General features: G+C 41.3%; 2 protein-coding genes across 3 annotated transcripts in view; both read right to left on the bottom strand.

Annotated features, from left to right (window-relative positions):
* POU2AF3 (POU class 2 homeobox associating factor 3) overlaps nucleotides 1-881 on the bottom strand; it is a 9,840-nt gene extending 8,959 nt beyond the window's left edge. The window contains exon 1 of one of the 2 annotated variants that reach the window (XM_054440792.2): nucleotides 1-881. This exon is cut by the window's left edge and continues 293 nt beyond it. The gene's annotated coding sequence lies outside the window, so the exon portion shown is untranslated. The other variant, XM_054440791.2, reaches the window with a different exon arrangement.
* Nucleotides 882-13,336: 12,455 nt separating this feature from the next.
* POU2AF2 (POU class 2 homeobox associating factor 2) lies at nucleotides 13,337-43,983 on the bottom strand. Its single transcript, XM_054441389.2, has 4 exons — nucleotides 43,874-43,983; nucleotides 18,324-18,366; nucleotides 15,374-15,675; nucleotides 13,337-14,098 (listed from the first exon to the last, which is right to left on the bottom strand). The coding sequence occupies exons 2-4, from the start codon at nucleotides 18,328-18,330 to the stop codon at nucleotides 13,697-13,699; spliced, it is 711 nt and encodes a 236-aa protein (XP_054297364.1). The 5' UTR covers nucleotides 18,331-18,366; nucleotides 43,874-43,983; the 3' UTR covers nucleotides 13,337-13,696.
* Nucleotides 43,984-67,047: the final 23,064 nt, after the last annotated feature.

The following is a 67,047-nucleotide window of genomic DNA, read 5'->3' as shown; positions in this document are numbered from 1 at the left end:
TCCTCCCTCCTTCGCCCCCGCTCCTACTCTCCCCTTCTTCCTCTCTCCCCACCCCCTCCCTTTCTGGGGCAGGCGTTTCTCCGAGGCGCACTGAGGCTCCGGGGCGAGTCCGTGCAGCGCGAGCTGGGGAAAGCCGTCCGGGGCTCCCGATGACCCTGCACTCCGCCGGGAGGCCGCCCTTCGGTAGGGGCCGCCCCGGGGCTGGCGGGGCCCGGTCGGACTGCCCCGGCTCGCGGGAGGTGGCGGGCGCGCGCAAGAGGGGTTCGCTGGGAGGGACTCCTGCGCGCTGGGAGCAGGGGCAGCCTCGGCCCCGGGCCCCGAAGAGCCGCAGTGAGTAGGTTGCGGACTGGCTGTTAGGCCAAACCGAGCCGGGCGAGCTTTCAAGGTGGAGGTGGCCGCAGGAGTCCGGGGCGGCTCCGGCCCTGACCACTACCCTGCAGTGAGCGTCCAGGAATCGCGCGGGGAAGCGCGCTGGGTGCGGCGGCCGAGGGTGGCCGCGCGTTCAGCCTGGGCGCCTGGCGATAGTGCCAGGATGCCAGCGCCTCGCCTGGTCACTGCGGGGACCGCAGCTGGACAGCAGGGATCCCCCTCAAGCCGGGTTCCAGGAGTTAGGGTCTCCCCAGGAAAGGAGATTGCGCTCTTCCTAGCCCGGACCCAGGGAATCCCGTGCCCCGCCCGCAGGGCCCAGGCGCCGCGCCCTCTCCGCGCTCCAGCCTACCGCAACCCCACCACCCCGTTCCTCGATCGGCTCCGGACTCCGCGGGCAGCGGGCGCCCTTCGGGGTCCGCGCAGGGACCGCCACAGCTCGGCTCAGTGCAGTCAGCGCGCTCTGCCCCCGTCCCAGGCTCACTGTGAGCCTCTAGCTCCCCCCGTCGCCACTTCTGGGCGCGCAGGGTCCGCGCCGCGTGTCCCAGGACACAACAGTGGATACGTGGGAGGGCGGGCGGGGGCCTGGGGTACGCGGACGTCCGGAGCTGCCAACTCGGCCTCTAGGCCTCTGCCCTCCGGGACAGGCGCTGAGTGGGAGCGGCCACAGCGTGGCCCGCGTCCTCTCCGGATCCCCGGCCCTTACTCGCATGCCCTGACTTTGTGCCTCTCTGTTCTATGCAGGAAAAGCCGTGGAAACACACCCGGATTGAAATGCCCCTGGCCCGCCTGACCCGACCCCAGGAGAAGCAGCCGAGTTACCCGACATCGTGGTCAGCAGGAGCTGGGTCGGTGGCTGGATGCTGCAGCTGCAGGGACTCAGCGCCTGGGAGGGCTCCTGGGGCAGGGAGAGAAGCAGAGATGCAACATTTTTAAAGTTTCACAAAGCATCCGGCTGCACCCAGGTCCCTGGAACAGGAGACAAACAGAATTAATGTTTTATACCTTCGGGTATAGGATTGAGTTTTTTCCCCCTCATGCCAAGTATTTAAAACCTCTAGAAACCCATGATTTGACAATCAATGATTGCGCGATACTTTCAATTTGAATATTCAAAGGCTTAACAAAATGGACTATCTTCTGCAGAAATCCTGCACACAGGCACCCCGCAGAGAGTCCAGAGAAACAGGGAGTGAGACCCCTTTGGATCCTGGCCCTTGCTTTTATTATATTTTGAGCATTTTGTCCTCCTTCCCACAGACAGAGCAGATGTCCTCAAAGATGCTCTGTATTTCAGCCTTCAGGGCAGCTAGGGAGCCATGAGTGACTTAGGCTGCCCTGGCCATGAACACCAGAGCCAGACTGGCTGGCCCGACTGATTCCCGCATCCCCCATCTGTGTTTTGAGGGGAAATCTCAGGTTTTGAGGAATGAACATGGCAGCTAGTGGGTGTGGCACAGCAAGAAGTCGCTCTGGGCCCAGGTGGCAGGCCAGCGGCCTAGCAGAGGCCTTCGCTGTGCACCTCCTATTTTTCTGGCTCCGCCTGGCTACCAGCGGGCTTCCCTCCCCCTTTCATCCCGCTCTTCCTGGGCCCGACACTGGGGTTTCTGCTCAGAATGACTGCCCATTAAGACCCTTTGCTCCTGCCCACAGAGCTGGGGATGTCTCATCCTCTGGAGACTTTCTGACTCTGGGTTTCACTACTGCACTGTGAAGTGCCCTCTTTGCTTTTTCTCCCTCTAGAGCCACCCCTGCCTTTTTGCTGTAGGAGCACATGTTAGGAAACAGTGACAAGTTTGGCTCCTGCTCATTTTAACTGAAAGGACGTGGACTTAGGTTCAAGCCTTCTCCCGCTGGGGTGAGAAGGGGGAGGGACTTGGGATCAGGCTTCCCCCTTGGTCCAGGGCCAAGCCCCTCACTAATGACTTGGGATTCTACTGGGTCATCTTCTGTGAGTACTTACTGTGCCTCTTCCATGTGATTTGGAAGGTGAGGAGACAGGAATGGTCCACAGAGGGAGAGAGTGCCAGGCCAAATCCTCTCATAGCCACCCACCCCCTCCACAGAAGGGGACAGCAAGAGAAGACAGACAGACACGGTGGGGTTCCTTTTGCAAATAACCAAGATATTTCCAGGATTCAGGACCAGGCCATGGTTTTAGGCCTCTGCTCTTTGTTCTCTGAGTTCTCAGAAATGCAAAAAGTGTAATTTAGCCCCAAAGGCCTCTAGAAAAAGATTGGGGTGCCCCCACATGTGTCAAATACAGAATGAGACACACAGAGCTTAGGGAAAGGGCAACTGAGAATGACAAGACTGATAGGAATTGCTTGGCAGCTGAAGCCACATGTCTGGGGGAGAGGAGCAGGCCTGGGAACACCTGAGGTGGCACCTGGCAGTGGAGGGCAGGATGGATGTATTGAAATCTGACAGCTTCTGGAGCTTCTTTCTACAAATGCCCCTGAGCCTGTGTCCTAGGTTTCCCTGATGGACCAGACCTGAGGAGGGGAAGGACAATGGGAGTGGAGATAGCACCTCCCCTCCCTGCATACCTTCTTCCCCGCTGTGCCTAGGCATCACCCCCTCTGAAGGAACAGTGAACCAAGCAGCTTGGAATCTAGGGATGGTCTCTTGTCCTCATAGCGTCTTCCATTACTTCTTTTCTTTGCTGCTCTCCTCCTTTTTGTTGTACTCTTATTTTTTGATTTGCTTTTAAAAACCTTCTTTTTTGTTGCATTTTTGTTTATTTCTTTCCGTGTTTCTTTGTCTCTCTTCCTGTTATTGCTTTCTTCCATTTCTTGTTTGCACTACTGGTTTTCTCCCTGGCTTCACGTGTCTCTGTGTTCCCCTGTGCTGGAGTGTCCTCCCAATGCTTTCAGGCTTCATCTCCTTCCTAACCTCTCCTTTCATGTGGAGATGGACAGGAATGGCAGGAGCATTGAGTGCTCTTGGCAACACCATTGAAGATGGTGTTGACGATCAGCTACCCTGTGGAGAAGGCAGGCCAGGCTGGGTGAGAGGGGAGCTCCTTGGAAGTCAGGGGGTCTGTAAGGACAGCAAGGATCTCTTTGTCCCAACTTCCAGAAGCCTTTGTGGGTGCTTCTGTGTTGGCCTTGTTTCTGGAATGGCCATCTCAGTGCTGTTGCTGGCTAGCAATTTCAGAAAACTAGATTTGTCTAGGCCTGAGCCGTGTTTTGAGAAAGAAGCTTCCCTCTGGTTTGTAGCCCAACATTAATGAGTTTTGATTCTTGTTGTTTCTATAATTACAAAACCACTAGCACAGGTATTTAAGAGCCAAATGCCATGCTTGTGGAAGTAAAGAAGGAATCTTTCTAAATGGATCCTGCAAATCCTCCTTACAGATCTGAGTGGTTGATCAGACCCAGAGCAACCCTGAGATCCCAGGTACCCACAGCATTGGCTGTTCTTCATAGGTGACTCAGAGAAGGCTTCATAGGAGACTCATTGTTGTTTACTGGACATCAGGTGCTATATTGTATAGCATTCACATTCCACAGGTGAGGAAACAGGCTCAGAGGAATAAGTGGCATGCCAAGATCATCGAGCATATCAGTAGCAGAATTAGGATTCAGACTTTCATAGGTCTAACTCCAAAGCCCTGGGTTTTTTTTTTTTTTTTTTTTTTTTTTGAGATGAAATCTCACTCTGTCCCCAGGCTGGAGTGCAGTGGCATGATCTGAGCTCACTGCAACCTCTGCCTCCTGGGTTCAAGTGATTCCCCTGCCTCAGCCTCCTGAGTAGCTGGGACTACAGGATGCACCACCACGCCCAGCTAGTTTTTGTATTTTTAGTAGAGAGGAGGTTTCACCATGTTGGCCAGGATGGTCTCCATCTTTTGACCTCATGATCTGCCTGCCTCGGCCTCCCAAAGTGCTGGGATTACAGGCATGAGCCACCACACCTGGCCTTTGCTCTTAACTACTGATGTTGTCTTCCTGATCTTTTCTACCAGAAGCTTTTAAACTTTTTGGACTTTAGCCTGCAATAAGAAATCTGTTTTACATGTTCACATGTATCTATAGCAACATTTATATTTCTAAAACAAACTTTTCATGAAACAACATATACCTACGTATGTGAGGCACTCTGATATTTTCTATTCTAGTCCACCTTTGCCATTTCATTATATTTATGGAAAATATATGTTGGTTGGGAGTCGCTAAGTTAATTTAATGACCCACTAATAGGCTGTGAGTGGCATTGGAAAAATACCTGCTTGTAAGATATGCGAACACACGTTTCAAGGTTGTTTGTGCATGTGGAAATATTTTGGGGTGCTATCTGTTTTACCATCAGTTTGTACAAGGACACTAAGACAGTGTAGCCTGCTGACTTGAGAATGTTCTGTAAGGACTGGAAACACTAGAACCTTGAAGAAATGCCTGGCTAGAGGTGAGGGTAAGCTGTTAATTACACTGATTACAGTTTGTGCCTCTCAGACTGAGAACTCTTCCTTCTTGCTAGGGGCATTTCTACCTCTAGGATGTTTGCCCTGAAGTCCTGATAGTCTCTTTGGGGTTTTAATAAATGGCTGAAAAAATTGTTGTGGGGTTTCAACAGGCGTTCATAGGCATCCTTGCTTGGCAATATAACATGGCTTTTGATGTTTGGGTGTTGGAAGGGATCTTTGAAGGGCTGAGAGGGACTCAGAGTCTTTTTCCAAAATCTCTGCTTGTGTCTGTCCAGCCTCTAGCTCCACTGCTTGGCTGAGATCCTGGGTCACAGTAGAATCTGTGTAGAGGAAATGAGAGCTCACTATTTGTGAGGCAGCCTGTTCCACTATTGGACTGCTTTAAATGTAGTGACCAGTGATTATGCTATAATCCAATCATGTATTTGGGCACCAACTATGCACTAGGCATGGTATCAAGTACCAGGAGTACAAAAATTAGTAAACTTTGATTTCTGCTATCAATTTCTCTCTTCTCCTACTTCTGTACTACTGCTTTTCTATTGTGAGTTTGTTTAGTTCATTAATTGGTTCATTCATTCATTCAACAATCATACACTGATTAGCTACTCTGACCAGGTCCAGTACTAAGTCTAAAGAAGTTATGCCCATCCCATCTCCACCCCAAGCCTTCTCCTTTTGAGACTCCTCATCCAGTTTCTCTAGTTCTTCACATGTCACTGTTTTTCAGATCTCTGGCTATCCTTGCCATTGACCTCAGAAATCCTGTATTTGACCTTGACCTTCTTATACCCAGTCTGTACCCAAAGTGATGGGAATGGAATAGATTTCCTTTTAAAATTTTAAACTGAATATTTTGACTGAAAAATTTTGGCAGTCTTTTGTATGCAAATGACACCGCAGAGCATTGTTTTCTTCCCCCACGTAGGAGATTTCATTCAACTTAGGCACAGGCATATTAAAAGACTTTTAGTATAAGGAAAAGGGATAGTTTATTCCCTCCAAATTTGACTACAGCTTGAAATTGTCTTTATTAATGCAAAGTTCTTTTGTCACCTTGACTTTGGGACACTGTTACCAAACCTTGTGGGAAATATCAAGTTCCAGAAGATTGAATACATGTAGGAAACGAATGTTTTTTGGGCCCTAGAGTGAACATTTGGTCCATATGAAAATGACCAGGAAGACAATTAGGTGAAGGTTTTTTAATGATTTGTGCTACGTCAGTCTCTTCCCATAAGACATATTCAAAGTTTTAACTTTTCTTTAAGCGGCTTCCATGGGAGCAAGCATTTGGTAATTCATCCTTTAACTAAGAAAAACACCACTGTACACTGCTTGAAGAGTTCCTCTCCTATTACTTAAAACGTTTTTATTGTGCAACATTTAAGGCATACAAAAACATATAAAGAATACCATGATGAAAATCTATGACTATATTATCAAGCTTAAGAAATAAAACAGTTGAGTGATCTTTCATTTATGATTAAATTAACTTATTAAAACCATTAAAACTTTTGGATGATTCTTGTTAAGATATTTTCTTTTTTTTATTATTATGCTTTAAGTTCTTGGGTACATGTGCACAATGTGCAGGTTTGTTACGTATGTATACATGCAACATATTGGTGTGCTGTACCCATTAACTCGTCATTTACATTAGGTATATCTCCTAATGCTAACCCTCCTCCCTCCCCCAGCCCCATGACAGGCCCCGGTGTGTGATGTTCCCCACTCTGTGTCCAAGTGTGCTCATTGTTCAGTTCCCACCTATGAGTGAGAACATGCGGTGTTTGGTTTTTTGTCCTTGAGATAGTTTGCTGAGAATGATGGTTTCCAGCTTCATCCATGTCCCTACAAAGGACATGAACTCATCCTTTTTTATGGCTGCATAGTATTCCATGGTGTATATGTGCCACATTTTCTTAATCCAGTCTATCATTGTTGGATGTTTGGGTTGGTTCCAAGTCTTTGCTATTGTGAATAGTGCCGCAATAAACATACGTGTGCATGTGTCTTTATAGCAGCATGATTTATAATCCTTTGTGTATATACCTAGTAATGGGATGGCTGGGTCAAATGGTATTTCTAGTTCTAGATCCTTGAGGAATCGCCACACTGTCTTCCACAATGGTTGAACCAGTTTACAGTCCCACTAACAGCATAAAACTGTTCCTATTTCTCCACATCCTCTCCAGCACCTGTTGTTTCCTGACTTTTTAATGATCGCCATTCTAACTGGTGTGAGATGGATCTCATTGTGGTTTTGATTTGCATTTCTCTGATGGCCAGTGATGATGAGCATTTTTTCATGTGTCTGTTGGCTGTATAAATGTCTTCTTTTGAGAAGTGTCTGTTCATATCCTTTGCCCACTTGTTGATGGGGTTGTTTGTTTTTTTCCTGTAAATTTGTTGGAGTTCTTTGTAGATTCTGGATACTATCCTTTTGTCAGATGAGTAGATTGCAAAAATTTTCTCCCATTCTGTAGGTTGCCTGTTCACTCTGATGGTAGTTTCTTTTGCTGTGCAGAAGCTCTTTAGTTTAATTAGATCCCATTTGTCAATTTTGGCTTTTGTTGCCATTGCTTTTGGTGTTTTAGACGTGAAGTCCTTGCCCATGCTTATTCCTGTTAAGATATTTTCTTAGGGGGAAGTTTAGCAGGTATATCTATCAATTTTCCTAATCCAAAAGAGCTAATTCCTAGATACTGTATGTTTGGTCCACATTTTATTCCTCTTGGAACTTCTAACATTTTTTACTGTTCTTTTTTTTTAATTGTACTAACAATGACATTGCATATTACAAATGCACGTATGTTATTTATCAGAGATTATAATTAGAGGATACTTTTTTTTTCTTTTTTGAGACAGGGTCTCATTCTGTCTCCCAGGCTGGAGTGCAGTGGTGCAATGATGGTTCACTGCAACCTTGACCTCCTGGGCTTGAGCAATCCTCCCGCCTCGGCCTCCCAAAGTGCTGGGATTACAGGCGTTGTGAACTGCCACACCTGGTCAGAGGATACTTCCATATCAAAAATCAAATACAATATAGTGTCATAATTTGCAAATAACTATAGAAGATTTTAATGTTTATTTAGCTTGACCTTTGAGGATTTTTGTTCCTGATTTATTTATCATACTTGTTTTAGTCACACCAGAGATAATGATCAAACATTAAATAACTTTTATTTATAAGATTTCTTAGCAACAAATCATAGTACATGTACATACTAAATGAATATATCAACATTTTTCTGTGCTATTTCAAAGGTTCAGTAATTTTACTTCATAAAGGTATCTAAAAAGACTAAACCAGTCATCTTAAATATATTACCACTAAAGCCCAATATCCACCTACTGTCTGAATTTGGAAAGAGTATGGCTAATTTTAGATACTAAACATGGTGAGAATCCTCTCAGATACTGGTTTCAGAGAGCTGTCACCCATAGAACCAAGGGCTAAAAAGTTACTCATCTTTATGGTATAATTTTAGTTCAATCTAACAAAAATTTACTGAGCATCTACAATGTTCTGGGCCTCGGGCCAGGTGCTGGGAGACAGAGGTAAGCCATTTATGAGTCCTCCCCATGAGTCTCTTTAGCTGGAGAACCACTCTTTGTCTAGAATGTGTGATTTTGCACTTAACCTCTCTAGAGTCTATGGTGTGTGAGATGAACAGTGTAATATTGTTTTGCATAGAGAGGATACTGTAGACAGAACCCAGTGATGGAGCCTTAAGTAAAGAGTATCATTTTGGTGTGTGGTTCGTAGAATCACTGTAATGTAATGTGACTTAAACTTTAGACATCAGTCATTATTTTGGTACTTTAAATATAACTGATGTTTTATTCCTTATGACTATACTATTTAGATATTTAGATTAACTATTGAAAAACTGATCACAAAGATACTATAATATTTTTATACATGTGTGTACGTATGTATATATGTATGTATGTATGTCAATGTATATTTTACTATTGGCATTAGTAATTATTTTCCCTTTGTGCAATTTCTTTTAGAGTGCTTCTGTCTTCTCCTCCTACCCCAATAGTACCATGAAATTGTATTATTAACTGAGCTATAGCAAGTCATAATGATCATTTGAAATCATTTATTAAATAAATGAGGTAAAGATGTAGTTTTCTTCTCTCCCTTTTTTGGGGTTTGTATAATATTGTAAGAGGAATGCAAATGCCTTCAACTACATACTGCATGTGTTTCACGGCATGATTGTCTATATTGCAGCTTTTGCATGGGCAAATTGTGCTCGATTTCTTTTTGGCATTATCATCTAGTCAGCTTTCTTTAGTGGCTTGAACTTGACATACCATCTCTGATTAAGCCTTAAATATATCCTGTGTCCTTACAAGACCTGAAAGAGATGGAGTGTTGAAACGGAGCTCTTTAATTTTCTCTGACTTTCTCAGGAAAGTTGTAAGTCAGTGAATAGCAGGTTTAAGGAAGGTGAGGGAGAGAAGAATGCACCTATTTTTGTATGTTGGTATGGTACATTGTTATGAAAAGGTGCAGTTAGTCCCCACATGTTGTAGAAAATTGGCTGGGTGCGGTGGCTCATGCCTGTAATCCCGGCACTTTGGGAGGCCAACATAGGTGGATCACTTGAGGCCAGGAGTTCCAGACCAGCCTGGCCAACATGGCGAAACCCCATTTGTACTAAAAATACAAAAATTAGCTGGGTGTGGTGGTGCATGCTTGTAATCCCAGCTGTTCAGGTGGCTGAAGCAGGAGAATCGCTTGGACCTGGGAGGCGGAGGTTGCAGTGAGCTGAGATTGTGTCACTGCCCTCCACCCTCCAGCCTGGGTGACTGTCTCAAAAAAAAAAAAAAAAAAAAAAAAAAGAAAGGAAAGAAAACAGAGAGTACTTGAAAGAAAAATGGGATGGGATAAGGAAATAGAATTAATTTTCCTGTCATAATTTTGTAGTTTGATTTCACCTTTTAACAAAGTATTCCCTGAACAATAAAACAGAATCAAATTAAAATATATGTAAAACAGAGACACATTGTCAAACTAAACAGAATTCTTCTTTTTTTGAGACAGAGTTTTGCTCTGTCGCCAGGCTGGAGTGCAGTGGCTCGATCTCAGTCACTGCAACCTCCGCCTCCCGGGTTCAAGCAATTGTCCTGCCTCAGCCTCCCGAGTAGCTGGGACTACAGGCGCCTGCCACCATGTCCAGCTAATTTTTTGTATTTTTTAGTAGAGACGGGGTTTCACCGTGTTAGCCAGGACGGTCTCGATCTCCTGACCTTGTGATCCACCTGACTCGGCCTCCCAAAGTGCTGGGATTACAAGCGTGAGCCACCGCGCCCGGCCCAAACTAAACAGAATTCTTAAAGATCACTTATTATTTGGAATTATTAGCACCAGCCCTACTCCCCAAACCACTTTTAGACTAGATAACTGAAGTGGACACTAGCAGGCATATGTGGGCCTGAGTGTGTCTCTTTTTTATAAGTTAATTTAGTCAAATGCTATGAAAGGGATTGGATGCTTTAAGAAGAATGTAAACATCATCGTGCTCCCTGTATTTACCTCTGTTCCAAGGTCTGGTTGTTGAGCTCTCTTTGTCTGAGAGCCAGTGCATCTTCAAGTTGTTAGGAGATGAAGGAATGCGTGAACATGCATAATATTCAGTGTCACCTCTCAAAAGAAGACATTTATGCAGCCAACAGACACATGAAAAAATGCTCATCATCACTGGCCATCAGAGAAATGCAAATCAAAACCACAATGGGATACCATCTCACACCAGTTAGAATGGGGATCATTAAAAAGTCAGGAAACAACAGGTGCTGGAGAGCATGTGGAGAAGTAGGAACACTTTTACACTGTTGGTGGGACTGTAAACTGGTTCAACCATTGTGGAAGACAGTGTGGCGATTCCTCAAGGATCTAGAACTAGAAATACCATTTGACCCAGCCATCCCATTACTAGGTATATACCCAAAGGACTATAAATCATGCTGCTATAAAGACACATGCACACGTATGTTTATTGTGGCACTACTCAAAATAGCAAAGACTTGGAACCAACCCAAACGTCCAACAATGATAGACTGGATTAAGAAAATGTGGCACATATACACCATGGAATACTATGCAGCCATAAAAAAGGATGAGTTCATGTCCTTTGTAGGGACATGGATGAAGCTGGAAACCATCATTCTCAGCAAACTATCTCAAGGACAAAAAACCAAACACCGCATGTTCTCACTCATAGGTGGGAATTGAACAGTGGGAACACTTGGACACAGGAAGGGGGACATAACACACTGGGGCCTGTCATGGTGTGGGGGGAGGGGGGAGGGATAGCATTAGGAGATATACCTAATGTAAATGACTAGTTAATGGGTGCAGCACACCAACATGGCACATGTATACATATGTAACAAACCTGCATGTTGTGCACATGTACCCTAGAACTTAAGGTATAATAATAATTAAAAAAACAAAAAACAAACAAAAATTCAGAGTCACAATCACATGAAAGTTAAAGTTATGCGGACACATATTTATGATTTACACAGCCACTACTGTGTTATTGATACCCAGTAAAATTGTAAGCAGTAGAGGACAAATCATTTTAAACTTTACAACACCAATCTAGGAAAATGACCCTGAGACCCTTGTGAAGACCTCTATATCTGCAGAGAGGGCCAGATCTCTTCTTTCTGACGCACAGGCCTGCTCTTCAGGTATGAGTAACTGCTGAATGACAGATGGTTCTACCAGCCATATTGGGAACCAGGACTGAGGTTGCAAGTCATGCTGGATTTAGGAAAGAACAGCTCCTTTCTTGCACTGTGAACATTGCCAGTTTTCACTGAACAGCAAGCACTAAACAAAGCAAAGTTCAGGCTGCCCAAAGTAGCTGGTGGAGGGGGAGGAAGTGGGGCAGGGGGCCTGGCAGTGCTGCCCAGGAGCAGAGAGCTCCACGCGTTCACTCTTGATCTACTCCCTGAAGAATGATCTGCCTGGAGGGAGCCGAAAGGATGAGGTGAAGGAAAGCTCACTTCCCAAGCATTTCTGGTGGCACTCCATAAACTAGAAGTGTGTTTGTTTAACCAGAAAATACCCTGAAGGCCTGGAAAAAAAGGAATATCAATTATTTGCTTGTAAGTGTGAATTAATCCCTTTATCAGAATTTCTGGGCTTCTACCTTGCTGAGGTAGAGTATGGGACAGTCACAGAGGATGTGATGGAGATTGTGTTGAGGGTCTTTGGGCAACTAGAAGGAAAATGAAGGCCTTGGCCTCCAGAAGATGGAGAGAAATGGCATTAGATCAGGAGGGACCAGAGGGTGGAAAAGATGTGAGAATGAAGTGCAGAAAGACAGGTGGTAGGAAGCTAGGAAGAAGGGTGCAGGTACAACCCGGGGGCCTCCACTCATGCATCTGCAAAGTCTCAGTGTATACCAGGCATGTATGATGAGCTTGGCCGCAGATGGGCACGCTGGAATTATGCTGGGAACCCAATTAGCAAAGGAACCTACACCAATCAAATGTGGACAGATTCATGCTTCAGATGTCAATATCTTCATTGACACATAGTAAGAGCTGTACATTTCTGACCAGTAAGCCACCAAATAGGAGGTGCTGTTTGTCAAGTCAGTGGCTCACACATAGCGATATGTCCTTCTCCAAAGTCCTTTTGCTTCTTGGTGTTTTGTGGTCTGTTTCTTGCCAACAGCTTAGTCCTATTTTCTGTATTTTCTTTAAAGGGTATGAATTTGGTTGGGTGTGGTGGCTCACGCCTGTAATCCTAACAATTTGGAAGGCCATGGTGGGTGGATAGATTGAGGTCAAGAATTCGAGACCAGCCTGGGCAACATAGTAAGACATCGTCTCTACAAAAACTTTAAAAAACAAAGTAAAAAATAAAAATACTAGCTGGGCATCGTGGCATACACCTGGGTCCTAGCTACTTGAGAGGCAGAAGTAGGAGGATTGCTTGAGCCCAGGAGACTGAGGCTGCAGTGAGCCATGATTGCATCACTACACTCCAGCCTGGGTGACAGAGTAAGACCCTGTCTCAAAAAAAAAAAAAAAAAAAAAAAGAATAAATTTCCATTTGGTTACAGAATGCCTATTTTACTCATTCATGCTGATAACTGTAGGTTTATTCCATCAGAGAGACAATGTCTGGTTTAATTAAGGCCATCACTGATCAAAGAAAATTTTTGGCCTTTTTTGGATTGAACTAACTTGGGGACATCCCGGGCTTTAGGATAGAGTCAAAAAATGACTTTGTTATGTACAAAGCCATAGTCTCCTGATCTCATCCTATTTTATGGACAATAACATATTTATAGATTGTGGCTTTGTTTTAACTGGGCTTTTACAAGTCACTATAATAAGCCATAAATATATGTATATAAAACACTTCACTCTTTCAAGTCACGCGCTATAAAGTGAGTTTTGTTTTATGTGGTCATATCTGTATTATATCCTATCCAGTGTCTTTTACTGAAGAATACACATAGTTTATAACTAACAAATATTTGACAGGAAAATCAGTATTTTTTATGATCTGCATAAACTTTTTAATGTAATTTAAGAAAAACAAATCAGTGCCAAAAATGATACTTCAAAGATAACAGAAGATTCAGAATGTAACGGGTAACAACAGTTCCAAAAAGACCACATTGTAAGGTTATCTTACCAGAATACGGTCTCCGATACATTTAATTAACATTGTGTTTTATTTCAGTGGGGCTACGGTGGAGAGGATTACAAATAAATGCCCTCGTCCACTAACAAAGGGCGGCATTGAGGCTTATTCTGAAAATCCAGTCCCGAATGAGCTGACACACCTAAAACAATCTTTGGAATACACCTCAAGTTAAAGAAAAACCCAGAAGTCCTTTGGCCCTCCCCTCAATAAGCTCTGCGGCATTCATATGACCCCCAGGCAATACCCCCATCTTCTTTCACCCAAGGGGAAGGGTCATGGAGGGAACCGGTGTCCGCTTCCTCATCTGGGGAGAGCGGCCCCACCTTGGGTGGTAGGTCGTTTGACACTGTCATGAAAGAGGTGAAGGGGTAAGGAGGCGGGGTAGGGTACCCTGGAGTGTGGTGCAGATCTTCCAGAGCATGCAGCGAGTAGGACTGAGCCCCAGCCAGGGAGGTCCCCCAGCTGGAGCCCCTGTGCTGGGCGATGCTCCCGGACTCAAGCTGGGAGAGGCAACTCGTGCTGGGTGACAAGGTCTGGAGGGCATCGGCAGACACAGTGTCGGGCTGGCTGAGACCGTCGGGCAACGTCTGCTCCCATGAGTCCCTCTGAGGAGAATGGAAAGGCCACGGAGGTTATTCACTAGGTGACACTCTGATGATACATTGCGTGCTGCCAGGCTGTGGCTTCAGGGCAGCCTTCGTCCCCTCTCTCTGCTGCCTGAAGCCTGGCTCTCAGGCTGCTCTTCTCTCTAGCTTTTGACACCAGCAGTGAAAGTTTTCCTCCCTTCCTACTCTAGAATTAGATTTGCTATAGATATTGAGATTCCTTTTCCCAGAAGACAACATTAAATGAGTGAAATGTGAGACTAACAAAATGCATATCTATGCAACATTTTACTGTGCGCAATGCACTCTGTCTTGGATTCTTTTTGAGTCTCCCATTAGTCTGGGTCCTAGAATGCCCTTTACACAGTGGGGAAGGTCAGCACTTGACCCACTCCTCAGAGTAGGCCTTCAACTCCATGGTGAGCTTTTGAGGGGACTAAGAAGCCCACTCTGTCCTCAGTAAGGCAGGAGGAAAGAGGTAGGAATCCCATAAGTTTGGAGCTAGAAAGATTTGGATTCATTCATGGCTCCTCCTGACTCTGAGCCCGACATTGCTCACCTGTAAAATGGGACTTTCATAAATATATCCTGAATTGTTGCAATTCCTGGCATAGAGTATACTTTTCCTGGCATAGAGTATACTTAATAATGTGAATTCTCATCCTCTCCCTTTTGTCTAAACTCCTGTCTTTAGAGATTCATTCCTTTGTGGCAGAAACCTTTACGATTCTCTATGAGCATTAGCAATCTTCACATCTTTATGAACTCACCTGTTTGGAAGGATTGAGAGAGAACAAGGACTTTTAGGCTAAAAATGTGGGGAAGGGGAGGCAGGGGACTTGGAAAGAAAGAGGAGCCCTGTGTACCCTCCTTGGGAGATTATGATCCATCTCATTACTGCCTAGCATGTCTGAGATGCAGCTTCAGTGTTCCTTCCTTAGGGGCTGCAGGAATGATGACGACTGGCACTAACAGGGTGGGGGAACATCAGGCAATATCAGTAGAGCATTAACAAAATGGATATAAATCCAGCTGTACATTCCTCCCGGTTCCAAACCCTGCGTAGACGCTCCTGGCTGTCATGGCTAACAGGGATCCTTGAACAAGGCTCCCTCGGAGGGTGTCCTGGCATCTCCAGGCAGCTGCAAAGCAGCCTCAGGAGTCTCCAGGGTGAGCCAGACCTGGCTTCAGCCCGGATGCCAAGCACAGCGGCTGGGCCAGAGGGCGAGCCTCGCCCCTCTTTTACTCCCTCACACGAGGTCTCTGCATACTCACAAATAGGAAGTGAGCTGGGTCTCCGGGGAAGGGCGGCGGCAGGAGCGGCGGCAGGGGCGAGGCGCTGAACAGAGAGCCCGCGTTGGGCGTCAGCGCCGGAGGCCGGTAGTCTCCGTAGGGCTCCTGGGGGAAGCAGGGGTCCAAGAGGGCCGCATGGCTCTGCCCTGCGGAGGACTCACAGGGAAACGGCTTCCCCACGCTGGAGGTGTAGACGTCATTTGAAAACTGTTTACTGTTGTGGAAGTCTGAGTCAGATAAGAAAGATCTTCTGACACCGTAGTAACTTGACGTGACTGGCGAACCTGTTGCCAAATGAAAAACACATGGGCAGAAAGTTCCTCCCAGGGCGGTCAAGGCCTCGGTTGCAGCTGAGTCTCTGCCTGGGAAACGATGTTACTAACGCGTGCCTGACTCCAACGCTAACATGGAAATAGAGAAATGTCTTGAAAAGCGTGAAATATTCCTGCATTAGCCCAAATAACTAATGTTTGAAAACATTGTCGCCTTTAGGGGTGAGTTCATTTTAGATGGTACCGTATCTGTTCATTCATTCACATTTACTGAGTACCTTCCAGGTGACCGGCGCTGTGCTAGGAAGAGATAAATGAAATAATCTCTTGGCATTCATATTTTAACCAAGGAAGCATCTTTTTCACAACATCGGAGCTACCTCTCCATATACATAGAACTGTTAACAACAGGCTGCTCCTGGCCTGTTGTCTGAGATCACTATCTCTGGATAAGGTAACACATATAACCCCACCTCAAATCAGAGGCAGGCTGTACTCTGTCTTCTAATTCTTCACACATTGACTTTACACTGGGTCGCACGCCTGGCAGACATCAATAAATGACTTGCTTTAGGATTAGATGGCTACACAGAAACCAATTTTAGAGGCCTGTAGTTTTAGGGCTTTGATGAGTTTTATGTTATTTGCTGCCCTCTTGTGGCCTCATGGAATCCTTCACTCAATTCACCAGGGCCCAGCAAGTTTAGGAAGACAGTGCCAGCTACAGAAAGTTTCCCTTGGTGGGGCAGACTCGGTGGCTCACACCTGTAATCCCAGCACTTTGGGAAGCCCAGGCTGGCGGATCACGAGGTCAAGAGATCGAGACCATCCTGGCCAACATGGTGAAACCGCATCTCTACTAAAAACAATACAAAAATCAGCTGGGCCACCGTGCCTGTAATCCCAGTTGCTGTAGTCCCAGCTACTCAGGAGGCTGAGGCAGGAGAATTACTTGAACCCGGGAGGTGGAGGTTGCAGTGAGCCGAGATCTCGCCCAGAGTGAGAGTCCATCTCAAAAAACAACAACAACAACAAAAATAGTAAAAAGTTTCCCTTGGTGGAGAGAGGGAGGGACAGAAACTGATAAGAGGTTCATTTAAGGTAAGCCTAGCAGTGAAATGGTTTCCAAAGAAAAAGATGTGTTTGCTCAACACTTTCTGACCCCGTAGCTCAGTTGTAGCAGAAAACACTGATCATTCAGAACATGTTTGAGGGCATAGACTTGAGGTCTATAAAACTGATGGTTTAATTGTTCCAGCTGGCCTTGGGTGTGATCTAACGCTAACACTAACACCCTTAGGTCATAGGTCACAAAAAGGCTGAACTGGGGAGAAGATATAAGTGCCTGGCTTCCTTACTTTACCCAATCACAGTAGCAGACCACTTCTGAGCTTCTGATTCTATAGACACAGAATTCCAGCCCGTTCCACAGGACGTGGAACTTTATATTATACCCATTCCTCCTTCACCTGAGTCACAATGATCTTTCCAGTCAACCTGCGAGCCCAAGGGGGCAGAGCTCATGCCTAATACATTTTCTTTAAACCTAGTAGTATAACACTGTGTTCAAGAATGGCATGTGAATTTATTCATCCAGAAGAAGAAATCAAAATTCCCCATCAAAACCTATAGCACGATTCTACTCACTTCACTTTCATCTTACATTCTATAACTTCTAACCTGCTCATGCATTTGAAAGCTGCAGTTAGGGTTTTCATTATAAGCATACTTCCTTGGGAAAAAATCTGTGCAGCTGAACCTTAATATAAATAAATAAGGTTCTGTTTAATACAATGAAATTATATTTATGAGAGCGGTTAAGGTTGAGAATACGAAAACAAGGTTTCCAGGCTCTCATCTATACTTCCCAATTTCCAAATCAAAACAACCACGAAGAAAAAAGCCTCTGCTCTCTTAGCATGGATTTTCTCTGTACGAAGAGAAAGGATAATTTCCAGATAAAGAGAAGCTATAGAAATTTTTCTTTTTCTTTTTTTTTCTGTAGAAGGCAGGAGATGCCACCAAATTTCAATGGCAGTATATATGATTGGGAAACAACATACAGACATTTAAATATTCAGGATCCTCGATTGCTCTTATTCCTTTCCCTTATCCAGCTCTGAAGGTGATAAAACTATTAGGGACTGTGCTGCCTCTGAGTTGAACTAAATGAGATTGTCTTTGCCTGTGTGTGTGTTTATACAAGAATGTCCAACACTATTATTTGGAATTCCCCTTTTACAACCCCACAGGAGTATTTAATGAGATATAGGCATTGAAATGAATTCAAAATGCTGAACCAAGTGCCTGACTCCCTCTGCTCGCAGACCGCTTTCCTCTTTCTGTTTGAAAGCAGATGCCTCATCTATCAGATCATGGTGTCAGAACTTTAGACAATTTAAAACTGTATCAAGGACATAATTTATATTGCCTTTGCCCCAAAAGCTTGGGATAAAAGGGCTGCTTTCAAGACAAAATGAATTTTAAATTCAGAAATGACTGCATGAGTTCTGTCCTTCGCTAATTTTATATTTTAGACAAAACTATTTTAAAGGAGCAGAGTTTTGGAAGTGTTGTAAGGTCATTATGAAAGAATGGAAGCCCAGATGCTTGATTTAAATTCAAAAGGGAATAATTGCTTATTGAATTAAAGTACTCACCTGGCATCTGCACAAATGGAGACTGAGAGGAACTGACGCTGCCCTGGAAGGTAAACAGAATTCAAGTATTTTCTTTAGTTGTAAGTTTGAATTTAATAAAAATTAGGAATACACCTTATAAGCTTGGTTTTATGATATTCAGAAATATTATCTGGGGAGTTGGGTTGACCCTCAGGTCAACTGGGAATAAGAATTCAAGTACCATAGAACAAAGTTTTACAAAGGACAAAGAGAAACCACACTTTTACATTTTGATAAACATGCCAGAAAGCACTGGCTGGATGAAATGTAGTAATTTATCCTTCATTTTCTACTGTTCCAGTTAACATTCCCTCATCCAATATATATTAAGTGACTATATATATGCATATCCAGTAGCCTCCCCTTACCCATGAGGGATATGTTCTAAGACTCCCCAGTGGGTTCCTAAAACTGAGGATAGTACCACACCTGATTGCCATCATGTCCTTCACCCACAAACTCAATGCCTTTTCCATTTTAGCTAAGAATTTATCATGCACTGTGGCCACAGTTTTGCAGTTCGAGATGCAACAGCAAAACTCGCATGAATTTCTTTCTCCTTCTTCACAATTTCACAGACAAAAGATTTGTTCTTACCATACCAATGTCTGACCTCAGCATACATTTTTTTTTCTTTCCTTATTAAGTTGAGAACGTTTACTTTTTCATTTAAAGGAAGCACATTCTGGCTTCTCTTTGGCGTATCTAAATTGCCAGCGTCACTACTCTTGTGCTTTAGGGCCATTATGAAATACAATAAGGGTGACTTGAACACAAGCACTGCCATACAGAGACAGGTGATCCAATCACCAAGTCGGCTGCTGAGACACTAATGGGCAGATGGTGTAGACAGTGTGGATCGGCTGGATGAAGGTAAGATTCAAGTCCTGGGCAGCACAGAGTGGGACTGAATGAAATTTCATCCCACCACTGAGAAAGGCATGCCATTTAAGATTTAGGAATTGTTTATTTCTGGAATTTTGCATTTAGTATGCTCAGACTGCAGTTAACCATGAGTAGCTGAAACCTCAGAAAGGGAAACCATGGCTAAGGGGCGCCTACTGTATATGTGTATGTGCATACATGCACTTAGTTTTGACTTCAGCACTGAAGGGCCACTTCAATGTTTACTGTCTGAATCCATGTGGAGGAAGAAGCTTCCAACTGTAGGGACTTTGACTGTGATGTGCCCTCAGTGCCTAGAACAGGGTGTAGTTCATAATAGACATAAGAAAAATATGTGGAATGAAGACACAATCTTCAAAGAACCCACAGGCTAGAGAGCAGGGAGAGGTTGGAGAATGTGGTGGGTTGCATTATGTGCCCCCTCCAAAAGAGAGAGATATATATATATATATTTTTTTTTTTTTTTTTTTTTGAGATGGAGTCTCACTCTGTCACCCAGGCTACAGTGCAATGGCATGATCTCGGCTCACTGCAACTTCCACCTCCTGGATTCAAGTGATTCTCCTGCCTCAGTCTCCTGAGTAGCTGGGATTACAGGCACGCACCACCACACCTGGCTACTTTTTGCATTTTTAGTAGAGATGGGTTTCACCATGTTGGCCAGGCTGGTCTCGACCTCCTGACCTCAGGTGATCTACCTGTTTTGGCCTCCCAAAGTGCTGGAATTTCAGGCATGAGCCACCCAAAGATATATTGATATCTTAATCCCTGATACCTGTGAATGTAACGGTATTTGCTAATAGGGCTGTTAAAGATGTAACTACTTAAATGAAGATGAGGTCATACTAAATTAGGGTGGGTCCTAAATCTCATGTGACTGATGTCCTTATAGGAAGAGGAGAGGGACGCACAAAGACACAGATGCAGACGGGACAAGGTCATATGAAGACAAAGGCAGCAGTTTGAGTGATACAACCTCAAGCCAAGGAACATCGAGGATCACCAGCGACAATTGCCAGCTAGGAAGAGGCAAGGAAGGATTCTCTCCAGAGGCTCCAGAGGGAGCATGGCCCTGCTGACACCTTGATTTTGGACTTCTAGCCTCTAGAGCTATGAGATGATACATTTCTGTTGCTGTAATTCATCCCATTTGTGGTAACTTGTTACTGCAGCCCTAAGACACCAATACATGGGTGATTGATGACAAAACAGAATATTCAGTGTAGTATGAGAAGTGGCAGGGTCAGGGTGATGCGGGCACCTAAACTGGTGTTAGGAATGGGGTGGGAGACACATCTTGCAGGATGCAGTGCCTAAGCTGACCTCTGAAGGAAGAGTGTCTAGGGGTGTAGAGTCTTAAAATACGCAAATCATGGCTCCAAGATGTCCTGGAGCAAATTAAGTGGAGAGGGTGTAGCTTCTGTGGAAGTTAAGAATCCTCAACATCCAGTTCATTGAATCTGAGCTCTTTTGCAGTGACTCTAATGATTCTATAGACTCTCAAGAGTTGTAAGAAATTTCACAGAGTCTCATTCAATGATTACATTCTCTCCATATTACTAACACCAGGTGCATCTAATATCCAGGCACAGAGAACTTAGCACCCTCTGAGGAAACCCATTTCTTCTTTAGGAAGTTTTACCGATTACAAAGTTGGCTGGAAAGAATAACTTTCCTAGTTCTAATCCCTTTGGTCTTTATAGAACAAGTTTAACACTTCTTGCATACACAGCCCTTCAAATATCTGAAGACAAGCCTATGAAAAATACCATAGACTGCGTGGCTTAAATTACAAAAATTTATTTCTCACAGTTCAGGAGACTGGAAGTCTGAGATCTAGGTGTGGTTTTTAGTGCGGGCCCTCTTTCTGGTTTGCAGAAAGCTGGCTTCTCACTGTGTGTTCACATGGCTGAGAGAGAGAGAGAGAGAGAGAGAGAGGGAGAGAGAGAGAGAGGTCATCTCTCTGGTGTCTCTTCTCATGAGGATACTAATCCCATTAGAGAGATTCACCTGCAAGATCTAATTACCTCCCAAAGGCCCCTCCTCCAAATGCCATCACATTGGGGATTAGCAACTCAACATTTGAATTTTAGGGGAATGCAAACGTGCAATTGCAATCTGTAGTATTAACCTTGAATTCGAACTTCTCCAGGCAAAATATCTTCCAACAACTCAGAAGCAGCATGGTAATTAAGAGAAAAGCCTCTGGAACCAGAGTGACTACATTTGAATCCCAGCTCTACCCCTTATTAGCTGTGGGATCTTGGGCACATGAAGATTAAATGAGATTATTACATTGAGCACTTAGAATAGTGTCTGCCACAGGGTAAACAGCATATGTGCCTTAGCTATTATTACTATTATGCATTTGTTGGTTCCTTCAAATCTGTGGTATATTTCTCCAAACCGTTTAATTTATGGGTTTTCCTGTATTATTTTAACACTTTTAAGTGGCAGAAGGGAACTCTTGGGCATGTACTGGTCAGAAGTAGGTCCCTTAATATTTCTATGAGAAGGAAAGGGGCAGTGATTAAACCATAGATGCACCTGTATTTGGGCACATATTCCCATGTTGCAGGCGCCCATGTTATCCAGTGTTACCCTCCCGTTTTCAGCTCTGTGGTGTGGCTGGGTCTTCCCTTGAAGACCTGTGCCAACACATATGCCTTCTGGCTTCAGCCTCAGCCTCCTTCCAGGTTAAGTAGGATGTGGCAGGGGGTGGTAGCTGTCCTGGGTGCTGCCCAGGGAGATGTCCCATTGTTCTTCTCCCACCTTCTCTTCCTGCCTGCTTCCCTTAAACTGCTCTGGCCGAGGCTGGGGCCAGGATCGAGGCTCCTGTGACAGACAGCACACCTGCCCAATCTGATGAGCATCAGCATCAGCGCCGTATTTGCCCTTAGCATGTTAGCCATTTATTTATCAGCTGGAATGGCTCTGTCTCCTGCCTCTGCCCCAGGCAGGGAGAGAGCCCAGTCTATGTCATTGTGGCTGACACAGCCCCTTCACCTTTTGACATCTCTGCTCTAAAAGTTTTTCTGTCTTTCTCCTCCACTGCCAACAGTCTCCAGCATCTTCTACGATGTCTCCTCCATCTTCTGCCCAGGCTTAATTATTACTGTGGAACTGACAGTACCGACTCCTCCCCAGCCCAATTTTTATGCCAGAAGACTCTACAAAGATTTCACAATTAAAGGTCTAGTGGATTTTATTTATTACTTGATGAAGCTTTTTGTACACTTGTCTCCTATATGATTTTGTTCTCTACCTGCTGTGGAAATTGTACTCTCTATTTTCATTCTTTATGATTACCGTTACGGTTTTACCATGTATATTTAACAAAACCTACAAACAATATCTTAAACCTGCAATTGACAGATAAGAACTGTCCCTCTTCTAATTTACGGGTGTGCTATTCTCTTTTCTTTTAGCTTGTTTCTTGTTATTAAGCTGTCACAAATTAGACATCAATATCATAATTTAACTCAGTAATTCTGTATTAGATTTACTAATTTGAATTAAGGCTCAAATGTCTACCATTTGCTTTGCTTACTCCTTTCCCAGACTTTCTTTCTAGGTTCATTTCCTTCTTCTGAAATAATTTTTTGGAAAATTCCTTAAGTTTCAGTGGTGTTGACAGTAAACTCTTTCAATTTCTATTTATCTGAAAATATTATTTCTTTTGACCTTGTATTTGAAAGATAATACTGCTGGATTCACCATTTTAACTTTATAGTTTTTTTTTCTTAGCACTTTGAAGATATCATTCCACTGTCTTTTGGCATTCACAATTGCTGTTGAGGTGTCTGCTATTGGTCTTTTATACCATTATCTTTTTTTTCTTTTTTTTTTGTGATGGAATCTCGCACTGTCACCCAGGCTGGAGTGCAGTGGCACAATCTCGGCTCACGGCAACCTCCACCTCCCGGGTTCAAGTGATTCTCCTCCCTCAGCCTCCCAAGTAGTTGGGACTACAGGCATGTGCCACCATGTCCAGCTAATTTTTGTATATATATATATATATTTTAGTAGAGACGGGGTTTCACCATGTTGGCCAGGATGGTCTCAATCTCTTGACCTTGTGATCCGCCTGCCTTGGCCTCCCAAAGTACTGGGATTACAGGTGTGAGCCACCGTGCCCGCCAGTATCTGCCTTTGGTCTTTCACTTATTCTTTGTGACAATCTTTTCTTTATTTCTGACTGTTTCCAATATACTCCCTTGGTCTTTGAGGTTCTTCAAGTTCACCTCATTTTATCTAGAGACAGATTTCTTTTTATTTATCTTGCTTGATATAGAATAGGCTTCATGAATCTGGGGATTCATGTCTTTCATAAATTCTGAAAAAATGTCAACTATCATCTCTTCAAATATTGTCTTGTCTTTATTATGACTGTTCTCTCCTCCTGGGACTCTGTTTAGATATACGTTAGAACTTTTACTATTATCCTCAAAATCCCTTAACCTCTCTTTATTTTCTCTGTGTCTGTGATTCTTTCTTCTATATTTTGGTAGAGATTGGCATAGATTTCTTCAGATGTGTTTTCAGTTCACTAATTCTTTATTCAACTGTAGTTAATTTGTTATTTAACTCACACATTGAATTTTTATATTCACGATTTTATATTTTTTTCATTTCTATAAATTCCATTTGATTTTTAGAATCTATTTGGTAAATTTTGATAGCCTCTTGTTGAGTTCTCATTGTGTATTAACTGTTATATATTTTGTATTCAGTAATTCTAATATATGAAAGTTCTGGGAATTTAAATTTATTGTCTATTGTTCATGTGGACTCATTCATAGTGGCTTGTTTCCTTATGCGTGGGTGATCTTTGATTGAAACTCACATCTCGTTGGCCTAATCTGTGAAGATCTGGGGTCCTGAATTGAGGCTGCTTTCCTCTAGAAGATTTATGTTTCTATCTATGGGGAGCCAGCTGCCTTCCAGGTTCCCCACATTAATCCTGGAGTCCAAGGTTCAGCCTCCCAACCTTGGCAACAGGTCAAGAACCAGTCTTCACATGTAAAGCCAATTGGACACCTGTCCTCAGGAAACCTGTCTTTTTGGAATGATTACCTTCTCATCATTTGGTGCTTTGCTTTCTGCTCAAACCCTTTTTCAATCTCCCATGCCAACTCCTGCCCCTACCCCCAGCTTTGGAGATTTCTCTTACTTTCTGCTAGCTCAGCAACTCACTAAAATTTGTATTATGTAAGATCCAGTTTTGTTGTGGGAGAGCTCTTCTCAACCCCCCCATACCAGAGTTGAATCTGTAAATATTGAGCCTAGATGTAGATACCTTCCTGGTTTTAACACAGCACAAAGCTTTTATTTTTCCATGACTTCCAACATTTTCCAGCAGAGATTTAAATTATAACAGAAGTAATTCATAAGCACTTACTTATAGTAATTTCATGAACACACTGTTGGCCATTGCTATGGTCAACTGTGTTATATGCATCATCTCATTTAATTCTCACCACCACCCCAGAAAATAAGTAATATTATTCTCATTTTGCCAATGAGGGAACCTAAGCATAGAGAGAATAACCTGATTTCCCTTCTAGGAGAGGATTGGTTGTGGCGATGGTGGTAGTAGGTGGAATTAGACAAGGGCCTTTCTGATATCAGAGGCTGTTTCTTAACCACCACACCAGTCTGCTTTGGGAGCATTTAAATAACTCAACAATTAAAAATAGAAAATATCCTAGTTTGAAAAAAATTTAGTATAATGGAGACTTAGGGACATCCAGAGAGATCATATAATCATATAAAAGCTCACAAAGAGGATCGGGTGGGATGCTTTCCTGTCTGTCTGTCTGTGTATCTGTCTCTGTCTCTTTCTCTCTCTTTCTTTCTTACACACACACACATACACACACACATATGCACACACACACACATCCTTAATCCTTTGAGTGCCATTCTACTTTTGAAGGGGTCAGCGTTATTGAGATATAATTTACATATAATAAAATTCACAAAATTTAAGGGTACAATTTGATGAATTTTGGCAAAATCTGATGAACACTTGTGACCTACCACCACAATCATGATGTAAAACATTCTCATCAGACTAGTCAGTTTATAGCTATAACTAATGCTGCCCACTCTGTGGTGACCTGGGAAATATTTTGATGGATAAACACAAAAGTCAGTGATAATGTACCTCTTCAGTTGGTATCACAGACCCTAGAAGACTCCTAAAGGGCCTGCATGGGGCTGGGAAGGATGCCACTGGGAAGATTTCAGAGCTGCCACTTGCTTCTCCACCCCTTTTCCAGATTTCACGGGTCAGGAGAGAAAAGCCTAAACCAGGGTCCTTCAGCATGCGCACTCATCGTCATTTCCTATGTGAAGGGAAATCTTACATTTCTTTCCTGGTTAAATATATTGTATTCACACCGTTGCCTCTTATCCTGCAAATCCTCCAAAAAATAACATTGAAATTAATATTGAAGAGCCCATAACTTTTGACCAAGTGAGATGGTATATAATTTTTATTTTGCATACTGCAAACAACAGGATCCTGCAATGCAAGCTAGCCAAATTTAGAGGTTTATATTTGAATGAAATTTGCCAGCCTGCAACTTCCTGCAGCTAACACGGCAGCCTCACAGCTGCCCCCAAAGCCCCTCCATGAAAATGAGTTAATTCGAACTAATAGGTCACCAAGGTAGTAAAGTGATAAGATTAGGAGTTTCCCTTGAGTACATTTATAGCCATTTTATTATCCTATAATAATATTTTTAGGTGCCAACCTAGTTGAAGTACATATTGAAATGTACTAAGGAAGTGATGTCTGACTAGCATGACATGTTTCATACTGCTGTATAATTTTATTTCTTAATTCAAATTGAGATAAAATTTGGTTTAGAAAATAAGTCTTCAAACTTAAAGATATTGCTACTAATGCTTAAGTAATAATAATCATAGCCACTTGTGAATAGGTGATATCTCTCTTTGAGACATTCATAGTATTTTATACATTTAATTTTTCATTGTCATCATTTCTATGGTTGTGAGGCAGGTGGAGCTGATGATACCGTATTGAACATTCTGACACCACATTTTAATGTCTACATTTGGATCCACCATAGGTCATATGGTTTTCCTCCAACTTTGGAATTAAAGGAAGTTTAATGCCGGATGTTAACACAGTTAGTCTTTAAATGGGCACTGATGTTAGGTTGGAACATCTCCCCAGGAAAAAAAAAATGGGTATAGAGATTTACATCCCTTAGTTAACAGGAAAAGTATATAGTAGAACCAGGGGCATTTCGGTTGGTGTGAAATACTGTGTGTTGGCTAAATTATCTCAAACATATTCTTATAAATCTTATTACTTTTGCAGTTTGAAACAGGTTTTGATTTATAGACCACTTATCTGAGTTATATATTTAATTGTAAATAAGAAAAATACTCTATAATAAATATAAACTACAGTTATAAGCATCTACTATGCGTCAGAAAAGGGGGAGGTCAATGCGTGGAGGATTTGAATTGGGTGCTGAAGGCTGAGAGGATGCAGAGAGGAGAAAGGAAGCTCCCAGGAAGAAGGAATTTTGTGAACCAAACACAAAGTGGGAAAGCACAGCTCTTCTTCAGGGAATAATAAGCAAGTTGGCTTGTCTAGAGCAGAAGTTTCATTTCATTCATTCTATTAAAATGTATTCTGTGCCTACTCTGCACCAGGATTGTGGTAGTTTCCAGAAATACAAAGAGGAGTAAGACATAGATTCTATTCTTGACAGCACACAGTTTCATCACAAAAACAGGTGCATAAATATATATGTAATTGGTGCAATAATAGAAATAAGGGTTGTGGTTGAGAAGACTAGCATTTCCTGGTGCCACTTCCCGCCAGACTCTGTGTCTGGCACTTTACATATGTTAGTGTGTCTGTGTGATCATTTTTAGTGACAACTAGTGCGTCTGTGTGATCATTTTTAGTGACAACTAATGTCTGGGTTCTTTATGTACTCTGTAGAGTGTGAGATGATTTACATGCATTATTTCATTAGATCACCATTAACCGATGAGATAGATTGTTATAATCCCTAGCTTATTGATGGGAAAACTAATAGATACTTCTGAAGGACTTGTCCAAGATCACAAAGCTGCTAAGTGACATAGCCTGAATTCTAAATGTGATTTAGTGCAGGTATGGGGGTGGGGGCAGGGATAAAGGTTGGGGGGGGGTGATGAGGTGATTTACTGTCTTGGGGGAATGTGATTTAGCACATCAAAACGTAGGTGATATCTGAGTCTGGTTCTGAAGGCTAGATAAAAGGAAATCAGTTTAAGGGCTATTGTTGCTGGAGGGAGAAGCAAAGGCTTAAAATATGAGGAACTGCATGTCACATACCTGGAAATGCGGGCAGGAAGTGTGAAGACAAGAAAGCTGAAGAGAAGCTGGAGGAAGATGCAGGAGCCAGGTTATAAAGTTCTTTTTTTTTTTTTTGAGATGGAGTTTCACTCTTGTTGCCCAGGCTGGAGTGCAATGACACAGTCTTGGCTCACTGCAACCTCCACCTCCTGGGTTCAAGTGATTCTCCTGCCTCAGCCTCCCAAGTAGCTGGGATTATAGGCGTCCTTCACCATGCCCAGTTAATTTTTTTTTTTGTATTTAGTAGAGACGGGGTTTCACCATGTTGGGCAGGCTGGTCTCAAACTCCTGACCCCAGGTGATCCACCCAAGTTGGCCTCCCAAAATGCTGGAATTACAGGCGTGAGCCACCGCACCTAGCCTTTTTTGTGCCAAGTACAGTGGTTCATGCCTGTAATCCCAGCACTTTGGGAGGTGGAGGCAGGGAGATCCCTTGAGCTCAACAGTTTGAGACTAGCCTGGGCAAGACCGTGAGACCCCCATCTCCACAAAAAATAAAATAAATTAACTGAGCATGGTGGCACATGCCTGAAGTCCCAGCTACTTGGGAGGCTGAGGCAGGAAGATCTCCCGAGCCCCGAAGGTCAAGGCTGCAGTGAGCCAAATTCATGCCACTGCACTCCAGCCTGGGTAACAGAGTGAGAGCTTGTCTCAGAAAAAAAAAAGAAAAAAAAAGACATAAAAAAGAGTTTTTTTGAGCCACCCTAAGGAACTTAGACTTTGGTAGCAGGCAGTGATCCTTCAGAACTTTCTTTTTTTTTTTTAGATGGAGTTTTGCTCTTGTCACCCAGGCTGGAGTGCAGTGGCATGATCCTGGCTCACTGCAACCTCTGCCTCCTGGGTTCAGGCGATTCTCCTGCCTTAGCCTCCCGAGTGGCTGGAATTACAGGCATCTGCCACCACATCCAGCTAATTTTCATATTTTTAGTAGAGACAGGGTTTCACCATGTTGGCCAGGCTGGTCTCAAACTCTTGACTTCAGGTGATCCACCCGCCTCGGTCTCCCAAAGTGCTGAGATTACAGGCATGAGCCACTGCACCCAGCCGAGAACTTTCTTAGCAGTGTAGACATGGTGAAAATATTGCTTGAGGAAATTTAATCTGGTGCTAAAATGACAGGTTGGAAATGACTGCTGGGGTGAATGTATGGGTTATTACAGGTGAATAGAGCCCGGTGATGAGGGTCTGATGGCCCTCAGTAGGGCTGGGATTTCAGAAGGCCAGCAGGTGCCATTTCTAGTCCCTTCTATTTGGCATCCTTTTAGAGGATTATCAACAAGGGCTGATACTCTCCCATAGGTGCTGAGGACTGCTGGCCACCTGTCCTGGATGCTGTACAATTTCCAGGGCTCTCTTCCTCTTTTCTTTGTTATCACCAACCTTCCTGCTGATACCTGTATGAGAGGCGGCTGGCAGGTCTTCCTCATACTGACATATTTACAAAGAAAAAAACCCTACTTTTTATATGACTTAATTTAATGGGGCATGATGCAGGCCCAATCCTAAGGCCAAGAAGAATTTTTGACTGAGGAGGGAATATTGAAACATATATCCTTAAAAGCATTTATCTGTGTCTACAAAGCCTAGGTTATAGGGGATTTATCTTACGAAGAAAGAGTTCATCTGGTTTTGTGCACCCTGTCTCATTATCACCAGTCTTAGGTGACAGTAAGGGCTATGTTATTGACATAAAAAGATTAAGTGATTTTCTCAAGGCTTTCAAATGTATAGGGGTAAAATGAAGACTAAAAGCCATGTTTAAATTCTCTCTCAGGAAGGGATTTTGCCACAAAAACATTAATTGATGCATGTTTTGTAATAGTGCATGTAATTATCTAACAAATTTTGATATTCATTAACTTGTTGGTGCAACAACTTAATTTCTCTTTAATAAAATGCCATAGCAAATTTTCTGGGAGAATTTACATGAAACTCACTGGGGTGGCCTTCGGGATGTAGAACAAGAGAACTGGGGACAGGGAACACTTTAGTGAGCTTCTGCTTTTCACTTTAACTCTTGTTCTGTCTGAAATTTTACACTGAATTTCTTTTGTAATTAAAGCAACTATTTAACAAAAATTAATAAATAGACTTTAGGTCATATATTTATTGTAAATCTCAAAACTTTTGAAAACTGTGATGTCAAGTGTCTTCAATTGCTGGGATATAAACTATTTTATGTCATTTGGAAAGCTCAGATGGTTGCAGAATTCTCATTTTCAGATAATTTCTTAAAATTTTACTGTTAAAACTCTCCTGCTTGGCACAAAATAATGTCCAGGCTGTCTCTGTGAGAAAGTGATTTCTGTTGCCTAAGTTACAAAATGAAACACATTTTTTACCCCTGGATCTTGGCATGCCTTTGGAATGCTATTTGTATTTATGTAGCTAAGTTAGAACAACAGGAGTCACTGAGATGCACTTTGGTCAGAACAGAATCTGCAGAACTACAGCCCTGCCAGATGGACTTGCCACGGCTGTTCCGCTGCAAAAACTGATTATTTTTGCAAGCTGCATGAAAGAATTCACCACCAGGAATTATTTTAAATTTTATGACATTAAAAAAACCCTGCAGAACCAACAGAGCAGCTGAAAAAATAAGTTGCTTGCAAAAGGTTTGCCTTTATTATTATTTTTAAAATTTCTGTGATTGTGAGGGAGCAGGTGGTTGGGTGGGGAACACGGAAAGCACTGGGAATGTGGTTCAGATCTCTAAACAGGGCAGGACAGTGGGCTAATTAAAGTCAGACAATAGGCCATTTAGAAAGCCTTAGTAAAGCATTCATTCAAATGAATGCCAAGAATATAGTGTGTACCTCTGTATTCAAACATTGGTGTTTTGAGTTTACTAGACACTGCCTGTTCAGAAAATGTTTCTTTTTTTTTTTCTTTTTAAATTCTTTGTAGGCTCGTGGAGGGGGTTAGCTGGCCATGTTAACAAGCAATATGCAAAGCACTGTGCTGTGAGATGGAGCAAAAGGTATGGGGAGATGTTCCCAGGGTGAATACTGATTCCCTTTATCAATAACCTTGCAGAATTTCAAATGAGAAATAGATTCTTCTGCTGGCATTCATGAAAAAGTAGCAAGGATAAATAAGATATATTTATTAAAGAAAAATTGCAGGTTTCTTAAGAACCTTAGCAGTCAAACACAAAGAGAACAACAGGGATTTCTAAAAATTTAAGAAAAATAAAGATAATATGGAAAGAAATAAAAAGCTAAGAGAAGATAAGAAAAATAAAGCAGCCGGGTGCGGTGGCTCATGCCTGTAATCCCGGCACCTTGGGAGGCTGAGGCGGGTGGATCACCTGAGGTCAGGAGTTCAAGACCAGCCTGACCAATACCGCGAAACCCCGTCTCTACTAAAAATACAACAAACAAACAAACAAAAAAACAAAAAAAAACATAGCCAGGCGTGGTGGCGTGTGCCTGTAGTCCCAGCTACTTGGGATCCTGAGACAGGAGAATTACTTGAACCCAGGAGGTGGAGGTTGCAGTGGGCCGAGATCATGCCATTGCACTTCAGCCTGGGCAACAGAGCGAGACGCCATCTCAAAAAAAATAAAAAATAAAAAAATAAAAAAAGAAAAATATAGCAATAACCAAGAAAACACACATTGGGCCACTTGATGCCCATTTGCTGTGCCCAGGGAAACACAACAATCTTACTAAAATCTAAACATGTTGTAGGATGAGTTCAGGTTATGAGTTGAAGAGGTGAAAAATAATTTCTACGGTAAATTTTAAGAAATCAGAGAAGACCGTGAGTATTTCCTATAATTGCAGTAGTGCCAACTGTTTGGCACTCATGCCTGCAGAGCTCGGGATGCCTCGGTCCAAAGCTTACCCTTTTTCCAACCGCAGATTCAATATACTATCCACATGTTATGTTCTCAGATGTGACAATATGCTGATGGTTGCGGAGGCTGTGATTTCTTCCTTGGATTTATGTATGACAAACTCCTTAATTTAAAGGCCTGTGTACCAGTTTTTGCTCTTACTTGTATTTGACTTCTTCTTTTGGCATTTTCATTGTTGTTTAGCACCACCATTAGAATGCCAAAGAGCAGTAGTATGGTATTAGATTTCTACATTAGTAAAGGGTTCTATCTGTTTCTAGCATGGACTACTAAAAATTGGCTTAGTATCTAGGAAATGAGAGCATTGGTGGTCTTCCTCTCCCCCTGTTTTGTCATATTTCATAAGAAGGTAAAGCCTTAAGGAAAGTATTCTCCCCTTTACTTATCAGCTGTTATATTTATTGAGAATGTAAGTAAGGCTCCATAGTGTGTACAACTCTGAGAGAATTCCAGACACCACGGGGGCTAGGAGAGCATTGAAGGGGTGGATAACCAGAGACAGCAGGTCAATTGAGCTGGTAAACTCTATGTTTCACTGGGCTCAGGAATCTCTTCCAGCCCTCAAAAGGGGGCTGATATTGTCTCTGCCTTCTAAAGTGGAAGAAGTGGCATTCTGCATCCAGTCCCATGAGTGAGCCATGGATGGCACCCTCTCAAATAACTTGGCGATATTCAGAAAAGAAATCCAAAGACATGCCAGGGGAGTAAGCTTCAGGTAAGAAGAAAAGCTCAGAGAGAAATGGGTCACGTGAGTAGGCCCCAGAGGTCTCTAGAGAACAGAAAAGAGGCTTCTTGCAAGGTCAGGATGGCACACTCTGACTCCGGTTCAGGAAGCAATTTCCTCTCATACAGAGAGGGCCAGGTGCCACATAGAGCCCCATGAGGCCAGGTGGTCCAGGAGTGGTGAAGAACGACTAAGAGGGACTCTATACAGTGTTCTCCATATACTCCCCCCGCTGGCTGCAGCTGTTTCTGGGACAGAAAGCAGGTTCTGGGGTAGAACTGGAGATAAACTCTATAAGGAAATTGAAAACTTCTTGGGTCTAGTGTCTTTTAAGATGTCTGAGTATCATAGGAAAGGAAAGTCCTGGTACTGGTTTGGGCTGGCTTGGCATCATCTTTTGAACAGTCTACAGGAACACTGTGGGGCTGATTGGGGAGACAAATGTGTTCCCGAGATGGAGCAAAAGTCATAATTGGGGCCACCCATCACACACAAAATCTGGAGGGTGACATGAGAGCTGAGCAGGAGGGCCTGAAGCAGAGTGACCACTCCAAAGCTCACCCATCCTTGGGCTGGAATCATAATGTAAGAGGGCAATAGGGTGGGTGAAGTGAAGACCTGGAGTCTCACAAACCTAGTTCCAAATCTGAGCCTCACTACTTTCTACCTGATTCTTATTTTTCTGATCTGAAAAATAGATATGGGTACCACCCTCTGAAAGCTGTCGTGCTTGTGTTGATAAATGAAATATATTTTAAAACAGATAAATGAAATTATTTGTAAAGTTCTTATTTCAGAGCCCAGTGGTAAGTGATAGTTATTGTTATTATTCATTATTATTTATGCTAGAGAGAACTGAACAGGTGGGAAGGGGACTCAGGTCTAAACGTCAAGTCAGTTGTATCCCCATGCCCATCTTTGACCCAATATTAACATTAGCACCAGAACTTTTGGAGGCTACATAATCATTTTTCTGCTTTATGTGTTTTTTCTATTCCCTGTATTCCTGGCTAACTCAGATTGCAAAACTCTAGTTGAACTAGAGAAAAGGGAATTTATCTTTTTCAGATTACAGAGGGGGTTCAGCTTGGCCTTGGATGTTGGGGGTAGGGGTGCCAGTGGGTGGGACACGTTCTGAGGTCTGGGAAAATCTACTGAGTCAGGAGGAGAAACAGCTGCACCCAGCGGGGGAAACACACGGAGAACACTGAATACTGACCCTCTCCCATCTGCACCACTCAGAAGATTTTTTAAATTCAGGAAATGCAGGCTTCAGAAAGTCACATCCCTTGTTAGGTCAGCAAATTGGTGGCAAATCCTGATCAAAATATTCAGACTTTTATTTCTTTCTTCTTGTCATTTGAAGCTTTTTTTTTTTTTAAATTGGCAGTTCATGATGGATAAGTAAATTATAGTTTTGTTATCCTAAACTGATTGAGTTTTTGGATATTTAGTACTACAGAATGGGAGCAGTTGAAATTATCTTAATGAAATGCACCAGGCTGGAGTTTCAACTCTAGCCATCTCAACTGGAATAATGGAGGACAGTGGTATAGCTCAGTCAGCATGTGGGTAACTACAGCTTCCACTGTTTTTTTTTTTTTAATTTATTCCTAGGAATAAAGTTTTCAAACCTACAAAAGTTACCCAGTAGCCTTTCTAATGGTTTCACTTATGTATATTATATTGAAATTAATAGTAGTGATGACAGGAAGATCTAACTGTCAAGCCTGCTATCCAGAGCGCCCTATAATCCAGTGCCTATCTACCTTAGTGTGGCACAGCTTTGCTGAGACATTTATCAAGTACCGCTATGTACCAGATACTGTAAAAACCATAAAAGCTGCCATTTGCTGAGCATTTATAGCATGCCATATGCTATACCAGGTGCTTTGTAGACATTATCAAATTTCACTTTCACAACACCTTCCATGGTAGCTATCACCGTTCCCATTTACATAGGAGGAAACTGAGGCCCAGAGAAGTGAGATCAATTTCACACACAAGAGTCAGAAGCTCGGTCTGTCTGACTCTGATATTCAGGCACTTAACCACCTTACCACACTGTTATTCTTCCTGGGCTGGAGGCTCCAAAAGGAACAAACAGAAATGGCAAGATGTTAGCCAGCTGAGGGACAGATTTAAGAAAACAAAAAGTGACAGTGCAATGTAAGAATATTTTAGCAGAAAAATATGCTGGAGGCTTTGGGAGCAGAGGGGAGTGTCTGGGAGACCTCAACAGGCAAGATGAGAACTGAATTTTGAAGGATTGTGCAGGCCTCCCAACCTTCTCTTTCACTTCTCTATGCTGCAGACAAAATTGGTTCATCCGCTGCACATCACAGGGAATTGCTTCCTTTCCCCTGCGCCTTTGCCCCTTCCGTGTGTTCTGCTTGGATTCTACTCCTGCTCACTGCTCACCTGGGTCATCTTCTTCCTTCAAAGCTTAGCTCGTGGCACACTTTCCTCCAAGAAGTCTTTTTCTCTTTCCTTCCCTCCCTTCCTTTCTTCCTTCCTTCCTTCTTTCCTCCCCCTCTCTCTCCCTCCCTCTTTCTTTCTTTTCTTCTTTCTTTTTTTCTTTCTTTCTTTCTTTCTCTTTCTTTCTTTCTTTCTTTTCTTTCTTTCTTTCTTTCCTTTCCTTTCCTTTTCCTTCCTTCTCTTTTCTTTTCCTTCCTTCCTTCTTTCCTTCCTTCCTTGTCTCTTTTCTTTTCCTTCCTTCCTTCCTTCATCTCCTTCCTTCCTTCCTTTCTCTCTCTCTTCCCTCCCTCCCTCCTTTCTTTCTCTTTCTTTTCTTTCTTTCTTTCTTTCTTTCTTTCTTTCTTTCTTTCTTTCTTTCTTTCTTTCTTTCTTTCTTCTTCTTCCTCTTCTTTCTTTCTTTCCTTCTTTCTTTCTCTGTCTTTCTCTCTCCTTCCTTCCTCCCTCCCTCCCTCTTTCTTTCTTTTCTTTCTTTCTTTCCTTCCTTCCTTCCTTTCTTTCTTTCTTTCTCTTTCTTTCTTTTCTTTCTTTCTTTCTTTCTCTTTCTTGCTTTCTTTTCTTTCTTTCTTTCTTTTCTTTCTTTCTTTTCTTTCCTTTCCTTTTCCTTCCTTCTCTTTTCTTTTCCTTCCTTCCTTCCTTCCTTCCTTGTCTCTTTTCTTTTCCTTCCTTCCTTCCTTCATCTCCTTCCTTCCTTCCTTTCTCTCTCTCTTCCCTCCCTCCCTCCTTTCTTTCTCTTTCTTTCTTTCTTTCTTCTTCTTCTTCTTCCTCTTCTTTGTTTCTTTCCTTCTTTCTTTCTTTCTCTGTCTTTCTCTCTCCTTCCTTCCTCTCTCTCTCTCTCTCTCTCACCCAGTCTGGAGTGCAGTGGTGCAATCTTCCCTCACTGCAACCTCTGCCTCCCAGGTTCAAGCGATTCTTGTGCCTCAGCCTCCTGAGTATCTGGGATTACAGGTGCACACCACCATGCCCGCCTAATTTTTGTATTTTTAGTAGAGATGGGGTTTCACCACGTTGGCCAGGCTGGTGTCAAACTCCTGACCTCAAGTGATCTGCCCACCTCGGCCTCCCAAAGTGCTGGGATTACAGATGTGAGCCACTGTACCTGGCCCAAGAAGTCTTTTTCTACCTACCTGCTTCATGCTTTGCTCTCCCTCCTCTGAACCTCCCTCATGTTTACTGATGGTCACACTCAACTCTTTTGGCAGTTGGAGCAAAGCCATCTTTTTATTTTTAATCACTTATAATTTCTTACCCCACAACTGAACAGTACATTTCTTAAGGGCAATGAATTTCTTATATTGTTTTGAATTCTAACAAGCATCACTCCTCACATGCAGTTGTGTGTTTAATAGCAATGGCATTGATTGAGCACCTACCATGTGCCAAGCCCTTGGCAAATATTAAATGTAATCCTTATGATAACCTTGCAAGGCTGATGTTATTATCTTCCTTTAGCAGCAAGGTTAAGTAACTTTACTGTTATCACACAGTTGGCAAATGGCAGAGCTGGGATTTGAATTCAGGTCATCTGGATCTAGAGCCCAAACTCTTTGCTATGCTGTGTTTTCTATGTCTTAGAATATGAACTTCAGGCTGGGCACAGTGGCTCACACCTGTAATCCCAGCACTTTGGGAGGCCGAGGTGGGCAGATCACGAGGTCACGAGTTCGAGACCAGCCTGGCCAATATGGTGAAACCCTGTCTCTACTAAAAATACAAAAATTAGCTGGGCATGGTGGCACTTGCCTGTATTCCCAGCTACTCAGGAGGCTGAGGCAGAAGAATCACTTGAACCCAGGAGGTGGAGGTTGCAGTGAGCAAAGATCATGCCACTGCACTCCAGCCTGGATGACAGAGTGAGACTCCGTCTCAAAAAAAAAAAAAAAAAAAGAACAGTAAACCTGAGTGCTGTAGGTTTCCAGACAACAGAGTAATCTGAAACATCAGCTCAATGGTGCTTCAGATTGGGTAAGAGCTAGTTGTCTGAGACTCAGGTCTATTTTAAATCCTCAACAATGAGATTAGGATTTAAATATTTAAAGAAATGGAAATATTTGAAGTATGAATAATGAAAATAACAAAGATAAATAAATGGAATAAACATTAAAAAATTTAAGTTTTAAAAGTGAATACTGAGATGTAGCTCAGAAGCTACAAAGTAGCTGATATGTAGGCTGAACAAGTCTAGACATACAGCGTACAACATGAGGGCTATAGTTAATAAAGTTGAATTGTGTTAGGAATTTTTGTTAAATAAGTAGATTTTAGCAGCTTTTGCCACAAAAAGTAACTAAGTATCAGTAAGTAATAATGATTCGAAAAGAAAACACTTGAGGTTGGAATGAAAAAAACAGACCACTTGGAATAGTTAAATTTTGGTCTGTACTTGTACAGTATATATAAATCAAGGCTGATGAGATAGGGGATGTATTGATTTGCTTCACTATAGTGGCAATTTTACTATATATATGTATCCCATAAGGTCATGTTGCAAACATCAGTTATGCACAGTAAAATTTATCTGAAAAAAATAAACACAGAAACTAGAGAAATCTTAGACGCATGGCCCAACTCTGCTTTTATGGACAGGGACGCTGAGGCTCAGAGAAGAGAAGAGAATTACCCAAGACCATTTGCAGCCAGAAGGAGGGGTTCAAACAGACGAAAGAAGGAGCAGCTTCTCTTTTGGTGGAGGAGAGATGTGTTACCCAAAGTTTCAGGGAAATCAAAGAAACTTTGAGATGATAGAATATACAGCTTCCAACTGCATGTATTTTTTCCTCCTAATACTTCACAAGAAATCCAAATGCAAGTCACAGATCTAGACGTCACGATGTTTACACTTGTGGTAACTGAATTGTGCACATGATTGGTATAGCAAAGCAGCAGCTGAATGTGTAACTAAACAAACGTCCAACTAGGAGTCCTGCTGGAAGGACAGGCGGTTTTAGGGACTAAGATAGACAATGCACATCTGTTCTACAGTTAAAGTCTGCCCAACTTTATGGCAATTGCTCTGTCATAAACACACCAAATGGTGCCTATTCACCTTCTGTTCCCCCCAAATTTCCCATCAAATATGTACTATTGTCATACTTCTATCCATTGCTTGTAATATTAACCCTCCAAAATAATTAGGAAAGATTATTAACCAAGAAACCCAGCTGACAATATTGCCTTATCCTGTATGCCCTTGATGTAGAGATTTTAGCAGACAAATAATTTAAATGTAAGAATTTAGGATAATGTACAGAAAGAAAATAACTGTAAGTAATACTGATTTGAAAAGCAAACACTTGAGATTGGCATGCAAGAATCACGCTGTGTGGAAGTAGTTCACTTTTGGTTTCTATATGTAGAGCACGTAAAAATCAAGGCTGTTATTATCTAAATATATTTCTCACTTGGGATATTTCTCTTTAACTTTTACTCAATTCAGACCTTCTAAAAACAGAGCCAGAAATCTTCATTTATTTTTCCTTAGGTTTATGTAGGATATTAACTTGAAGGAATTTTCATGTCTATTTTCTTACCGTTCCTGGCTATAGCATTTTGATGAATGAGCCGAGCAAGAGAGCTGTTACTTTGTCCATAAATCAACAAAATAAATTGAACATCAAACCCTGATTCCTAGGCTCAATCTTAGCCTCCCCTACACTACACGACACTTCCCATCTCCCCAACAGTTTCAATTCCAAGCTGATTTCCTTTTCCTACACAGCAAGTTTTACATTTTTCCCCCTCATGTCAGCTGATGCATATTCAACAATTTAAAATAAATCCATAAGATAGCTTAAGAAAAACTTGATTAAAAGGAACAATGGTCTGAAAATCACTCACCAACTTTCAAAACAAAAGTGAAAAATTGTGACTATTAGGCTTATTGCTTTTTTTCCCTACATATAATAAAGAGGTTATTGAATTTTATGATGTTATTTGAAAATAATTCGATCTTTAGCTTTTATAGAACTCAATTGAAATGGTGTAGTTGAAAAAATGCAGCAATCAGAACTTAATTGTGTGTGTGTGTGTGTGTGTGTGTGTGTGTATTTGGTACTAGATGGTGGTGAATGGCTCACATTTATATATCTTGGTAGAAGATCCAGTAGTGTGGTAAAGAATAACAGAAAAATTCGAGAAAGAAAAAAGAAAAGCCATTATTTAAAAATAGACATACATAGCAATAGTTGTGAAACCACAGAACTGTAGCTAAAATGTATGGAAGTGGTTTTAATTTCTAGTCTTTGGTAAAAGTCTCTTTTGATGCAAGGGATATTTTTTCTTGTTCTTACTGCAAAGATGTGAAAATTATTTCATGGTATCAAAAACAGATGTTCATGAGGGAAGCTGCGGTAAAGATGGATCAACAGAGTCTTGTGTAAATTTATCAGTGTCGTCACAAATAAAAGAGCAGCAATTTGGGCATCCAATAGATACTTCCTGAAGTATGCCTATCCGGGGGGGGACATAGTTTTCAGAATATGCAGAATATGTGAGTATTAGTTTTCTAGGACTGCTGTAACAAATTATCACAAACAGGGTGGGTTAAAACTAGCATCATTGATTCTCTCATAATTCTGGAGGCCAGAAGTCCAAAATCAAGGTGTTGGCAGGGCTGTGTGCCCTCCAGACTCTAGGGGGGGAATTTGCCTTTGCTTTTTCAAGCTTCTGGTGGCTGCTGGTAGATATTCCTCGACTGTGGCCTCATCACTCCAGTCTCTGCTTAAGTGGTCACATTGCCTCCTCCTCTTTTGTGTATCTTCTCCCTGGTGTGTGTGTTTCTCTCTCAAAATTACCCCTTGTGAGGGAGGATACTTGTGGATACATGAGATTATACTGAGAACTCACCTAAATAATGCCAGGTAAGGGCCTTTTCTAAAGATACTTCACTTAACCACAAATTCTGCCATATAAAGCAGAACTCACTGGTCCCAGGGATTTGACATGGGATCTTTGGGGCTTCATTTTTTTTAACCTATCATAATGTGCTTATGGTAAACCACATGGTAGGGCCTCTGACTGGTCATTACTCATGCTGTCAGGTGCAAATTTTGAGCATATCTAATGAATGACTTCTCTAACTGAACTTAGTTGAGATATGAGAATCATTGTGTCCCAGTGCATTAGTATGAAAAAGGGGAGGTGGTCTCAGTATAAGCCATCGAATCAGAGCCCCACAGTGTCTCCCGTAACATGATGGTCCATGATGCTTTCTTATTGGGTTGCATTTGCAACAGGGACAGAAATAGGTCCTCAAGAGTCAATGACTAATGCATATGATATCCTTGAGATTTACAGATATTCTAGAGTAGTGGTTGAGAGGATGAAACACCAGTAGGTGGACAGTAAGGGCAATTCATGCAAATGTCTAAAGTCCAAATAACCACATTTTGGGACTTTATGCATTTAATTATCTGAATTTAAAAGTCAGTGAAGTTAGGATGAGCGTAAGATAGCAGTGTTGAGATGCTGGGTAGTATGATGGGGACATGAAGTTAAGGATGAGTTCATATCATCTATGCACTTGATGCCTGAGAATAAATACCATGGTTAGAACCGGTGCATACTGTTTTTGTTCTAGAAGTTATCTCTACCTGGTACATTTTCTTTTTAAAAAACCCCTTTGTTTGCATGTATCAGAGATTATTCTGTTCTAGTCCCCATTGGCCATTCCCTTTAAATATGGAATGTGGGCTGGGCACGGTGGCTCATGCCTGTAATCCCAGCACTTTGGGATGCCAAGGTGGGTGGATTACTTGAGGTCAAGAGTTCAAGACCAGCCTGGCCAACATGGTGAAACCCCGTCTTTACTAAAAATACAAAAATTAGCCGGGCATGGTGGCACACACCTGTAATCCAAGCTAATTGGGAAGCTGAGGCAGGAGAATGGCTTGAGCCTGGGAGGCAGAGGTTGCAGTGAGCCAAGATTGTGCCACTGCACTCCAGCCTGGCTGACAGAGCGGGATTCTGTCTCAGACAAAAAAAAAAAAAAAAAAGGAATGTGGAATTGGAGTCATCTGCTACTTGTAAATTGTGCAGCTTTGAAACAATTACTTCCCTTCTCTTATTCTCAATGCACTCATCTGTAAACTGGGAAACTGTGTAAATATCAATCTCAGGGTTAGTGTGTCTATCAAATGAAACAACACATGAGAAAGTGCACTTTAAACTGTCCTTACATAAATGTTATTATAGTCTTCATATTACATGACTATGCTGCCTGGTCTTTTGTCTTCAGCATTCAGTCTAGGGCTTGGTTGCTAAGTTCTTGTATTTTTTCAAATGTGTAAGTATTTTTTCTTTCCTCCAGGTTATTTGGTGTTCAACGGCACAAACTATATATTATATATGTATCTTGTATCCACTTTCTCCGTAAGAGACCCAGTGTCACTGGGTCAATAGCAAGAGCTCAGCAAGTTCTTATGTGAAGAGAGATAAAAACCTTGGCTGTGACATGTGAGGCTTAGACACTTGCTCTTTGCTCTATGGCAAAGTTCTCAATGATGTGCAAAGGCACCATCCAAGGAGCTTGTGAAAAAATGACACAATGACAATGCCTTGGCTCCAACCCAATAATAGTAGACATGGGACAGGTCCAGGGATCTGTATTTTAAAATGAGATAAAATAATATGGCTTATTATTAATTATGTCTAGATTGTCTCATTTTATAAAAAGTAAAAACTCACCAAAAAATAAAGAAAGGAAACAAAATCTGTGACTTGATAGTCACAGATCTTGAGCAAGAAGTCATATTAGGTAAATTTTAAAGAAAAAAGTATGTCCACCATTTGGATATATGCCTTCATGCCCTTTAATGTAACTTTTCTTTTTCTATAACTCTGGTATAGTGCCTTATCATTTGTATATAGGCATTGATAATGATACAAAGTGTGAGTTACACACTCATTCACCCTGGGCAGACACCATGTTTATTCGCTGACGATAGATATTACCCTTACGTGCAACTCTTGTCTTTCCAATTGATAGTTTGCCTGAAACTTTCACCAACATTCATAATTTAGTTGCTGTCTCATGTTAGTTGCAGTTACTGTGGTCAAGCAATCCACCTGACTTCCACTTGAAGCTGCGGTTCATTTTAGGTATATTCTGAATTCCTTCTCTCTCTCTCTCAAGAGACTAGATTTGGATTGATATTTTATTTTTATTATTATTACTGTTTTTTGAGACAGAGTCTCACTGTGTTGCCCAGGCTGGAGTGCAGTGTCACGAACTCAGCTCACTGCAACCTCTGCCTCCCAGGTTCAAATGATCCTCCCACTTCAGCCTCCTGAGTAGCTGACATTACAGGCATGAGCCACTATACCCGGCTAATTTCTGTATTTTTAGTAGAAATGGGGTTTCACCATGTTGGCCAGGCTGTTCTGGAACTTCTGGCCTCAAGTGATCTGCCTGCCTCAATCTCCCAAAGTGCTGGGATTACAGGCATGAGATACCGTGCCCTGCTGTATTGATATTTTTATCACATATCCCAGGTGATTCCGAGCAGGCACTGTGAGAAGCACTGAACTAGGAGCAGACAAGGAGCCGATTATTCAGATTTCTCTGTAGCAGATAAGCTCCATTTGTTTAACTAGAAGAGAGGTGGTGGCTTAAAAGAAAGGATAACGGCCGGGTGCGGTGGGTCATGCCTGTAATCCCAGCACTCTGAGAGGCCGAGGCAGGTGGATCACGAGGTCAGGAGTTTGATACCAGCCTGGCCAACATAGTGAAACCCCTTCTCTACTAAAAATACAAAAAAACAAAATTAGTGGGGCGTGGTGGCAGGTGCCTGTAATCCCAGCTACTTGGGAGGCTGAGACAGGAGAATCGCTTGAATAGCTTGAACCTGGGAGGCGGCAGTTGCAGTGAGCCGAGATCGTGCCACTGCACACCAGCCTGGGCAACAGTGCGAGACTCCATCTCAAAAAAAAAAAAAAAAAAGATAACATAAAATATGCAATTAAAGGTGTTCTTGGATGGGAGGAAATTGAACGTTTATTTGAAATATGTCTCAGGAGTTTGATTTTGGAGCAGAGTTGAACATGGTGCCAACATTCTCAGCATACATGCTGGAAGAACCAGTACCTGCTGTGTATCCTGCACTAAGTACTGGACATGCTTGTCTCATTTATTTCTGGTCATCTGCTGTCATGCCCTGCACCCAGCAGGTGCCAACAGATGCCTGACATTCATGTGATTATATTTTACTTGATAGAATAGGTGTTTATATGTTGATCTTGGTAACCAAATGATATTGCCATTCTAGAATCATTTCTGGAGATCTGGTGCAACTACTTAAACATTTGGGGTATACAGTAGAACTATTTATAAAGACATGGATGGCAGACAAAGATTTTATACTCAGAACGTCTCCTATTAGGATTTTAAAATCTGATTTTGCATGTTACAGAGAAGATTTTTTTTTAAGTTATCTCTGTTGGGTTTAGAGTAACAATTATGTGGATGAAGGTGAGTATTATTCCCACCAACCAAGCCCTTGGTAATCCATGGCTTGGAGAAATGAAAAAGTCAGGACACACTATCTTTTAATTGCCATGAACCACAGTAGCCAGACAGTAAGATCACAGAGCTCCTGGTGCGCCTGCTGGCTGCTAACAGACGTGCCATGATTAGAGATATTTATAGCTGGAAGGGACCCCGGAGGTCATTTTGCCTAACTCACTTCATATTGGGTCCAGAAGAGTAAAGTGGCTTTCCCAGGGCCACGTGACTGGTTCCCAGCAAGGGCCAGGGCCCCTCTCTACTGGTGTTCCTCCACTCCACCAGGCTTCTCAGTCAGGAGGAGCACCAGCATTTATTGACTGTGATTTATGTGACATCCAGTTATGAGGGAATAGGAATTCTGTTTCCAAGGACATATAGTCAATAGCAGATGAACAAAGACATGAAAACTCTTTCAAAAAGGGCATGAAAACCAGCATTAAACAGATTAGGATGAGATTGAAGTAGAGGGAGTGTAAGTTAAGGTGTAAATGCTGGCACCACTAAGTGAGAGAAAGATTGTCTGTCACAGAGTAATTCTATACCGCGTGCCAGTTAAAGGAAGGCTTTGTTTTGAGAATATCAGATCCAGGAAGTGGGGGATTGGTGTGTGGATAAAGGAAGAGGAGAGAGAACCTGCAAGCACCTCAGAATATATTAAATTGGGACTTACATTAAGTCTTGAGTTACTTGTCTGCCGGGATCGTTTTTCTGCCAGGAGATCTTTGACTGTATGCTTCACTCTCACACCTTGATACACTCGTTTGCTGTAGTCTCCTGGGACTTAAGCAAATGGAATAGTCACAACAAATGTGGATGGAATCATTAGGTTAACCTCCCAAAGGACATATTTGGGGGCTGATCATTGTGATGTCATTTTCTTGATAGAATGATAGAATTCCTGGATTTGAAGTGGCTTTGATAGAGTAGCTTCAATAGAGCCCTGTCTCCTGATCTTTGATAGCGACTCATCTAAGCTCTACTAAGTGACAGAAACACTGTTCCATCATCTACACAACAGCTCTTCAAAGTCCCTTCCTTGTACTCTGACTTCTCAATATTTACTCTGGCAAGGTTTACAAATTATGCTTTAATCACAAGACCAGGGATTGGATGCAACTTGAAATGATGTTTCTAAATACATGAGGTAGAAGTTAGATTTGTATGATTCAGGTTACAGCATAACAGTATTCCTGCCCTATTATACCTGATGGGAGTGAGCAGGTCAACAGGAGTTTTAAGAAGATTATGTTCCTAAGAAGAAAGTTGTTTATTATTGGTTTACTGGACTAAATAAATGTTTTGTTTTCGAAAATCGGTGATTCAACATGAGGAGTTACTGCTTCGAAATAAGGCCGAGGATAAATAAGGAATCATTCATTCATTTAACAAATATTTATTGAACACTTACTATATTCACTTACTGAACATGTTGTAGTGCTTGGTAATTTACATGTATTGCTTCATTTGATCTGTTTTGCAGATGAGGAAACTGAGATCTGGGACTAAATTATTTGCAAGGTCTCACAGCTGCTAATAAGCAATAGAGCTGGAATCCAGACTTAGGTCAGTTTGTAGTATCAACAACCAGAAAAATATGCTGTTTTCACCATGAGGGAATTACAGAGAGATAACAGACTATAAAGAAAAACGTTTCCCCAAGGTTCTAAAATTGACGGCATTGCTTCTAGGGATAGTGAGAACCTTATTACTGAGGATGGTGAAGAAATAATAAGAGAATCTTTTGTTTGGCCTATTCTAGAAAGCATTTATACACCATATTAGTGGTTCCACTAGAGGAATTCTAAGATGTTTTCTAACTCTATAATTGTTATAATTGTTGTTCTGTAGTAGGTTAGACAACTTCCATTTAATTAAAATTAAATACATTATAGTTGAGGTGTTGCTGGCTTACCAGCAAATTCAGCTGGTACAGAATTCAGCATCAGTGTGTATGGCAGAATATAAAAACAAATGTATGTATGAGGCACATAACCAAAATTATTCTCTAATCTGGTTGAATTTGTAGATAGTCTAGAATATATTTGATTTGTGAGTCAAATTGGATTGTAAAAAGAATGAAAGGAAGGAAGAAAGGAAGAAATTAAAGCTACAACCAGAGGTAGTATGGTGCATTGGAGAAAAGGGGTTGCTGGTAATCACAGTTACACATTAGTCACTGGCTTGGAACAATAATAATCTCTCAGTTCCATTTTCCTCATGTGTAAAATGGGTATAATCACCTCTTTTTAGCTGTCTTCAGAGGATTAGAAGGCAAAAATAGGATATACATGTGAAAATTCCTTGAAAACTAACAAGCTTCATACAAAACACCGATACAAAATGAAGAAGAAAAACAAATCCAGGTTCCAAGGCAATGTATTATTTAATTCAAGTAAAGCCACATGCAGCCTTATTTCACCAAAACAAAGTTATTTGAATCATCATTGGTGTCTAGTTTTGACAGGATTTGGTCTATATATGCTATAATTAAAGAAGCTTGAAATACTTCTTTGAAATCAGCCTCAAATTTAAAGCTTACTGACGTTATGATTGTTCCAAAGGAATCTAAATGTTGCTTCTAGAATTGTGTGTGATGCTCTACTTTTGGAAAAGCCTAAGGCCACATTGATTTATTGATTATTGATTGAGTGTTTTCTGTGTGTCAGAACTGGGGATACAAAAGAACATGGCTATCTAGTGGGGAGAGAAATACTTTAAAATAAAATAATTGTGATGCAAACGTGCTAAGTGCAAGAACAGAAATATACCTAGGATAGTCAGAGAAACGCAGAAGGCATCACTTCCTTGTAGCAGGGAGAGAGACTCAGGGAAGTCAAGGTGACACATGAATTGGGGCTTAAAGCAAGGTAGGGTGTGTGTGGTGATGGCAAAATAGGTAAGAAGACAGCACGGGCAAAGTCCTGGAGGCAAGGACAGAAAGAGGAAGTGGCAGGAAGTGAGGCTGGGGAAATGAGTAGGGGTCAATCATGATGTTTCTGGTACAGGGAAGAGTTTGGAATGCATCCTGTAGGCAATACGCCATTGGAGGCTTTTAAGATAGAGAGTGATGTTGGTTTGATTTGCATTTTAGATAGACTTTTCTGGCAGCTGAGAAGAAGGTGGTTTTGAGAATCACAAAGCTGCGGGAAGATCAGTCAGGAGGGTTCTAGAATAATCCAGGCAAGAGCTGATGGAGTCTGGGTAGTGGTGGATGCGAGGGCAAGGATAAGACAGGTTTGAACATTATTTAAACATGAGAGAGAAGAAGATTCAAGGGTGAATCTCAAGTTTCCACCATGGAATTGCTCTCAGTACATAAGTTTCAGAACCATCGTGATGTGGATGGTAATGAAACCAAGAAAGAGGATGAAATCCCTTGGGGGAGTGATTGAAAGATAAAGTCACATGGTGGCACGCATAGAAAAGAATAATGAGCACCTGGCATACTGGGGTAAACAGATCAGGCTACTTCCAAGAGCTGAGAGGATCAGTATCTTTGGAATGCCTATAACACTGATTTCTGACACACAGGTTTGGAAGCTGTGGACTAAATGATTAAAGATGGAAGCCTGGGGAACAGTGACATTTGAATGGTTGTCAGAGGAGGAGAGGAGAACCCTATGAAGAAGATATGGGAAGACTAATTGGAGAAGAAACAGGAAAAACCAGGGGAATAAAGCATCCTAGAATTCTGGGGAAGAGATTTCAAGAAAGAAATTAAAAGAAATCAGAGGCAACAGAGTAGTTCAGGAAGATAAGGACAGAAAAACATCTCTTGCTTTCAATTCAGTGGTTGGTATTGAGCTTACCAAGAATAACTCAGAAGTGTGGGGTGGCTGGAAGCCAGACAATAATGTCAATGGAGGAGGTAGACACAGGAAGGGGAGATTATTTCTTCTTGAAGTTTGAATGAGAAAGGGAAACAAGAGATTGAGTGATAATTAGAGAGAATTATGGTGTCAAGGAGAGGTTTGCTTATGTTCTTATATCTATTTATGCATTATGAGTGGGAGAGAGTTGAAAATATTTGAACAGGACAGAGGGAAGACTAATGGCTTAGGAGAGAGGGACAGAATGATGGAAGGAGGTCTTGAAAAGGCAGAAAGAAATTAAGGTCAAGGGCACAAATTGACCCTCAACTTCTGAGACTGAAATACAGAAAGTCAGGGTGTGGGTGGGGTGGTGGTATGGCCAGTGACTATGACGGCTCTAGTGCACATCAAACAGGCTGGTGTAGGAGAGCAATTCAAAACCGGGCAGAACCAGGCAGGGTTCAAAGCCAGACAGACAAGTCAAAGAATATACATCGGTGATTCTCAAATGTGATCCCCAGACCAGCAGCATCAGCATTGGCTAGGAACTTGTTAGAAATGCAAATTCTCAGACCCTACTCCAAATGTACCGAATCAGAAACCCTAGGGTGGGGCTTAGCCTTCCAGGTGATTCTGATGCTCTCTGACGTTGGAGAACCACAGATATACATATGAATAAGGCCTTTAGAAGGTTCCTGTGGAGGTGGGGTGGTCAACTCTAATCTACACAGTCCTGGCTGAGCAAGAGGGGGAGTATCTGACTGACTGAGGTCGATGTGGACTTAGACAACTCTGGGAAGGAGGAGGGCCTGGGAGTTGAGGACGTCCAGGCTGGATCCTTTGTGTATTTGCAGACTGTCTCTGCTTTGCTTTTTAAAGTGCTTTTTAATTGATGATTTCAATCTGAATTAGCAATCTATACTTTATGTGTATGCCAAGAAGCCTAGGGGAAATACACCTATTCTAAATAAGTTTAACGAATAACCACATGGTGATTAATAGAGGAATAAAGTTCATGAGATGGCAAATATCCAGATCAAAACTTCTGAAGTTTTGTCATAAAACAATCAGTCTTATGTACCAGTTGGCACCGACTTAGTGCAAAGCATGGGGCTATATGCCACAGGGGATGAAAAATAACTTTAGAACATATAGCAAATGTCCTCAAAGAGATCTTATTTTAGTGAGAGAAATCAGACATTCACGTATGAAAGAGCAGGGGATGGGGAAGAGTACACTTTGGATTGCTGATGAAAGTTTTGTGGGAAGGGATGGGACTTAGGCTGGATTGAGAAGCATGTGGACAGGTTAGGAGGAAGGAGAATGGCGTTGTAGAGAGCAGGGATCTGTGAGCAAGAACAAAGAGAAGGAAGCAGAAAAGACGTGTGCAGGGGTAAGGAATGAGTACAATTGGAGATACTAGATTTAAATGCCATATAGATGTAATCGAGTTTCAAATGGGTGTCTCCAGCCCAGACGTGGACTTCAGTTTTGGATATCCATCTATGCTTGGATGTCTAGTAGACATCTCAAACTCCACACATCCAAATATGAACTCTATTCTTCCTTTCCACATTTGTTTTATCTGAAACTTTTCCTTTCTCAGTTGATGGCAGCCCGTCTTTGTAGTGACTGAGTCCCAAAGCTGTAGAGTTATTCTAGGCTCCTCTCTCTCATCTTTCACAGCCTATTCTTTAGCAATTCCTGATGGTGCTACCTACAAAATACATCCAGAGTCTGCTGACTTTTCTTTACTCTTCTGATAATATCCAGGCTCCATCCACTGCAATTTCTATAGTAATGTAGACTACTGCGGCAGCCTTCCAACTGTTTTTCCTGCTTCCACCTCCACCCTGCCCTGGTCTAGTTTCAACACAGTAGACAGGATGATCCTTTGAAAAAGCAAGTTCAATTGTGTCACTGATCTGCTCTAAACCCTACAGTGGTCCACCATGACACTCACAGGAAGAACCAAAGTCCTCATAATGGCTTTACGTGACCCTGTTCCCTGAAACAGGGTTTCATCTCCTAAGACTCATCTCCTTGCTTACTGTACCCTAGCGTTTCTGAAGTGCCCCAAGCATACTTCTGTCTTAAGACTTTCGCGCTGGCTGTCTCTACTGTCTGGAGTACCCTCTTCCCCATTATCCACATGGCTAAATGATTTTGTCTACTTCAAGTCTTGGCTCAAATGTCGTCCTCTCAAGGAGAACATATTTCAAGTTGCAGCCTCCCCAGAAAATACTCCTGATCCCCTTATTCTACTCTAGTTTTTCTGTCTGTGTAGCACTTGCTACTCTATTTTGTCCTATATTGTTTCCTTATGGAGTACATTTATTGTTTATTGTCTGTCTGCTTCTTGCTAGAATGTAAGCTCCATGAAGTGGGGGCTTTGCCTGTTTTTACTCATGCATGCATCCCAAGTGCTAGTGCCTGGAACACAGGAAGCTTTCAGTAAATATTTGTTGAAAACAATTTGTTTTTGGTTGAAAATAGTGGACATGTTAAAGGTCTTAAAAACTTGGCTGCAAAAATTTACAGTTTATGTTGTAAGGTATGGAAACCACTAAATTTTTTGGACAGAAGAGTATTATGGCTCTTACATTTTTTGGAAGTTCAGTCTGAGGATAGATTCTAGAATGGGCTGGGGATGAGGAAACCGAGAGGAGGGGAAATGGTAAAACAGAAGCTAGCCAGAAATACTGGAAATGACAAGGAAAGGACATATTTAAGAGAACTTTCCAGGGAAAAGACACCCCCCCCCGCAAAAAAAAAAACAGCGCTATGATTAATAAGAGAAGTCAGGAAGGTCGGGGAAGGAGTCGGTTTTGATGGGGAAGAAGAATGCAGTTTTTAATATGTTGACTTTGAGGTTGTGGTGACATGATAAAATAAAAAATAAAAATATTCTGGAGATATGAGAACCTGGACCTGGCAAAAACTGTACATCTAAGAAGCATCTTTAGAATTATGGTAATTGAAGCTAAGAAAGTAAAGTTCTCCAAGGAAGACTTTGTAGCAAGAGAAGAGTAGAAATTCAAGCCTGAAGTCTTGGGAAACGCTACCATTCTGATGCCCAGGGGAAGAGAGGGGCTGGAGAAGGACTTCAAGCGGGAGGGGTGCACGGAGAGGCCAGAAATGTAGGAATATACCAGAGTAGCAGCATCAGGAAAATGAAAGAAAGAGGGTTAGAGAGAAGAAGGAACAATCAGTGTTGTCAAGTATCTGGTATTTAGTAGTTGCTCAATAAATGCTTATGAAATAAATGAAATGCCTTAGAGAAGTTGAGGAAAATGAAGGTAAGAAAGACAGCCGAGTTTGGAAAGGTGGAGGTCTTTAGAAAATGGGAAAAGAGCAGTTTCCTAAGATGTGAAGGTGAAATCTTTCTCTGGGGTTTCATGGGAGTTTGGGTGGTAACAAACCAGGACTAATGGGATAACCAAGCTCTGAAGCAGGGGTACAGGTAAGTGAATGCTTACATTTTGCAACAGCACAAAAGGTGAATTAAAGTAAATTTGAACAAAGCAGTGGAAACTGGTACAAATTATTTAAAATATCATGCTGAGTATTCTTCATGTTTTTGAGAATTCTGAAAGTTTCGTAACCTATCCTACCTCCCACCTTCTTTTTTTTGGAGAGGAATGATATTTAGTTTAAAAATTTTACCAGGATTCCTATTCCGAAACATTTTTTCCCCCTGTGCATTGTGTCTATTTAAAGAATCCACACCTGCATACACCAGGAGAGCTTAAGAGTTTTTATTCAAATACTCTAGATACAAACTTGCATTCAGATCAGTTGTTGAGAAAACAAAGACATGTGCTTCCGGAAAGAAAGCACAAGCAAATTTAATAGGAATCGACTCGTCCTTTAGAATTTGGAAAAAGATGTTTTTTTGCACCGTAGGACTGTGTTTGTTTCTATGCAACAAATTGTCTCAGTCACGTCATCTCCTTCCCATTTACTTTAATGATGAAGAATTTAGTCCATAGTAGATTTAATGGTGATGTTAAATTAAGATTGTTTTTCAAAATTAAACATTTTCTCCATCAAATCAAGCACATATTCTGAAATCAATTTGTCTTTTAAAATGCAGGTGATTTTTAAACTGTTTTAGTTATTAAATATCAAATACACTTATGGCACTTAAAGCACCTTCTTATTTTTACTATTTTTGATGACATTCTCTGAGGTATCTGTTACTGCTTTTAAATTATTTAATGTTTTTAAGCAGGTTTTTGTGACTTTATGTGAGGGAATAAAGAGATAGTTCAAACAAAGAAAATGAAAGAAAAAGCAAAATCATCCCATAACTTTAGAAATAAAGAATTTATATTCTGAGTTATGTGATGGACAATGACACAATTAAGATGGTAGAGAATGTCTCTCCGAATTATAGTCCCTCTTGACACCGGAATGTAGCTACACTGTCACTCAAGACAGAGTAGAATTAAAATCCAGAATGGGTCATTGGTGGATAAATCTATGTTTGGTCCATTCTCTCCCTGTCAGGGAAATGCCAAGAATCAGGTCCTGGACAGTGCAATGGCAGTATAGTGTGTTGGGTCAGCGTCTGGCTCAGGTACCAGCTCTGGTGCTGCCGGCATCCCTCCCCTCACCCCACTATCCCAGCTCAGTCCGCATTACTCAGGATCAGACTCCTCTCACAGAAGGGAAGGCAGATATCCATTAGGAATGAATAGTTAGCCTTACGCCCACTAGGAGCTCGGGGTTAGTGGTTTCACTTCTAATCTTGGGAAATGATATGTTAGTTATATTGTGGAAAACCTCCAGGAGAATACAAGAAAAGGCCACACGGATCACGAGGTCAGCAGATCGAGACCACACTGGCTAACACGGTGAAACCCCGTCTCTACTAAAAAAATACAAAAAAATCAGCTGGGCATGGTGGCGTGCGCCTGTAGACCCAACTACTCGGGAGGCTGAGGCAGGAGAATGGCGTGAACTCGGGAGGCAGAGCTTGCAGTGAGCGGAGATCGCGCCACTGCACTCCAGCCTGAGCGACAAAGCGAGACTCCGTCTAAAGAAAAAAAAAAAAAGGCCACATATAGTCTCCAAGCTCGTAAACTAATCTTGAAATATTCAAAATATTAATTATTAAGCAGAAAATAATACACACGATGAAATCTTTTTTTTTTTTTTTTTTTTTTTAGATGGAGTCTCGCTCTGTCACCAGGCTGGAGTGCAGTGGCACGATCTCAGCTCACTGCAACGTCCACCTCCTGGGTTCAAGTGATTCTCTGCCTCAGCCTCCCGAGTAGCTGGGACTATAGGCGCCCGCTAACACGCCAAGCTAATTTTTGTATTTTTAGTAGAGATGGGGTTTCACCATGTTGGCCAGGATGGTTTCGATCTCTTGACCTCATGATCCGCCCACCTCAGCCTCCCAAAGTGCTGGGATTACAGGCATGAGTCACCGTGCTCGGCCTATTAATGAAATCTTAAACTTGAAATAAAGACTAACTTTTAAAGATGCTAGGTCAAATCAGTTAACATATTAGGATTTTGTTGAAGTTTGATTTGCCCACACTGTAGGTATCCACAAACCCCTCCCAATGTACCTTCATAGCTGAATCCAATACCCAAAGAAGGTGTAATTAACACCTTGTAAAAATAGCTGCACTCCCATGTTGATTGCAGCATTGTTCACAATAGCCAAGATACAGAGACAACCTAAACAGCCATCTGTTGATGGATGAATAAAGAAATATGGTGTCTCTGTGTGTGTGTGTGTGTGTGTGTGTGTGTGTGTGTGTATGAATATATAAAATTCAGACTTAAAAAGAAGGAGATCCTGCCATGTGCCACAACTTGGCTGGAAGTGGAGGACATTATGCTAAGTGAAACAAGCCAGACACGGAAAGAAAAATATTGCATGATCTCACTTGTATGTGGAATCTAGGGAAAAAAACGTTCAAGTATATAAAGAATAAAACTGGTCACCATAGGTAGGATTGAGGTGGGGGAGGAAATGAGATGTAGATCAGAAAATACAAAGTAGCCAATGTGTAGGATGAAAGTCTAGAGATACAATGTACAACATAAGGACTATAGTTAATAACGTTGCAGTGCATTAGGGATTTTTGTTAAATAAGTAGATTTTAGCTGCTCTTGTCACAAAAAAGTAACTAAGAGACATGATAGATATATTAATCTGTTTCACTATGGTAACCATCTTTACTATCTGTATCTATATGATAACATGCTGTGAATCTCAAGTATACACAATACAATTTATTATTTTTAAAAAATTGCCACAGCTAATAACCAATTTTATGCTACAGAAGATAGATGCTCTTAGGGCTCTTTCTATCTTCTTATCTTTTGAGATCAGACTTTGAAGAATTGCAGCATTTAAAAAATATTAATTTTTCTTTTAAGGTACTTTACAAGGCATTTTTGAAATGTTCCCTCTGTCATCATTTGTTAACACTTAAAGTGCTGACTTTTTCAATCTTAAATTTGTTCCTGAACAGGTGGGCTTTCCTCTCAGTTGACCATTCACATTTGTATCTCAGGATGAACAACCGGGGAAAGATCTATATTTACTTAGAATTCATGAAATAACAGCTCAGACTCTTCCTTATCATATGTACATAGAATGACCTTGCTTCTTAGCCTTAAAAGCCTAAAGCAAGATGCATGAATAAAAGATGTTTCAGATTCTACATGAATGTGAATTCTTCTTCTGCACTTTATAGTTGAGAGCTTACTGAAAATTGTTAAAATAAAATTTCACTATATATTGGAAAAGAATGCTTTGATATTCAAGTCCTCATTTTATGAAAATAATGTTCAACTGAGTTGATCTTTCAGAATATCTCTGTAAACTCTGTGAAGCAAAACAAAATCAAACAATTAGTAATTAAATGTAACTAGAATTAGGAAAATGTTACCAAGAGTTCTAAATAGCTAGTCCTTGATCTGTGTTTTATATTTTTATATGTTCTATGCCAGAGTTAGGAGATTTCTCCTTAACCTTTGTTTTATGTTATGACTTTGTGTTATCAAAAATAAAAATTAGGATTAAAGTTTTTTTTAATTATAATAATTGATGTTGACTTACCACTTTCCATTCTGGATGTTTCCGGTGGATTTCCTTCTTAACAGCAGTGCAGAATTTCTTGTGAATGGTGTTCACTCCTTGGTAAGGGGTCCTGGTCTGCTAGAAAGCTCAGCCTGACCCTGGTGGGAAAACCTTCTGCACACGGTAGTGATGCTTCTGAAATGACTTGCTCTAGATTTGATTAAATGCAAATCCTTTGGTGTGTGTTTCTCTACAATTTGCATCCTCAATGTAGATGATATATGAAGGTACTTTTTCCCTCCCCATGAAGATTTTTATTCCCCACGAATGAATTTCCATTAGGAACAAACTCTCTTAAAAGTTTATTATGAAAACAAGGAATCTCTTATTTCTTTTGTGAATAACAATGGAATTTTCCATCCTCTTTAATTTAGAGTTATATTTAAAAAAAATAATATGTATGTATATATGTATGTATGCAAAAGCCCATATTTGCCAGTAGGTACTATGCCTATAGTACTTAGGTTATGGGTACATAATTTTTAAGAGATGGGCATCTTGCAGGTGGAGATGAAAATTCTAAGAAAATGTTTTCAATTAGGAATAGGAATCACAGTTAATGTCACTTTAATACAATTGGTTTGCCTTTTATTATGTCTAAAACATAAATATATGATGTATAGCTGAGGTCCCTAATCCTATTAGTACATCAGAATCAATTGTAAAGCTGGTTAAAAATATCTTTGTCCAGCTCCCACTGCTGTGGAATTCAGAATCTTTTGAAGTAGGGCCTGAATAGTTATGTTTTCAAACAAGCTTTCTCATTTTTTAAAAAAGAGTCTTTCTGATACATAGTCAATGTTGTCAACTCTTCTAGAGCAAAAAATTTTTAAAAACCAATTTTTAGGTATTTTCTGACATTCCTCTCATTCATCTTCAACTACTCACAATTGCTGCTTAACCTAATTTTGATTCTACCTTCCAGTTCTAAACAGAGTTAGAGTTCCTGGACATCTTCCTAGGCATTCTAGATTTGTACAACACGTGGCATTTCAGGACTTCCAGTGGGTATCATCTAGTGGTTCTCAAGCTTAGCTGTGCCTCTGGTACTCTTGCCCGGTGTCAGACCAATGGAATCTAGAATCAAAATATGTTCTAGAGACTCTGGAGTCCTGGAGACTGGTTGAGGGGTTTTGCAAAAGTCCAAACTATTTTCACAATAAAACTAGTCAGTCATTTGCCTTCTACTCTCCCATTCTCTCTTGAAGGTACAGGGGAGTTTTCTAGAGAAAACTCAGCGATATCACAACAGGCTGTGATATCTGATATTGGAGAAGCAGATATGAAAATCCAGCTGTTTTCTATGAAGTTAGTCATTAAGAAAGTTTGCAAAAATGCAAAGCAGTTCCACTCTTCTCATTCAATTTTTGTTTTGGCTTCGGAAATATAATTTTTAAATCAAAGTTTATTTATGTTAAGGTAATGATTTATTATTGTTTTTAAATGAATCATTTCAAAATTCTTAGTTTTGATTTTTAATATAATAAATAATGTGGCTATAACTCACATTAAGTAAGAAAGCTCTTGGGGGTCCTCAATAATTTATAGGAGAATAAAGGAGTCCTGAAACAGGAATGTTTGGGAACTGCTTCTCAAGGACATCTGTAGTTTAAATGAACTTCTACGGCATTCTAATGCACAAATCTGAAGGTGTCTGCACTTCTCTTTCTAATGCACAAATCTGAAGGTGTCTGCACTTCTCTTTCTAATGCACAAATCTGAAGGTGTCTGCACTTGTGCTTTCCACATTTATACAAGAATACCAAAATACATTTGTCTCAATTTCCCAGCTTCCTGTACCTGTTTCCTTCACTCCTTTAAGCAAATGACAAGACAAGGAAAGCGTGGTCATGCTGACCCGGCAGCCACCAAGATTTGTATTTTTTTTCCAAGCTGGGGAGCCCTAGGAGTCATCCCAATCTGTTCTTGCTAACTCTTCATACCAAAAGCTCTATATTCAAATGAAACATAACATTACTAAGTGAACTAGTTACAATTTCTTTGTAGATACCTAAGAAGCATGTGGATTCTTCTAAATACTGTGCTTTTAAAAGAGGCTAGAACTTTTTAAACCTTTCAAGCAGAAAAGGGAACCATTTAAAAACAGACATGACTCCCCATTGCTGATAGAATAAAGACGAACATTCACAGCATGGCACCTAAGGCTCTCCGTGACCTGGTCCCATCCTACCTTTCTACTTCATCTGTGCTTGCTTCCTTCCAGGCAGCCTGTGCCCTGGTGTAGGTTTTTCATAGTGTGGTCTTGGGCCACCTGCCTCAGAATAACCTGCAATGCTTATAAAATTCAGTCTAGCCCAGAATGACTGAATCAGAATATCTGGTCATCATGCCAGATAACCTGTGTTTGAAGCAAGCCAGATTAGTGGCAAGATTAAAGTACTACAAATCTTTCAAGATTCAGCACAAATACTACCTTCTCCATGTAGACTGTAATTTGCTTGTATATTCACTAAGATTGAGTTAATAGCCCATTTCATGGTGCTCCTTGCATGAATCTCTGTAATGGAACTGATTTCATGCTGCTTTCCATTCTTGTCAGTGGTTTGCATATCTATCCCCCAGCTCCAACTGTATTGTCTCTTTCTCTCTTTTCTTCTCAATAGTCCCACAGCACCGCACTGTGTTTATGGTGCTGTGCACACAGTAGGGCCCCAGTGAGGGGCAGCCATGCTGAACCCTCCGCAGAATGCATCAGAGATGATGGTTTCTGGGTAAGCAGCAATATACAAATGATAAAGTATATCAAGGTGGAGTCCATTATTTTTCATGGTAAAGAAACATGACCATGAGTACAGTAGTCCCAGCTTATCCACAGGGGATATGTTCCAAGACCCCCAGTGGATTCCTGAAACCATAGATGGTACCAAACCCCATATACACTATGTTTTTTCTTATACATATATGCTTATAGTGAAGTTGAATTGACAAATTAGGCACAGTAAGAGATTAACAATAATAACTCATTATAGCAATGTACTGTAATAAAAGTTATGTGAATGTGATCTCCATCTCTCTTTCAAAATATAATATTTTTGGACTGCAGTTGACTATGGGTAACTGAAATCTTGGAAAGCCAAACTGCGGATAAGGGGGAATTACTGCATAATATTTGTCTTTCCACAAACCAAACAGAGCACTGAAGAGTTTCTATTCATCTCCCTGTGGGCTAGACTATGTCTGAAATTCAAAGATGTAATGAAGTTTGATGTAGAAATATTTAGTGCCCTGTAGAAGCATTTGAGATATGAGATGTTATTGGAAGAGCTGAAGTGCATTGAAACTGAGAAATTGATTTGCAGTAAACACTTGCCTGTTCTTCAAAATACCCTCTAGTACATGTGCTGCATTTGCTTAGATGCGATTACTTACTCCAAATTGATTACACATGATTAAATATATTTCTTAAAATCTTAGGAAAGATTGTTTTCTTATACCAAGGTCACAAGTCTTCCATAGAACTGGGGGGATGGTTTCTGCTGGATGCATGTGGCTTTGGCTGTTTGCTTCAGTTGCTGAGGGATTCAAAAACCTGGTACCTGTGTTATCAGGCAGGTTGCTGGGTCATAGCAAGGTCTGATGATGGTCTGGGGCACCCTGTTAACAAGGAGGGAAAACAAGGGTAAGTTTGGGTAGAATAAACACACATCTACAGAGCAGAGAAATGATTGGTAGTTTTCCCTTTATCTTGTATTGGGAACACCCCTCAGATACTCCAAACCACAACTTTTTTGTATCAGCCTCCTTATTCATTCCAGGACTGGGCACCTGCTCTTTGGGTTGGGTAGCTCCTGATGACTTGGCAGGGGTTTTGTCGACAAGTTTGCTAAAAGGTAGATACAATGAAGGTAAAGGTGTGGAGGGCAGGTGTGAGGGACCCTGAAGCAGGCACACCAGGGTGGGAACCAAGGCACCTTCTGTTTCCCTTATCCTGCCTTTGTTCTAAGGCTTCGCTATTTCCCAGGCCTATCTATATGGGCAGTGGAAGGAGCAGGTAGGGCTGCTCAGTGGTGTGGGCTGACACTATGCTCCATTGGCACAGTACATGGGGGCCCAGGAGCAGGTGAGACAGGATCCATGAGGAGGCAGAGGAGAAATGTGCTGGTGACATAAGAGATGCCCTCAAATGAACAGAATGGGCATGAAAAAGCAGCAATATGTAAATGATAAAGTATATCAAGGGGGAGTCCATTATTTTTCATGGTAAAGAAACATGACCATGAGTACAGTAGTCCCACCTTATCCACAAGGGATATGTTCCAAGACCCCCAGTGGATTCCTGAAACCATAGATGGTACCAAACCCCATATGCACCATGTTTTTTCTTATACATATATGCCTATGGTATATCATTACATGCAGATGCAAGTTTCTCTCCTCCCTACACTGGAGAGATGTGAAGAGCTGTTTGACTCAGGAACCCCTGAAAAGGCTGCTGTGTCTGCTTCAGTGACACAAACTCAAGTTTCTGGGTCTGCTCCGTTGACCACGTGCTTCTTTGAGGGGTGCACAGTGACCTCTGGTGAAGGATGAGCAGAAGGAAGAGGCTTGTCCACCACAGTTTGCATGCAAAAGTGAAGATGGCTTGAGGACAGAGCCAGTGGCTGACCCGGGGTACAGCAAAGGGCAGCAAAGGTACCGGAAAGGCTACTCCAGGACAACTAAACTGTTACTTAAAGAGACTTGCCCTGGGATTTGGAATGGGATGAGCTGGGCACTTACCACCTGGATCTTTCTACGTGTGGTCAGTTTTGTGGCCACCAGCTTTCCCTTGAATCTGAGAACAGCTGTCTTGCAAATACCATGGCATTTGGGCATATGGAAGCTCAGTTAGAGAATAAAATGTGGATGAGAGACTGTTTCCCCTGGAAGGGGCGCTTGAGATCTGACAGCTTATATTCCTTGGTTTACATGGGAGAAAACCCAGTCCTAGGTCTGCTGGATCAGAGTAAATCACCAGCACTGGGGAAATGGTAAAATTGACCCTGGCATTTTGTTTGGTTACATTGGAGCTACAGACATTTGGGGGTCTAGAGGCCCCACCTGAGGGGTATGGCTTTGGTGGTAAGACATGCTCCAGGGAGTGGCTCGCCCTTAACCATGGGAGAGGATGGATGAAATGGGCTGGGGAAGCCTTTGGGATGCAATTATTTTACTTCTCAGGGTACACCATTTTGTGACACCCAATGTGCCCTCCAGAAAGCAATGAGAGTGCTGAAAGTATTTATATGGGGCAGGGAAGATGGCTGGATTTTTTCTGAGCAGTGTGTAGGGCCTTGGTCCATCAGCCTCACACTTAGAGAAATCAGTCAGTTCCCCAAGCCCATTCCCAGAATTCAGGAGAGAAGGAGTTTTAGAGATTGGTAAAAAAGCTGATTGAGCTGGGCTGGTGGTCTTGAAGGTGAATGCCTGCCTGCTCATTTCTATCTGGACTCTAATACTTCTTCCTTTGGTAAAGAGTCATGAGGAAAAGAAGCAGAGATGCTAGGGACATAAATAAATGCTCTTCCCAACTATGAGTTAGTCCTGGATTATCAAAAATGCCAGGATTTTAGAATAATAAGTTTCCTATACATATATTCAGTTATACATACATATATACACATACACATATGTATACACATACACATATGTGTATATACACATATATGTTATACACATACACATATGTGTATGTGTATATATGTATGTACAACATGTGTATATATGTATAACATGTATATATGTATATATAACATGTATATATGTGTATGTGTATATATGTATAACTATATAATATGTATATTATACATACATACACACATATGTATATGTGTATATATGTAAAACAATATGACAGTTGAAGATTTTGACTATGTAAGTCAAGAAACAGATTTAAGTAATTTTATTGAAATAGAGATTTTGGGCTGGGCATGGTAGCTCATGCCTGTAATCCCAGCACTTTGAAAGGCCGAGACGGGCGGATCACTTGAGCCAGGAGTTGAGACCAGCCTGACCAACATGGTGAAACCCTGTCTCTACTGAAAATACAAAAATTAGCTGGGCGTGATGGTGCACACCTGTAGTCCCAGCTACTCGGGAGGCTGAGGCAGGAGAATAGCTTGAACCCAGGAGGTGGAGGTTGCAGTGAGCCAAGATCACACCACTGCACTTCAGCCTGGGTGACAGAGCAAGACTCTGTCGCAAAAACAACAACAACAACAAAACAACAACAACAACAACAAAACAAAGTAGGGATTTTCTTTCACATTTATGAGATGCAAGGCATCCAGCTGGTCAAAGGGTAGGAGGCCCTGGCCAGATGTGTTGTGCTCACCCACTCTGCAACATTGCGACATTGTAAATAACTGACCCCTTGTGTCCATAGACTTCTCATCACTCCATAATTGCAGAGTGACTGTGTTTGTTGGTGTCATTATTATGGAACCTATGGGCAATGGTACTGGTGGTGTAACATGAAATAGTACCCAGGTCCAGATGTTAGATTCAGATGTTATGGCTTGCTAAAGACAGCTTTTACAATCTTTTAATTCTGCTAGAGTTTTAGCAAACATATCTGGGTAAAAGAGCTAGCCAAGTCCATTCAGGGATTCTTGCTTTCTGGCTGGAGGCTTGGCTTGAAGCCTGGCTTGAGCACATCTCCAGGAAGAACCGAGGGGATGTGATAAAACCACCTTCAGAAATAGTCTTTATCCAGATACAGCCGGGTATGCATTGATGAGAAGGGTTCTTTCTCATTGATCTAGACAAAATATGGTATCTCATTGAAGGTAAGGTGCCACTGATTGTTAGACACACCGTGACTTTATGTATCACTGAGAATGAAGGAAAAAGCTGCTTTAGACTATGCCATAATGCCTAGCAATAGCCCTGAAACATAGATTAGTCACAGAGCCTCTCCTTACTTTGGAGTTTTTTTTTTTTGTTGTCGTTTTTTTTTTGTAAATCAATTTTGAGGGACTTGGCAGTTTCTCCTGCTTTCAGTTGCCTTGTCTGGCATTTAAAAGGCAACGCTTTTGCATATTTCCTATCAAAATGATGTAACACACCTTTGTATACCTGTACGCATTTACTTAAGGTCCCATGAATACTAGGTGTTTGCTTTGTAAGAAAACACAGAATTGTGACCATTCCTCCAAAAATGAATATTTGTTTTACTATTACCAAATTTATGTTCACAGCTGTTTCTGTGCTTTTTGTGGATGTGGTCATTTCTAATTTAAATGCTTATCATAGTGCACTCTTTTTGAAGACATTTGGAATGACATTTAAATCCATCGTAGGCGGTACTAACAAGGCACCTCATCTGTCCACATTTGCCTGCAACAATCTAGGTTTGCTCTTGTCATGGCATCCCATCTGGTTAGTGTCCCTTTTCATTCTCAAAACAGTGTGGCTTTGGAGGATAAAATTATGTGGTCGTCTTGCACATACCTCAATGGAGGTGACAGCATAAACAGCTATGTCTAAGTTGTCATGATGTGGGCAGTCACAACTACACCACAACCATTGCTTGAACAACAGCGACTGTGGGTACAACTCCATTTCAGAGACACTGAATGTAGTAAAAGATACCTATGTAAAAACAGGTATATTCCAGTCCATAGGATAAGGAAGAACTTTTCCAAAATTGATGTGCCTGAGTGTTCATTTTTCTCAAGCTGCCATCCCTTTCCTCTAGTAAGGAATAGAAGTTAATTCTCATTCAGTCTTTCAAATGGATCACCTACAGCGTGTGAGGAAATTGCAAAATCCATTCTCTTAAGGGGCGGATGATTTAGTGGGGAAGACAGGCATAAATGAATGATTAGAATGCAGTGTGAGAAGTACCATTTGGAGACTATTATCCTAGCCCCCCAAGTGTTTATATCAGTGTAGTATTTCTCAATCATTTAAAAATTCATGTTTCTTTTTGATAAACATTAAAATCCTCTACTCCTAAAGATTCAGAAAGTGGCTTCTTCCTCTTCATGTTTTCTTGTCCTCCTTCTCTTTGTCCTTCTTCAAATCACTGTTCTAGTTCTGCACAAATTAAGGTAATACAAAGAGTGCAGGGGCCCTAATATGGCACAAATGTCCAGGGAGTTATAAATGGCCTAGAAAAGGGGTTCAGAAAGGAGGAAGGTCTTTTAGAGGAGCTGGCATTTCAGCTGAGTCTTGCAAGATGCCTGTATATGTGTGCATACATGTGTGCACCCATGTTTTGAGATATAATTAAAAGTTTCCTACGTACTCATTCTTTCTGCCATAGATGGTCATTATTATTAGTTTCTTGTGTATTTTTTCAACGGTTTCTTTACGTACTTACTAGTAAATACAAATATAAATTCTTATCTGGTTCCCAGCTTCTGCAAAGAAGTTAGCACACTATACACTATTCTATTCCCCCTTCCTTTTATTCTTCCTAACTTAATTACCTTGGAGAATATTCTTCTAAATTTCTGCATAGCATTCTTTTGTATGGATGCATGATCATTAATCTTATCAGTTTCCTACTTATAAACATTTGAGTTGTTTATTGCAACTCAAATTGCTATTACAAACATTACTACACTATTCTGCTATTGCAAACATTGTTATAGTAAATAATCTTGGACATTCATCATTTCATCTAGTGCAAGTAAGTGTATCTGTAGACTAGATTCTCAGGATGGAATGCTGGATCAAAGGTTATGCGGATTTTAAATCTTGATAGATATTGCCAAATTACCCTACATAGTCCTTGTAGGAGATTTTCCCTCCCACTAGGAATGATGAGAGTGTCTGTTTCCCACAACCTCACTGACAGTATGCATGATAGGGAGAACAGTGGCCCCCAAAGGTGTCCAAATCCTAACCCATGGAACCTGTGAATATGTTAGGTAACACGACAAAGAGGAATTAAGTTTGATCATCAGCTGACTTTAAGATAGGACTTTTTTCTGCGTTATCCAGATGGGCCCAGTGTAATCACAAGGGTCCTTCAATGTGGAAGAGGGAGGCAGCAGAGGAGTCAAACACAGGAAGATGTGATAATAGAAGAAAGACAGAGAGAGGAGAAATGCTGCTGCCTTTGCAAACTGTAGAAGGGACCACGAGCAAAGGAACACGGGCGGGTTGTAGAGGCTGGAAAGAGCAAGGACACAGTCTTTCCTGGAGCCTCCAGAGGGAGCACAGCCCAGCTGACACCTTGATTTTAGCCCAGTGAGACCCAAGCTGAGCTCTAACCTACAAAACTGTAAGATACACATTTGTGTTGTAAATGTAAAGCTTTTAAGTCTGTGGTAATTCGTTACAGCAGCAATTGAAAACTCTACATCATGTTATCAAATTTAAGGACCTTTGCCAATCTAAAAGTAATAAATGCTCTCAGTGTAGTTTTACTTTGCATTTCTCCTGTTAGGAGTGAGATCAAACATCTTTTTATACATTTATCTCCTCTCCTGCGACCTGTCTACTATTATATTGGGTTGACTGGTTTTTGTCTTATCAAATTCTAGGAATATGTTATAAATTAAGGCTCTGTAACAGGAGTTGCAAATAACTCCCCCTAGGTTGCCATTTATCTTTTGATGTTGCTTATGTCTAATAGTTGTAGTTTTTTATTTTGTACAGAAGTTTTTATTTTTACTTAGCTGAATATATCAGTCTTTTCTCCAGAGCTTCTATTTATGGGGTTGAAGTAAGTAAAGTCTTTTTCATGCCAGGTTTATAAAGGAATTCTCCTTTGTTTTCCTTTAGTATTTTTATTATTATTCTAAAAAATATTTAACTCTTACATCCAATTGTAACCCAGAAAACAAAACTATTTTTTGAATACTTTATGTTTCTCACACTGATTGAGATGTCACTTATGTCATAATCCAAATTCACACATATATTTCAGTGTATATCTTGACTTTGTCTTCTGTTCCATGAGTCTATTTATGGACCAAAATGACATCACTGAACCACTGAGATTTAATATTTTAATATTTGGTAAGGCTAGTCACTCCTCTTCATTATTCTTTCCCAGAGTTTTCCTAGCTATTCCAATAATTTATTTAATTATTCATATGAACTTTAGAATTAAACTGTCTAGTCAAAAAAAAAAAAAAAGAAAGGAAAAAGAAGGATAGAGAAGAGAAATAAGGAGAAAACAACTCTTCTGGTATATTTATTAATTGGGTACATGTTATATTTGCAAATTAGTGATTTTTAATATGTTCCAGTATTATTTTGTATCTTTTCATAGTTTTTAAATTTTATTTATATGTTTTACACATCTTATCAATTATAGTGATTTTGTCTATTTTGTTTATATTAAAAATTGAGTCTTTTCTTCCATTATACTCTCGCTCATTGTTTGTGTATATGAAAGTGGTTGATTTCTGTATATTAGTTTGTCATTCCTTTATGGTATGGAATATCTTGTTGTTTCTAGTAGTTTTACAGTAATTTATATTGTGTTTTCAAAATATACATTATACGGTCTGAGGATATTATTGGTGATTATATAGCCATAGAAAATTATCCTTTTAATCTGGATTTTCAGATTCATTTGTGTAGCGTTGAAGAAAGTAGCCTATTATGATTCTTTTAATTTCTTATTTATGTGTTGGGGTGTCTCACTTATTTCTCCTTCCTTCCTTCCTTTTTTTTTTTTTGATGGAGTCTCACTCTGTCTCTCTCAGGCTGGAGTGCAGTGGTGTGATTTCTGCTCACTGCACCCTCTGCCTCCTGGGTTCAAGCGATTCTCCTATCTCAGCCTCCTGAATAGCTGGGACTACAGGTGTATGCCACCACACCTGGCTAATTTGTACTTTTAGTAGAGATGGGGTTTCACCAAGTTGGCCAGGCTGGTCTCAAACTCCTGACCTCAGGTGATCCACTTGCCTCGGCCTCCCAAAGTGCTGGGATTATAGGCATGAGCCACTGTGCCTGGCCACTTATTTCTTTTTATGTATGTTGTGTTTTCTTTTTAAAACTAGGTTAGCTAATAGTTCATTTTTTTAAATACAGCTTTTGTATTTATTAGTGTTATTTTCTAATTCATTAATCTGTGCTTTATTAATCCTTCACTTCTACTTCCTTTTGGTTTATTTTGTTGTTCCCTTCCTAAATTTCCATATTTGTTTCCTAACTTCCCTAAACCACTGTTTAATTTGTTCATTTTTATCCCTCTTAGCATACCAAACTACCATCCTAAAAGTTGTAACTTACAAACTACTTATCAAATTCAATATTTTTTCCTCCATCTGCCTCATCAGTTTTCTTTGTTTCTGACATAGTTGAACCTCGTTGAGAATTCTTTTTATCTCCCAGGACACTGCACACTCCTGGTTTTTTAGCTTTTCAGATATGTCTTCTCCCTTCTTCTTTCCCTGAAGCTTCTTCCCCTACAATTAAGGCGTGTGAGTTTTCTAATGTTCCGCCAGCCCCTTGCTCTATGTTCTCTTTCTTGGCGACCTCTTTCCTCTTCATGTCTCTTTCCCTACAGACTACTTTTAAATCCATATCTTATACAAGGAAAAACTTTATCTTCTCAGCTTCAGATATACATTTTGAGCTGCTTCTAGAAAGCTGTGTCTGAGTCTGCTAGGAATTTAAACTTAATGTTTGGAACTGAACTCTTCACCCTCCCACCCTCACCCAACCTCAGATCACGCTCTGACTTCCATATCTCAGTTAGTAGCATCACCATTTTTTGAGTGTATAAACCTCGAAAACTCTGAGTTATGCTTTATTTCCCCCTTTCATTTCCAGCATTCCACAGCTGTCGGTCTTGCCTTCATCGCGGGTTTCTCTTCAGGCCCCTTCTCTGAACCTGTGACCTGAATCCAGTCTGTGCTGTGTCCTCCTTGACTTACGGTGGTTTTCTGTTAGTTTTCCCGTGCTCAACGTCTCCATTTTAGTCCATCTCAATTAATGTTAGAGCTCTGATCATTTCCTCCCCAACTAGAAATCTCAAATGACTGCCCCTGACCCACCAGTGAAGAACTGGTTCCTCACCTGTCATCCAAGTCCTCCACAATGAGGCTCTAACTTCTCTCAAAGCTGTATTCTCCTTATGCCTTATTCTGTTATCCTCATTTCTTCCTAAATTTTTTTGGTAAAATTATTATTTATTTATTAGATTTCCAACTTTTATTTTAAATTCAGGGGTACACGTGCAGGATGTGCAGGTTTGTTAGACAGGTAAACGTGTGCCATGGTGGTTTGCTGCACAGCTCATCCCATCACCTAGGTATCCAGCCCAGCATCCATTAGCTATTATTTATGATGCTCTCCCTTCTCCCATTCCCTCCGACAGGCCCCAGTGTGTGTTGTCCCCGCCATGTGTCCATGCGTTCTCATCATTCTGCTCCCACTTATAAGTGAGAACATGTGGTGTTTGGTTTTCTGTTCCTGCTTTAGTTTGTTGAAGATAATGGCTTCCAGCTCCATCCATGTTCCTGCAAAGGACATGATCTTGTTCCTTTTTATGGCTGCGTAGTATTCCATGGTGTATATGTACCACATTTTCTTTCTTTGTGTGTACAGTTTTTTGAATACCTTCATTGAGGTATAGTTGACATACAATTAATTGCACACTTAAAGTGTACAATTTGCTAAGTTTTGACATATACCCATGAAAGCATCAGTATAATAAAGATAACAACCATATCTGTGTGCAGTGGCTCATGCCTGTAATCCAGGAAACTCAAGAGGCAGAGGTCATGAGTTTGAGACCAGCCTAGGCAACATAGTGAGACCCCACTTCTACAAAAAATAAAAACCAATTAGCCAGATATGGTGGCATGTGCCTGTAGTCCCAGCTACTTGGGAGGCTGAGGCAGGAGGATTCCCTGAGCCTAGGAGTTTGAGGTTGCAGTGAACCATGATTGCACCACTGCACACCAGACTGGGTGATAGAGTGAAATCCTGACTCAAAGAAAAAATGAAGGC

The sequence above is a fragment of the Pongo pygmaeus genome, chromosome 9 (genome assembly GCF_028885625.2).
Source record: "Pongo pygmaeus isolate AG05252 chromosome 9, NHGRI_mPonPyg2-v2.0_pri, whole genome shotgun sequence".
NCBI lineage: Eukaryota > Metazoa > Chordata > Mammalia > Primates > Hominidae > Pongo > Pongo pygmaeus.
The sequence above is the reverse complement of the archived record's forward strand: the minus strand, read 5'-3'. Positions and strand labels throughout refer to the sequence as shown.

Excerpts from the sequence above, each read along its gene's own strand:
- POU2AF2 (XM_054441389.2), bottom strand. Across the intron at positions 14,099-15,373 it reads ACCCAGCTCACTTCCTATTT|AGGGACTCATGGGAGCAGAC; the intron begins GTGAGTATGCAG and ends CATTCTCCTCAG.